General features: G+C 37.6%; 2 protein-coding genes, 1 long non-coding RNA gene and 1 other non-coding gene across 4 annotated transcripts; 2 read left to right on the forward strand and 2 right to left on the reverse strand.

Moving 5' to 3' along the window:
• Positions 1-21633: 21633 nt before the first annotated feature.
• On the forward strand, positions 21634-21707 carry TRNAR-UCG. Its single transcript has one exon. It is a non-coding gene; the product is annotated as a tRNA-Arg (tRNA).
• Positions 21708-23410: 1703 nt separating this feature from the next.
• Positions 23411-25296, reverse strand: LOC109163235 (60S ribosomal protein L35-like). The gene is made up of 4 exons (XM_019311995.1): positions 25189-25296; positions 24952-25087; positions 24647-24803; positions 23411-23701 (listed from the first exon to the last, which is right to left on the reverse strand). The coding sequence occupies exons 1-4, from the start codon at positions 25190-25192 to the stop codon at positions 23627-23629; spliced, it is 372 nt and encodes a 123-aa protein (XP_019167540.1). The 5' UTR covers positions 25193-25296; the 3' UTR covers positions 23411-23626.
• LOC109163236 lies at positions 24470-39944 on the forward strand. Its single transcript, XR_002051228.1, has 3 exons — positions 24470-24552; positions 31467-31473; positions 39935-39944. It is a non-coding gene; the product is annotated as an uncharacterized LOC109163236 (long non-coding RNA).
• A 10155-nt stretch (positions 39945-50099) lies between these two features.
• Positions 50100-52311, reverse strand: LOC109163241 (protein SODIUM POTASSIUM ROOT DEFECTIVE 1-like). Its single transcript, XM_019312002.1, has 3 exons — positions 51711-52311; positions 50650-50725; positions 50100-50502 (listed from the first exon to the last, which is right to left on the reverse strand). The coding sequence occupies exons 1-3, from the start codon at positions 52203-52205 to the stop codon at positions 50333-50335; spliced, it is 741 nt and encodes a 246-aa protein (XP_019167547.1). The 5' UTR covers positions 52206-52311; the 3' UTR covers positions 50100-50332.
• Between the last annotated feature and the right edge of the window lie 19778 nt (positions 52312-72089).

Below are 72089 nucleotides of genomic sequence, written 5' to 3' on the forward strand. Positions count from 1 at the left end.
GTAGACCAAGCTCATCGCGACAAGGAACTTGTTTTCCCACTCGCAAGGATTGAAACATTAAAAGCAGCAGCTCCAGCTAAACCGCTTGAAGATGAAGCTCAAGTTGGGGCAAGTCAAGCAGTGCCCGCTAAGCGCACTGGCGGCTTCGACCCTAATGCATATAAACTTCTATTCAAAGCTGGATATGATCCCAAAGAGCCACAAAAGCTGGGGAAACTCATCCCAGAAGCTGGTGGTAAAGGCAAGTCCAATCAGCAGGAGCCACATGAACGGAAAGGATTGGGTTATATTCCCCCTAAGCCAGTGCGAATATTCATAAACAGAGCCACAAGTAATTGCATCACTTCTACAGATGAGGAGGAAGGTGACAAGAAACAGTCTGTTTTTGATAGAATCGGAGATGTAGAAGTACGACAATCAGTCTTCCGTAGACTTGGGCCGAATCCCAAACCTGCTAAGAGAAAATCAGTACATGACAGAATTGGGCCTACTCAGAGTTCGAAGGAGCAGACCAACCCTCCTACTGAAATGGAACCCTCAAAAAGGCTCAGGAGTGCCGTTCCATCTCGCATGAGAAGAGAAGTTAATATCCATGTCTCGTGTGGTGAAGTTTTGAAGGTCCAACCAAGAACCATTGTACACACCCAAGTGCGAGAAAGAAGTCAAGAAAATATTGATTCAAGTTGTGAGGCAACACCAAGTCAAGATGAGATGGCATCGTCATTTCATATAACATTATACGATGAGATTCCAACCGAGGGTGAAGATGCAGAAGATGCACCTCAAGAGCTAGAAGAAGGGGTACAAGCCGCAGTGGACGAACTAAAAGAGGTGGATCTAGGAACTCCTGAAAGTCCTCGACCTATCTTCATTAGTTCACTCCTTTCCAATGAAGATGAAGAAATATATGTCACACTTTTGAAAGAATATATCGATGTATTTGCATGGACATATAAGGAGATGCCAGGGTTGGACCCAAAGATAGCCGTGCACCGCTTGGCAGTAAAAAAGGGGTGTCGCCCGATTAAGCAAGCTCAACGGCGCTTCCGCCCCGAGCTCATTCCCTCAATCGAAGCAGAAGTCAACAAGCTTATAGAGGCTGGTTTCATTCGCGAAGTTAAATACCCAACTTGGATATCCAGCATTGTGCCTGTGCGCAAGAAGAATGGCCAGATCCGCGTGTGCGTAGACTTTCGGGATCTTAATGTTGCATGCCCGAAAGATGACTTCCCGCTCCCTATCACAGAGTTAATGATAGATGCTGTAACTGGACACGAGATTATGTCATTCATGGATGGCTCATCCGGTTACAATCAAATCCGCATGGCGCCAGAAGATGAGGAGTTTACAGCGTTTCGTACGCCAAAAGGTATCTACTGCTACAAAGTGATGCCCTTTGGTCTGAAAAATGCAGGTGCTACATACCAAAGGGCCATGCAGACTATATTTGACGACATGCTGCATAAAATGGTGGAATGTTACGTAGACGACTTGGTTGTGAAGTCGAAACTTCGCACAGATCACATGATGCATCTAAGACAAGTATTTGACCGCTTGTGGAAGTTTCAACTCAAAATGAACCCCCTGAAATGTGCTTTTGGGGTTGCTGCTGGCAAATTCCTTGGGTTTACTGTTCGACATAGGGGCATTGAGATCGAACAAGCAAAGATCGACGCTATAATGAAGATGCCTGAGCCAAAGAACCTTCATGAGCTTAAAAGCTTGCAAGGGAAGTTGGCTTATATAAGAAGATTCATATCAAACCTAGCAGGAAGATGTCAGCCATTTAGCCGGTTAATGAAGAAGGGTGTCCCATTTGTATGGGATGAGGCCTGCAAGAATGCATTTCAAAGCATCAAGTCCTATTTAATGAAGCCGCCTGTGCTAACTGCTCCAATTCCAGGACGCTCGTTGATCCTTTACATCTCTGCCCAAGAAAGCTCGGTGGGTGCTTTACTTGCACAAGAGAATGATAACGGGAAAGAAAATGCCCTTTATTATTTAAGTAGAATGATGACGCCAAATGAGCTCAAATATCTGCCAATTGAGAAGTTGTGTCTGGCCCTTGTATTCGCCATCAGGAAGCTCAAGCATTATTTCGAAGCGCATACAATTCGACTAGTTTCCAGGGCAAACCCAGTGAAGTATGTCATGTCAAAGGTTGTTCTTTCCGATCGACTTTCTAGGTGGTACTTATTATTTCAACAGTTTGAGATCACTTATGTACCACAGAAGTCCATCAAGGGGCAAGTCTTAGCAGATTTCCTAGCTGACCACCCAATTCCTGCCGAATGGGAGCTGTCCAGTGACCTACCTGATGAGGACGTGCTTGTGGTCGAAGTTTTACCTCCATGGAAGATGTACTTTGATGGAGCGGCACACAAAGAGGGGGCAGGCGCTGGAGTTGTCTTTGTTACGCCTGAAGGGGAAGTGCTTCCTTATTCATTTACCTTGACGGAACGCTGCTCGAACAATGTTGCCGAGTATCAGGCACTCATTTTGGGACTTGAAATTGCAGCCGATATGAAGCAACTAAGGGTTAACATATACGGGGACTCCAAACTAATTATCAACCAAGTACTTGGGGTTTACGAAGTAAAAAAGCCTGAGTTGATCCCATACAACAGTTATGCAAAGATGCTCCTGCATTGGCTAGGAGATGCTACGATGGAGCACATTCCAAGGAAACATAATAAGCAAGCCGATGCCTTAGCTGCTTTGGCTTCAACTATATCACATCCTATAGATGAGGCTCGGTTACGAGTATGCCAAAAATGGGTGGTCCCTCCAATCTTCGAAGACGATGACTCTCTTGACGATATTGTTGAACTCCCGACTGCTTCTGTCTATGAGGTAGATAAAGAGGATTGGAGGCAATCGTTGATTGACTACCTTGTTGATGGGAAGTTACCTCAACACCCTCGTAGGAGGGTAGATGTAAGACGTCGAGCTCCTCGTTTCATATATTTCAAGGATGCGCTATATCGGCGCTCGTTTGATGGTGTGTTTCTTCGATTTTTAGGCGAAGAGGAAGCTTTACAAGCAATGGAGGAGGCTCACTCTGGAGTGTGCGGTGCTCATCAGTCTGGTCCTAAGTTACATTTTCACATCAAGAGAATGGGTTACTACTGGCCTACGATGGTGAAGGATTGCATAGACTATGCACGGAGATGTCAAGCATGTCAATTTCATGCGAACTTTATCCATCAACCTCCTGAACCGCTACATCCGACGGTAGCATCGTGGCCATTTGATGCATGGGGGCTCGATGTGGTTGGTCCTATTACACCCAAGTCATCAGCAGGGCATTCGTATATATTAGCAGCCACCGATTATTTCTCAAAGTGGGCTGAAGCAGTGGCTTTAAAGGAAGTGAAGAAGGAAAATGTTGCAGATTTCATCCGAGTTCACATTATCTATCGTTTTGGCATCCCTCGGTATATCCTAACCGACAGCGGGAAACCATTCGATAATAAATTGATGGATAAAATCTGCAAACTTTTTGAGTTCGAGCAAAGAAATTCATCAGCTTATTATGCAGCTGCAAATGGACTTGCCGAGGCTTTTAACAAAACTCTATGCAATCTACTAAAAAAGGTGGTGTCGAAGTCAAAACGTGATTGGCAAGAAAGGATGGAAGAAGCACTGTGGGCATACAGAACTACATACCGTACACCAACACAAAGCACTCCATACTCACTGGTTTACGGGGTTGAAGCAGTCTTGCCTCTTGAACGCCAAATACCTTCTCTAAGGTTAGCTATCCAAGAAGGCCTTACAGACGAGGATAATGTAAAGTTGCGGTTGGCAGAGTTAGAAGCTCTCGATGAGAAGAGATTGCAGGCCCAACAAAGTTTAGAATGCTATTAAGCTCGAATTTCTAGAGCTTTCAACAAGAGGGTAAGGATTCGCTCATTTCAGGTTGGTGACAAGGTGTTGGCGGTTCGTAGACCTATCATTATTACAAGGAAAACTGGGCATAAGTTTACTCCAAAATGGGATGGACCTTACGTGGTACAAGAAGCATACTCAGGAGGTGCTTACAAGCTAATTGATGAAGATGGTGTGCGAGTTGGCCCTATTAACGGGAAATTCTTAAAGATCTATCATCCCTAAGCACACGGACTACATGATGAGTGATATCCACCAAAAATGCAGCACGTGGTTAAACTGCTAATGCATCTCGCTTGTCTATGGGTGGGACCAAGTCATAGACGCTCCTGACCCGCACGAGCTTAAACTGTGTACGGTAAACTCCTGGCCCGCATGAGTTTAAACTGTGAACGGCCCTACCTATTCAAATGGTCCTTTGAACTACGTTTGACTTGATCTCCTTCGCAGGAGTACGTAGGCAGCTTAGAAACACCTCCTCTTCTAAGTTCAGTCATAACTAAAATAAACCCCTTTGTGTCCCTTTTATGTCACGTTTGTTCGAATAATGTAGATGTATTGGAGATGGGTCATCTCTGTTCACGTTGTAATTACGGGTGAATTCTTTTGTCAGATTTCTATTAGAGTGACTTGTTTGGGTTTAGACTTAGTTGCTTCTGTTCATGCTGAAGTTCAATTGTTCGCAAGTATTGTTGAAAAGATAAGAGAAATCAAGTCGTATTCAAGTCTTGTTTCCAAGTATAAAACTCATGCGTTATACAAAAAAAATAAAAAAATAAAAAAAAATCTCTAAGCAAAAAAAATATATAAATAAATCTAAAGTATTCTAAAGCTCATGAGATCTTCCTTATACGCTTCCAGCTCTCTTTTGATTGAAGTAAGCTTTTCTTCATCTTCATCTGTCAACGTGGGGCAGTCTCGAATACGTTTAATTTCATCCTCAGCGGTGGTCACGGCCTTTTGCGATGCGTTATGTTGTTCTTGAGCCTTCGTCACACGGTCTTGGAGTTCCGGGTTCTTGGCTTCAATCTCCTTCAACTCTTCCTGTGCATCCTTTATCGTTTTCTCCAGGAGGGCTTTTCGATCGGCGGCGTCTTCGAGGGTTTTCTGTTCGTCAAGAAGAAGCGCTTCGGTTTGAGAACACTTCCGTTGAGCTTCCACAAGGATACCTTGCTTTAAAACTAGCTTCGCGGCTTGGGTTTCAACGGGCAGTGCATTCGAGAGCTGCGACCGCGCCCGATCGAAATCTTTAGCTTTGTTAAAGAACTCGGCCACTCGTCGCTTCAATATTGATAAGTCCACCCCGTCCCGTCCCATTTCTTGGAGTTGTCTTTCAACGCTTCCTTGGAAGGAAGAAATTCTTTTAGCTGGGATCTCATTAAGCTTCCTGCAGATACTACTCCAAACTCCCGCAATGAAAGCCATGTATTGTGATATAAACGACTCCTCGCCGGGGAAGATAGAGGCTTGGGACGGCTCTGGCTGCATCTCCTGAGGAGTTGTGTTTAAGGGAAACGTCGACTGGTGGGATTCTACCTCGAGGTCAAGGGTATTAGAGCGTCCGCCACTTTGTCCCATTGAAGACTGGTGATTTGATGACTGGACATCGTTGCTAACATGTGGCTCGGCAGGATCCTGTAAGAAGTAGTGCATGTACGTTAACAAAGGCCAAAGTCCAACGATATACGAAACGGGAGAATTTGGGGAAGTATTTTAACCTGGTTTAATGGTCTCCCTCTAGGCCGTTTCCAACAGCGATCTTGGTCGTCATCACTACCAGCGTCCTCGTCCGAGCTTCGTTGCCTCGCTTGCTCCTCCCTGCTCCTTCGAGCGACATGTCCTGAGGCCCTATCCCGAGATGACATGTCCTCTTGTGCAGGTGTTTTTTTGTTCCTTGAGGTGGTCAGTTGGTCTCTTTGTTCTTGAGTTCCTTCCTCGCCGACAGGTACGTTTGGGTTTCCGTTAACGGCTATGTCTGTGAAATGATTCTCGAGAAGGTTTGCACTCACATCGATCAACCAGGCCTTGTACTCGTTCGAAAAATGCTTCTTTGGAGCAGCCGGGCTCATGGGAAATGTCGCCCTAGATTGGGAGTTGATATTATCATATTGGCGATGAAGTCGGAATCCTTCGGTGAGTGAAGCATAACGGACATCCTTCGCCAACAGGCCGGGGGCATATGCTTGATAGAATCCAAATTGACGACTGAAGCGATGCGGCATGTAAGGCTCAGCTTTGCATTGAGACCCTTGGCGCAAAACGAGGAAGCTGGGGCGCAAACATATGAAGTACTCAAAGTCTTCCCTACTCCCTCTACGGTCGTCGTAAAAGATAAAATCTCTACTATCCTTGCGGGAGTTGCAGAGCCAAGAAACGTCCCCTTTGAATATCTTCTTACGGGCATCCATCTCGGTGTAATACCTTGCACCACCTTCTCCAGAATTAGTGACCATCTTTGGGTTTGCTAACGTGAGGCTGGGGGTCTTAAAGTGGGTTTGGTAGTAAGTTGCTAGCCAGCTGTACACGTAATGGATTGGAAAAGGATCTCCTATTTGACTAGGAGAGTGGGATTCCGAGATTGAGTTTAAACCAGAATAAATACTAGCAAGTACTGGAGCCGCAAGACATATCTTATCTCCTTTAGCCATCATACATGTTATCCTGAAAGTCTCTGGGCGAATGGTTCTTGTTGGTGTACCTGGCAGGACAAACACGCAAAGCCAACAAGATAAAAACGCGGCCAAATAAGCTTCCTTTTCGAAACGCTGAGAGATGCCTAGTTCAAGAAAGGGCGTCCTGCTCACATCTAACCACCTGAGGGATTTGTTAAGTTCTCCGCTTGGGTTGTGGGTATTCTTTGGCCGAGATTTCCTGTCCTTTTGAGATGGAGGTGGAGGAGCTGGATGTGTTCGCGGTTTTCTGCACCAGAAGTCAATCCATCGCGATGCTTGAACAAAGGGGGTGCCATCCTCTTGCTGGTTTAAAAGGTAAAAGGCCTCGAATAAGCTTGCACAACACCTGTTTGGGCCCCTTTTTAGGTCCAGGGCACTCGGGATGTGTTCGTCGTAAATACCGCCGGACAGTGGTAGTCCTCCAAGAACGTGCAAATCCCGAGGCGATATGCTCACCTCACCAGACGAGGTGATCAGGGTGTTGGTTCTTGGGCACCATGCTTCGCAGAAGGCTTTGACAATGTTGATGTTACGGTCATATGTAAATAATGACGCAAACACAGCATCATATATCTTCCTCTCCTTTAAGGTGTCGTGGGAGAAGTGAAGCGTTTCTTCAACCCACTCCCAATATCCTTTTAGAAAAGTGAATTCGCCCTCGAAGTCTATGTCTTGGCCCCACGAGACCTCAGCATTAAGTATACGACGCCCCAGTGTAGGAAGGGCGTCTTTGGAAGGTTGGTGCTGCATTCCGGGTAGCAAGGTCCACACCTTGGATGGCAGGCATTCGTACTCGGGGGTCCAGTTACTCGCATGATACGACACCGTGAGCTTTGGCGGGTCGCGTAGTACTATGGGTGGGTTAACCTTCAGTATGACTTGATGATCACTATTTCTGCTCGATATAACCATGACATCTTGCCCGTTACGCCGTTGATCTTGAAAGTACACCATCTTGAATGTGTCAAAGTCGAAAAGTCGCTGCAAAAAAAAAAATAATAATAATAATAATAATAACTATGATATATTATGCACAAATGTATAGCATATACATAACACAAAATTAAATTGACGAATTATATATATATATATGACAAATTAAATTAGTATATTATATACATGTATATACACAATATTATTATTATTATTATTATTATTATTATTATGTTATTACTATTAAAATATTGCAAAGTAAAAAGAAACAAGAAAAAAGGAGTGAAACAAAAGAGACAAAAAAAAAAGAAAAAGAATCAGAAAGCAAAGTAAAAAAAAAAGAAACACAAAAGGAAAAAAAAAAAAAACGAAACATAAAGAATCAAAACAAAGAATGAAAGAAAAGAAAGAAAAAAAAAAACAAAGAGAAAAAGGAAAAAAAACGAAACAGAAACGAAACAAAAAACGACAAAAACAACAAAAAATTAGTCGACATTGAAAAGGGAAAAAGAAGAAGGAAAAGGTGACAGCGTTAGTGGGTGCGGTGCAGCTGTGTTGTCTCCATCGTAATTAAAGCCTCTCCACCATATTCCAATCCTTTGCATTATTCATATTCCTCTCCCCCCTCTTCAAAACAGAGCAGATTCCCACCTTCGTCTCTTTCTCTCTCAAAGCAGGCGGCCAAAAAACGGTGGTGTCTACTCCAGCGACTTCTGCGGGGAAAACAAAAAAAAAAAACCAAAAATTTTCCGGCGAGGGGGCTGGGTAGTGTCGACCTCTGAGCAGCAGAGAAGCACGGACGGGCAGAGGGAAACTCCTGGACTCCGGCCATAGCCTCCGGCAGCGCTGTTCTCCGGCGAGAGGCTGAGCGGCGTCATCCTTGAGCGGTAGTCTTCCAAAACAACGGCAACCTCCAGCGAGTATCTCCTGCACCAACAACAATAGGGAAACAGAGCTTTGCAACCGGCGGCTTTTGCGACGGACTTCCGGCGACTACGAACTCCATGGCAGTAATCTGCCAGCAACGGCTTCCAGCGAGGAGCTCCAACGCGCAGCGTTCCGACGACCTCTGGACTCCGGCAGTATTGGTGGTTGCACGGCAACAAAAGGAAAAAAAAAAAAAAAAAAAAAAAAAAAAAAAAAAAAAAAAACTCCGGCTGATCGGCGTCGACAGTCTCCGGTGGAGAGCTCCGTCAGCACCGTAGTTCGAGCACTGCAAATAGAAACTCACACTGCGGCGAAAACACGCGGTCCCTTTCGCATTGCTCGTTGAGAGAGTTGAGAGAGTTCTTTGAAGAGGTTGATGGCAGCAGTAAAAAAAAAAAAAAAACAAACAAACAAACAACAAAAAAAACCAGGTTCCTCCCAGTTCATTTTTTTTGTGGTGGCTTCATTATGTATTGCTTGGTCTCCCTACACCTGTAAATAAAAATGCATATAGAAAAGGATGGGAAACAAAGGTAAGAGCAGAGGTTTACCTTGCTGGACGAAATTTAATCTGATTTGCTCTTCTATGTTCTTTCGACTGGTGTAAATGGGGTGTGATGGAGACTGTATTTATAGCATACCGTGGGGAAGTGATAGAGTTGGAATCTTATCGCCGCTGAAATTCCGCATGGGATGAGTTTGAGTATGAGTCGGTGGCATCCTTGCAGGGAGGGCAGTTCGATTGTTACTAGGCTTTGAATTGACTTAATTTTAGTTGGAGTTGGTCTGACTTCAATGGGCAACAATCTTTCTTCATCTTAAAATTGAGATTTTAACAATCAAACATGGCAGAGATGCATTTTTAGAATTTAAAATAGAGATGTTAACAATCTGACTTCACTGGTCTGACTAAAATATCCAGTGTTGCAGAGATGTTAAATGGGTAAAGTGAGCACAACATTCAACATGAAAAAAAAAAAAACAAAAACAAAAAACAAAAAACAAAAAAACAAAAAAAGACAAAAAAAAAAAAAAAAAAAAAAAAAAAAAACTAAAAACTAAAAAAAAAACAAAAAAAAAAAACAAAAAAAAAAACAAAAAAAAATTTTGAAAAAACCAAAAATGAAGGAAAAATCTCATATGTTTGGGTCCATGTAATGCACTATTTTGGCTCATAGAGTATTCAAGTTTGTAATTAAGCTCATTGTGACAATTTAATCTTTTGATTTGTGTTCGTGAGATATCCGGACATACGTTTGGGTCTATGGAGTTTAGATGCACCACGACAAGTTTAAAGGACTGTTTATTAAATGTTCAAGACTTTCTCGTTCCAAGCATTATAAGCAGCATGTTCCGGCAAGTCTCGAGGGGGCAATTTGTAGACACAGGAAATTTGAACCCAACAAATGGGCTGCTAAAATGGTTTTGGGCCAGTGTTGAGATTGATTGTTGGTTCAATTTAATTAATTGGATCATAGAAATTAATTTAATTTAATTAGCCCAATTAGATTTGATTTGGGCCATTGAATTAATTAATTAACTGGTCCAAGCCCATTTTATATTTGAATTTGAATTATAAATTATAATTATAATTTAAATATAATATTAATTTTATTATATTTGAATTAGATAATTATAATTTAATTTGAATTTGAATTAGATTATACAATAATGAACACGGACTTGATTTTGGGCAAGGTTCATTTTCCTAATTAGTTAATTAATTAATTAGTTAACTAAAAAGGGGAGTTGGTTGAGGAATTTTGGTTAAGCTTTTGGTATAAATAGAGCCTTCATTTCATTCCAAAAGACACTTGAAAGCTGGAAGAACTTGAAGGCTTAAGGAGTTGAGAGCATTTGAAGAGCCCGAAGGCATTGAAGAACGCTTGAAGTTGAAGGCATTTTTGTTGATTTTGCAGGCAATTTGAATCCATTGAAGGTACTTTGGAGCTTTGCAGAATTGATTGTCTCGAAGATATTGAAGTTTTTTGAAGGCATTTGAGGATCTTAAAGCAGCTTGAATCCATTGCATGTGTTTTGAAACTTTGCAGGGTTGATTATTTCTAAATTCTTGACGCTCGTTGTTGGAAGTTACGCCACTTAAATCCCGGAAGCTACGCCACTTGAATCCCGGAGGCACGCGCCAATTGAATCCCGGAGGCCACGCTAATTGAATCCCGGAGGCACTTCCATAGATAACGTTAGTGAAGAATCAGAGGACTAGACAGAGATTTTGTACCTGCATTGAGTTATACACACACTGTACAAGGAATTTTGTGAATATATATACAAAGTTTACTTTTTTGTGTTTACAAAGATATTTACCTAAAGAATATACTAATAGTTTGGAAATAATATAACTAAATATACACATAATTGATATAGCAAATATTCTTCTACACTCCCCCTCAAGCTCAAGTGTGGTACATGAGCTTGGAAGTGATGGCGTCGAACGGTTGAGGAAGGAGGCTCTTCGTAAATATGTCAACTAGTTGTTGATTGGATGGAACAACAACAGTGCATAGTGTGCCATCATTGATTTTTTCTCGTAAAAAATGACAGTCGATTTCTACATGTTTTGTCCTTTCATGAAATACGGGGTTATTGGCAATGTGGAGAGACGCTTGATTGTCACAATGCAATTGTGCATGATGAACTGGTATATCTAATTCTGATATGAGTAATTGAAGCCAAGTGCTGGCTGCATTGGCCATGGCACGGTATTTAGCTTCAGGAGAGGATAGTGATACTGTTGTTTGCTTCTTTGTTTGTCAAGATAAGGGACTTGTTCCTAGAAAAGTGCAATATCCCGTAGTTGAGCGTCGTGTGGTTACGTTGGACATGAAGCCCAATCGACATCATATATAGTAGGCATGTAACTTTAAAGATCTATGTGTAGATAACAGAATGCCAAGATCTGGTGATCTTTTGCGATAACGTACAACACCACAAGCATTCCGCTACCCCCTAGTTACCTTTCTAGCTACATATGAGTAAGCATTTTTAACAGTAGGAAGTGTACCATTAAGCAATAGTTGACTCCGTGGTTGAGCAAAAGTGTCTCGTGTTGGAAATCTCGTTGGTAAAACCCAATAATAATCCTACAAAAAATGGATTATTATTTTCTGTAGAAAAAGGAAAGGAAAGATGAGGAGATTGACTCGTGTTTGGTATAGGGTTTTTACAAGAGTCAAGCGATCACTCTTTCCTTAAAACCTTATTTGCTACCTCCCACAAGTGCTAGGAGCGTTGTAGCCTAGGCTTCCGGCGAACTACAGCACTTTTCGATTTATTTATTTTTTTTTGTGTAAAATTCTACTGCGCAACTCTAACTCTTTCTTATATAGGGGGGAAGGGTTACCAACGGTCTGCGCACACGAGATTAGGCTTGAGCCAAGGGTTACCAACGGTCTGCGCACACGAGATTAGGCTTGAGCCAAACTCTTTCTTATATAAGGGGGAAGGGTTACCAACGGTCTGCGCACACGAGATTAGGCGTGGCGGGTCTGCGCACACGAGATTAGGCTTGAGCCAAGCCTGGGATTTGATTTGCACCCCCCTCCCCCCTGCGCGCAAAAGAAAGCCTCTATGCTATACAATTCAATAAGCTTAAAAAGAGCTCTTGTATAAATAGTGGAGCAAATCCTCTTCCCAAACCAATGTGGGACAAAAGCTCACTTTTTCCCTTCATTTTCCAACTCAAATGGGTCTACTTTTAGAATCAATATCTCATTCACCCATTATCTGTTTTGAGCTTACAATATATCAATCTCTTCGTCTCACTACGAAGAACCCGAATACACTTTGACCCGACTCATTTCAGAAGCGGATCCCACTGATAATTGTACCAAAAATAAGCCACTTAACATGCCATTTTATGCCATTTTAAGCTATTTTTTTCGACAATCCCCCACATGAATGAAAAATTGATTTTTAGGGTATTTCGAAATCGGAAACAACTGTGTTCAATGGTCGATCCCTGCATATGATAGGTAGGGAGTACTGCACCCTTTGAACCTTCCCTTGTGAAGATATGTTTACTTTACTGGCTGTACGGTAGAACGCGATGTCTTTGAACTGACTTCCGTTTGTGTAGACGATGACATATCTCACACAGGAACCTCCCAACCGTGCTCTGTTCTTATGAGTGTGCCCATTTTGGTCGTGGGTCACCGTTCCTGGTTCTGCGAGAGTTTCTAAAGAATTGTGCCCATCAATTCTCCTTTGAAGCAACCCTCACTTCTTTCTAACATAGGTGATTCTTTCTCGAGTATCCCGCATACTCACACATGTCAACCGACATTCGAATCATTAAAGCATTAATGTTCTAGCCTCTTGCGGGAGTCACTGTTTCAAAGAGGAGTGGTAGGGAGTCCGAGACCCCCACAGTGACACGCTCCATTCCATAATTTAGTTGTCCCATTGAACCTAGGTGCCAGCTAGGTTGGGTATCCACTATAGAACTTTTTAGCCCAAGGGCTTTAGACCCATTCCTCGTGTCAACTTCTCCACAACTTCTTTGCCTAACCCTTTGGTCACCGGATCCGCTATGTTGTCTTTTGACTTTACGTAGTCAATCGAGAGAACACCAGTTCTGAGAAGTTGTCTAATGGTATTATGTCTACGACGCACATGTCTAGACTTACCATTATACATATCACTTTGTACTCTCCCAATTGTGGCTTGACTATCGCAATGCACACATATTGGAGGTACCGGTCTTTCCCAATTAGGAATATCCTCTAGAAAATGGCGTAGCCATTCGCCTCTTCACAATCTTTGTCCAAGGCTATCAGCTCAGATTCCATCGTGGATCTAGCTATCACAGTTTGCTTAGAGGATTTCCATGCAACGGCTGCACCGGCTAGTGTAAACACGTAGCCACTCGTGGACTTAGAGTCCTTAATATCAGATATCCAGTTCGCGTCGCTATACCCTTCAAGTACAGCGGGATATCTCCCGTAGTGCAGTCCAAGGTCACGAGTATACCTCAAGTATCTCATAACCTTTACTATTGCCTTCCAGTGCATAGCACCGGGGTTACTCGTATATCTACTGAGTTTACTAACCGCAAAGGCAATATCCGGCCTAGTACAGTTCATAAGATACATCAAACTACCAATAACCTGACCATATTCCACTTGTGAAATACCTTCTCCGTGGTTCTTGGTTAGATGAACGTTTGTATCAAACGGTGTTCTAGCCAATTGACCATCATCCTTGTTAAATTTCCCAAGGATTTTGTCAATATAATGTGATTGGCTCAACACGAGACCATCAGGTCTTCTAATGATTCTAATCCCGAGGATTAAATCAACCAAACCCATATCCTTCATGTCAAATCTCGCATTTAACATGTTTTTGGTAGACTTGATCATCCGATCATTACTACCAATGATGAGCATATCATCTACGTATAAACAAAGAATGACATAGCCGTCTATCGTTTCCTTAACGTAGACACATTTGTAACTTTCGTTTATTTTGAACCCGTTAATTAACATCGCATGGTCAAACTTCTCGTGTCACTGCTTAGGCGCTTGTTTCAAAACCATAGAGCGATTTAACCAGCTTACACACTTTCCTTTCTTGGCCCAGAACCACGAACCCTTCAGGTTGTTCCATATAGATTTCCTCATCTAATTCACCATTTAGGAAGCGGTTTTCACATCCATTTGGTGAACTTCCAAGTTCCGCAATGCGGCTATGGCAAGTATCATCGTAATGGAGTTTATTCTCGTCACGGGAGAATATGTGTCGAAGTAATCAAGGCCTTCGCGTTGCCTGTAACCCTTGATTAAAAGCCTAGCCTTATACTTCTCAATGGAACCGTCCGTTTTCATCTTCCTTTTAAAGACCCACTTGGATCCTAAGGGTTTACTACCCGGAGGAAGATCAACAAGTTCCCAAGTGTGATTCTGTATGATAGAATCCACTTCACTCTTTATAGCCTCTTTCCACATTAGTCCTTCCGTAGACGTCACAGCTTCTACATACATTTGAGGCTCGTTCTCTATCAAACAAGATAGAAAATCAGGTTCATTTTCTAATAAACAAGTTAAAGTACCCAAATCATACTCAAACAAGTAAGTTAGAAAATCAAGACCGAATGATTTTTCAACTCTTGCCCGCTTACTGCGTCTCGGCTCGAGCTCGGGTTCTTTCTCAGATTCCCCACTATCATTATCCATAGTTTCGTCAAAAGTTCGTTTTGACGTTCTCGGTCCCTCATTGGACCTACAAGGAAATACATTTTCAAAGAAATGTGCATTTTTTGATTCTATTATTTTGTTCTCATGTACGTTCGGATTATGGGACTCATGTACTAAGAATCGATAAACACTACTATTATGCGCATAGCCAATAAAGATACAGTCCACCATCTTAGGACCTATCTTTACTTTCTTAGGTGTTGGCACCAAAACTTTGGAAGACACCCCCACACTTTCAGGTACTGGTAGGAAGGTTTCCTACTGTTCCACAGCTCATAAGGAGTCTTATCGAGCTGCTTGTGGGGTACCTTATTTAAAAGGTAATTACTTGTCAAAATCGCCTCACCCCACATAGCTTGAGGTAGGCCCGAACTTATAAGCATCGCATTCGTCATATCTTTCAATGTACGATTCTTTCGTTCGGTAACAACGTTCGATTGAGGTGCGTAAGGTGTCGTACACTTGTGTATTATACCTACACTTGCACAGAAGTCACCAATCGGTGCTTCATACTCACCACCTCTATCGCTTCTAACCTTCTTAATTCTCCGATTAAGTTGGTTTTTCACTTCATTCTTATAAAGAATGAATTTATCAACGGCTTCATCTTTGCTTTTAAGAAAATACACATAGTAGTATCGTGTGCTATCGTCGATAAACGCGATAAAATACTTATTACCACCTCTCGTTTGTATCGATCTAAAATCGCACAAATCACTATGGATTAATTTTAGTGGTACAGTTTCCCTTTCAACCGATTTGAAAGGTACTTTCGTTAGTTTTGCCTCAACACAAATTTCACACTTGTTATTTGTGTTAATTTGAAAGTTAGGAATATGGTGCATGCTAATTAATCTACGTATAGAATTAAAATTAACATAACCTAGTCTACCATGCCACAAATTGGAAGACTCAAGCAAGTAAACAGAATTAACTTTGCTTTTATTGATAACAGGAATTACGCTGAGCTTAAAAGTCCCATCAGTTACATATCCTTTACCAATAAACATCTCAAACTTGGACAAAACTTCTTTGTCTGAATCGAACACCATGCGGAACCCATACTTTTTCAGCAGCGATCCAGACACAAGATTCTTCCTCAGCTCAGGAACATACAGCATGATCAACGTCAGTTCCTTCCCGAAAGTCATCTTCAGAACCACCTTGCCCATGCCTTCCACAGCAGACTGAGCAGAGTTTCACATCCACACCTTTTCATCCTCAATGGTCTCAAAGGTGTTGAACATCTCTGGGTTGCAACAGAAATGCCTGGTTGCACCGGTATCGATGAACCACTCACCATATGAGTAAAAAAAAAGGGGGTTTCAGATAATTTTGAGTTGTGGAAAATCAGAGTTAAATTGAGTTAAATTGAGAATAAACATTTCACATTTCTGGATTTTTAATTTTATAGATTATGGATTTTTAGTTCATTGATTTTGGATTTTTAGTTCATTGATTCTGGATATTTAGACGGAAATCGAAACTGATTTTTTTTTTTCATTCATGCTCGATATTTAGTTCATTCATTATGGATATTTAGTTCATTCATTATGTATTTTTAGTTCATTCATTCTGTATTTTTAGTTCATTCATTCTGTATTTTTAGTTCATTCATTCTCGATTTTTAGTTCATTGATTCTGAATTTTTAGTTCAATGATTATGATATATAGTTCAAATTATGCACAACATAATGCTATTGCCGAGAATCGAAACTGATTTTAAAAAAAAAATGAGACGCGCATTTTTAGTCAAAACGACGTCGTTTTTGCATCCGTGTGCACCACGCATGGTTCACACAAATGCACAGCATAATTTGCCGGTTAGAAGTACAATTCTTTGGAGTTGGCATGCATCAACTGGCTTTAAAATAAAGAAGACAGTCTACTAATATCAAATTTGTCATTCATGGACTTATCTTATGCAAGTTGTACAATTGCGAGATGCTGATCTACTACCAGACACTTTGATAATGTGTCCTTTCAGTTTATTCGTAGATCAGCGAATTTGGTGGCCTATATATATTCCGCAAATTATATCGTGCACCGCGGTGCATGATTGATCATGCACCGTGCATCAAAACGACGTCGTTTTGTTTAATGAAAAGAAACGGCATCCGTTTCCCGCCATTCTGCACCCTTCTTCAAAAAGTAACTTTGTTATTCAGTTCATTTTGTATACACTGCAATATCAGTTCAACACAACTACAATTTCACTTCGATATAACTACAGTTTCATTCGATATTTATAGACTCAAATATGTGAAAATGTTATTTAACTTTATTTTATATACACTATAGTTTTATTAAAACACAACTACATGATCATTTTAATATAATTACAGCTTCATTGTACAATTACACTCAAATATGTGAAATGTTATTCAGTTTCATTTTGTGGTACAGCTTTGTATGTTTAAGATTCCAAATTTATGGACTTGGACTTTTTGGTTTGTTGTCTAAGTTATTGGAATGTTTCTATGACTTGACTATCTTTTGGCTATCTTAATGAGTGGGAGTGACAGACGTGTCAACTCCAAGCTCTCAGCCGTTAGAGGTAGTGCTTATGTTAACTTATAAAGAAGTCATAGAATAAAGTTAGCATTATGCTAACATTAAAAGATCTCTACTTAAGACATGCTTCTAAGATTTTAGAGATCATACAGTGAATTTGGATGGTTTCTTCATTCAGTTGTACACATAATATATTTTGAGAAACATCCATTAAGGGACTAAGAATAAACGTAGGGTTTGTTCATAAAGAACCTAAGTTAGAGAATTTAAATGCATGTGATCATAGAAGATATTACTTACTTGATCAATAGAGGACGTATTACTATGGTTCATGTGTCTTGTTCTTTAATGGAGGTTGTACCAGTACTTGCACCAAGTGGGAGAATGTAAGTATTTTCCCTAATATAATATATTATAATATATTGTATTAATTAAGTGGTTGTGGTGCAAGTGGAAGATTAAGTCAGTTAGTTGCTTAATCTGTTAGGCAACTCAGGATATTCAGTTAAGCTTTAACTGAATATCTACCTACGTTGATGGCATGTAGGCTTCTAAGCAAAATAGTCCTCCCACAGCTCCCGTCAGAATACACGCACCATCAGGTATTCGGGAGAGAAGTGGTAGACAAAACACTCTGCAGGTTTACCATTCCGGGGCAACACCAATGACTATGGCAAGAGATATTCAGATGATCCTAAAGCTTCCGCTACTACGAGTCAGGTTACTCGTTACTTTAGTTCATGTTAGTCTAAATTTATATCTAACATAGCACTCTCAGACATCTACTCAAAACCTGTAGAACAAGGGAAATAAACATGGGGATAACACCCGGTCAGCGAATATTGCTGGTAACCCATTAATACGCGTTAAATAACATATATAGATAAGTATAATCAAAACTATTTTGAAACGGAATACAGTATATATCATTTCAAAACCAAGGAGAGAAGTCAACTTCAAAGACTCATCAAATCACTCTCAAAAGAAATAGGAATTACCATCCTCACAACAATGACAAGACATCAAACATGAAAGACAAACAACTCAGGATGCATTCTACTAATCACAAAGTAGAATACATCAACACATGATCATAAGCAAAGAATTCACATTCACACAATGGCAACTACATGCCACAGTGACAACTACATGTCACAAGTATCATAGTTCCAACCTTATGCCCTATTCCAACCTTATGGCTACCCCCGGCCTTATTTCAGTTCCAACCATTACCTCCGAGTAACCCCTGTACTTCTGAGTCCAACCTTATGCCTCCGGGGACCGTCGTCCCCCCACCTACAACCACCCACATTACCGTCGAACTCTCAGTACATGAGGGTACCATTAATTTCATTCACACAAAACCGCCAAACTCGTGAGCAAAGCTCAAGTAACAAACCACCAATCTCAATCATAGTCACACAAGGTCATCATCATTACCAAGAAGACTAAGACTCAACAATAGTCTTAATCAAGTATCAACAAAGGTACAATGATTTACATACGATCATATCATAGGAATCAATCAAGAGATCATAATCAAGATATAAGACCATACTCAATCAACAAAGGATTACCATCCAACACCAAATGATTGTCAACACATGTTGGCAATCTCAACACGAAGGAATAAACCACACATACTAGCACATCATCATCAAACTAGCATGCTTGTCAAACGGGTAAACCAAAATTTGTTCCAAACAACATTCAAGACTCACATTAGCCCAACGAATCATAATGTCGGACCCTTAGCACGATTCAAGACACCAAATCCTACATGGATTCCTAACATACCGTTATAGACATACGGAACATCAAGAAGACTCACAAATTGCCCAATAAAACAACATCGGGAGGTCAAAACATCAATACTGAGTTAAAAGAATCACAGGGAACAAATCTCCGCCATCATCCAACAACGTTCCCCGCGGGTGGGGCCACGGGTGGACAACCACCCGCGGTTCCACCCGCGGGTACATAACCCACGAGCCACCAGTTCCCCGCAGGTGGGGCGGCGGGTAGGGCCTTGCCCGCCGTTCCACCCGCGTGTACATCCCTATACACCAAAAATCCCTTCGGGGATTTTCATCTCCAAGGTCAAGTTCAAGTCCAAAACACCCAAAATCTCACACACAACAACAATATGACTTGAACCCAAGAAAATAGCCAAGCAATGGCATTCAAGAACCCTAAGAACAAGCTCTAAACATGCATCACCACAAGACAATGCATCAAATCTCACAAATCAACACAAGAATCACAAGTAGAAGCCAAGAATCATCATATAAGTATGAAAATAGGTTTTGTAAAGCATGGGTTACCTTTGTAGCCTATTAACTTCTTCTTTTCACCCTTACAAAGCCTTTCCTAGAGCTCCTCTTCCACACCAACTTCATACACAAACCAAAACACAACAAAGATCCTATCTTTAGAAAAAGACACCTAAAAGAAGGTTAAAAACACCAAAAGACTAAGGATCTTACCCTCCCCTATGCTCGAGATGAAGAAAGTAGGAATCTCGGGAGAAAAACTTACAAGACTTGGATGCTCAAATTCTAACTTGGAGAAGAAGCTAAACCTTTTTAGAGAGAGGTTAGAGGTTTTTGTGTTTAGATTGAAGGGTGAATGAAATGAAAGAATATTGCTAGGTTTGCTTGAACCACAAACCTTAGGTAGAAAGACATTCCTACCCTTACTAATGTTGGAAAGACAAGGGAACAAGGGTACAACTCAAGAAACACAAGGTACAACCCCTTTGACTTAAGTGACTAGTCAAAATCTAGTCCCTCGACTATTAAATTTCAGGATTTTTAGGAATAGATTAGCAAAGAGACTTGGATTAATTCTTTAATTAATCCTTGAGTAGTGTTTGGATTTACGGGGTGTCACACTAAGAGCCCCCCACACCCTGACCCGATAGAGCATTTGGGAGGATGTAAATCATGGTAACTCAACTGAACATGAACCACAAAGGCTAGACATTTGCTCACTGCGCACAAGGAACCCCCTCACTTTGAGAGGATATAGATTAGCATATATTAGCTCACCTAATGGTTGACACCTGTGGAGAGTACAATTTCAAATTTATCACCATTCATGGTTTTGAGTAATGACAATTTAATGTAAATTTTTTATTTTTTTATTTTTGAGTAACGAGGGAAACTCACAGTGTGCACCCTGGAAAGGACCACATGGCAGTAAACACCAATAGGTCATTCCTACTAGGAGTTAAACTTGTAACTTTGTTTTTACCAAGTCACAATCTGACCAACTTGGTTATGGTTGTCTAAATTTAATGTAAGTTTGCTGAGTAGGACTAATATAGATGTCTATGTTAACAATATTTGAGAGTGAATTCTATTGAGATAAGAAATAATTGTGATGATTAGTTCTCAAGCTTTTATCTGTGTCATGCTCTCTTGTGTTTCATTTGATATATAGTACATAGGGAATCTAGGGTGAAGCTGAATAATGGAGGTTATGGGGTCACTTAGATCACGTGGATGTTTTCAGTCATGATCAATAATAGTATGTCCTTGGGAATCTTTGTGCAAGGCTTTGATTTTTAGAGTAAATCATGCTTGTACAAATATATCACAAAAATGTACCACACCTCGAGACACGCGTTCACGCACTACCAGTTATGCATAAATGCATTACCACGTATTCAAAATTGCATCACGCTAAAATACACAAATGCACGCACCATAAATATATATAAATTATTTATGTTACCAAGAACCTCGATCTACTTCTTATCACTCAAAAAAAAATAATGGATTAGGAAATTAAAATGCAATTATGGCTATAATGGAGTGTACGTAGTAGCCAGATACATACGTCCACACTTGAATTATTTTGAGATCAACAAAGATTTGTACTAAATTAATTAGTTTAATTTGCCACTGCACAGTGGCATATATAGCTATGCACCACCAGTTTTAGTAGCAAAAATCGTCCACAACCGTTCGATCTCGCCGGGAACGTCGTCGGTGGGAAGCTTAAGCTTAAGATAAGAGAAGTGTACAATTAAGTTTGAATTATTATTTCATCAATTAATTTAAAAAAAAAAAAAAATCTACGGAATGTATTATTTGTTAAGTGGTCATTTGATATTTTCTTGTCAATTAGTTTCTTTAAAAAATAATTTCAAAAAATGTATTTTCCAGAAAAAAAAAAAAGAATTAAATCAACCCTAGCTTAGATTTATTTTTTATAATTTCAAAGAATTACATTTATTATTGATTCGAACTTTCTCAAATCAAAATTCGCATTAAATGTACTAACTTTTTCTATATTTTTTAAATTATTAAAAAATTGAATTTTCTTGATTGCCAAATGCATTATTATTATAAGTATATTACAAAATACAATGCATTTGTTGCATATGCGGAGTATTTATTCGTCTCGCGGGTTGTCAGTTGACACTTTTGTTGTATTACTATTTTAGTTACATTTGTTTCATACCTCTATACAAACATGACCGCATAGCGCAGTGGATTAGCGCAGTTGACTTCGGATCAAAAGGTCGTGGGTTCGACTCCCACTGTGGTCGCTGTTATTTTGGAGAAAAATTTGGTTCGCACTTCCATCCATCTTCGCGAGTTCCGGCGACAATGGTCACTGCAGCTTAGAAGCTTCTTCCTCCAGAGTCCAGATTTGCGACCAGGTGTTTTTTTCTATTTTTTTTTTTAAGCTTCTCCGCCGGACAACTAAGTTTGGCATTTCAAATCCTCCCAGGGGCACTAAAATAAGTTAGGCATTTCGAAATCGAATATATTCAAATAAAGTGGTCAAATTGAATACGAATCAAACTTGGGATTCGAATATTAAACGAATATGAATATTTATTAATTTAATCAAATTCAAATCAAATAGTAAGATATTTGACTCGATGCGATTCTTTTACATCCCTAACAGCTATAGTAAACCCTATGCAACTAGCTTGGTCAAAAGCGTGTTGACAAAAGAGTGACTATGCAACGAACTCAACTAAAAAGCCAACTAAATTCAAAACTCCAGAAGCAGTGACAATTGTTTTTTGAATGACGAGGAAAATTACATATAGATCCAAACAGTGATCTAGTGGATAGAAAGAATGTCATACTTAAAGCAAGCTCGCTTCGAGCAACAATGTAAGAGAAGTGTATAATAGAGTGTAAATTTAATGCTACTCAAATTCCAAAAGTAGCGGTAATTGTTTTTCGAATGACGACGAAAAATGCATATAGATCCAAATAGTGATCTGGTGGATAGAATATATTGTACTTCGCCAACTCGCTTCAAGCAACAAGACAAGAGTCCGTTTGGAAAGTATAAAAATGACTTCTAAAAAATGTTTTCTGAAAATGACTCATTTTCCGAAAAACATTTTCATTTTCGGTGTTTGGCTGCACAACAAAAAACTGTCTTTGTATGTTTGGTTCATTTTTCAGAAAACTAGTAGGAAAATGAACAAAATTGTATACTTCATCATTTTGATTGTTATAATGCCAAGAGAGATTTGATTTATCCTATAATCTTCAAATCTATTTTAAAAATCCAAAACAATAAATTTATTAAAAAAAAATTAAAAATAAATTGGACTGGTTTGGTCGCCGGAAACCAAACCAAAGCACTGGTTTGGTTTCTGGCTTGGAAAACCAGCGATTTTGGTTTTCCCCGACTTGAAAAATCGGATCTGTGGGTTTCTAAGTTGGAAACCATTACGTTTCCGACTGTCAGAAATGGTTTCCAGTGGTCGAGAAGATGTGAATGTCGCAAAGGTGGTCTCTGTAATCTTCGTACGAAGGACACGTTTGTGGTCTCAATGGTCTTGTGCTAAGAAGATGAAGCAGAAAATGACTTCCCTTCAAAATAAAAAAATAAAAACGGAAGTCATTTTCCATAAAAATGACTCAATTTTCTATTGACCAAGCTTCATTTTCTATTGACTTTAATATTTTCCTCCTTGCCAAACACTAAAAATCTAAAAAATGATTTCTAGAATTTATTTTTCAAGTTTCCAAAAAGAAAAGTGTACAATAATCAAGTGTGAATTTAAGGCTAGTCAAACTCATTTAGGACAAGAATCGCGCTCCATCCACTTTCTACTCTATTTGAGGCAGCATTTCTAAAATTTGGTGTACAGTTTAGCAAAGAGTATTATTCTAAGACAATTATACCAATCCATGCTGGGTGTGATCGTTACGCCTACCTGATGTTCACGGCGTCAAGTTAACAACCTTGAATGGTATCGTTCAATAAGCAGATAGCAGAAACAAAAAGATCGTATAATCACTACACATTGAACACAAAGGAAGAACACTGATAACATATTTAGTCTTTGGCCAAGAATATCTGAAACAAAAATCTCAAAACAGCATCGACTTTAACAAAAAAAAAAAAAAAAAAACCTAGAAATTTCACCTGGGAAAAGTTTTGTCTGTCCTTGATGTTCAGACACAACTAGTTCACTAATAAGCTGGTAATATATTAAACCTTAATAGCATATTTTCTCACTGGGAAGTACATCTCTCTCTTCTTCTGCCTTTCTGTCTTCAGAGACGCCTGCACATAAGACCCCGAGATTTAGTAATCAGAACAGAGTACATAATACTGATAATTAAAACACAATGAAGAGTTCACACCACTTCCGGTTGATTGTGTCTAAAAAGAAAGCATTTTTACACACTTGTGTAGTGGGTCACAAAAATAAAAGTGGGGAAAAGCTTCTTTCAGGTTCTCCTTGAATTCGAGTATCAGAACTGACTGATATAACAAGCCCTCTATAGGGTGTATGTTAACAGACAAGGTATTCCGTGATCAACGAAAAGTATAGCGTACTACCAACAAATGGTAGAAGGATAAACAAAGATTAATTTTACAGTAAATAACCACACTACATAATTTTACAGCCTTCATCTCTGGCCAATACATATACATGAAACATCCATCTCCCAAATAAACTATCCATTGAAGTGTGAATATTTATTGTAAACCATTTACTAAAGCAACGATCTAGAATGCCGTAAAAACCACCATGAAATATTCCAAGACCAACGTTACTACAAAGGATGCTTGTACAACTTCAAACAATAAATGATATGCCTAATTTTGCATGAGAAAGTACTCAAGCCATAACATCAAGAAAATAGCATAAATTGTGTGGTAAGTAAAACTGTCATGCTAAACATAGGAACCATCGCTTAAATGTTAGCCACTTGGACTAAATTAGAAACATGAAATCCCAAAAGTTCTAAAATTTGAAATTTCACAGAATAACCCTTCCCAGCCTAATTAAAAGAAAGGTATCAGCAAGAGTTACTTATACAAACTTGACAGAACAGGTGAGCAAGTCGTATTATGCAGGAACATGTAAGGGAAAGAGCAGATTAGATAACATATTCTTCTGAATTTAAGTAAATCACAGATTTTCAGTTTTCAAACAACCATCAAAACAAGGAAAAACCACTTTGGAATAAAAAAATGCAATCCTTTAACATTTGTAAATACCTGGTGCTTAGTGAGGCGCCTACGGATAGCTCTGGTCTTCTTAGGGCGAAGATCAAGAGGCAAATACTTCTTGTTCTCATAGGCTTTCCTTAGTGCTGCTTTCTGCGTCTGGGAAATCACTGTCAACACCTGAGCAATTGACAACCTCACCACCTTACTGCACCATCACATTTCAAATTTTCAATTCAGTGCATATCAATTAACATAGTTTCACGCACAAACACATATGCAGAGAAAAACAAGGAATATGCATAAAGAGAAACAATGTTCAGAATTTATTTTAACCAACAATAATATAAAATTACATCTTGGAGAGCTTATTGGGGGCGCCGCCGGTGACCTTGGCGACGCGGAGGAGAGCGAGCTCCGCCTTCAGATCCTTCAGCTGAACCAACAGCTCGGCCTTAGACTTCTGCCTCAGCTCATGTACCTTGATCCTCGCTGTAGATTAAATCAAAGGAAGGTTAAAGCAAGCTTAAACAAACGGAAATGTGAACTAACGAAGTGAATAAATCTGAAATCTGGAGATTCAGTGTTCATACCCATGGCACCTCTCTCTCTCTCTCTCTCTCTCTCTCTTCCGAGATTGTGAAGCGACCTAGCTGCTTAAGCGAGGATATGTTAAACCCTAATTTAGGGCATAAAGAAGTCCAAACGAATACAAATTTTGTTTGCCTGAAACTTGGGTTTAACTGCTTAAGACGCAAATTATGCCGTGGAATCGTGTTCACCGAGAATGGTGAACACAAGTTAAAACAACGTCGTTTTTAGGCAAAAAAAAAAAAAAAATTGCGAATGTGGAGTTAACGGCGTGTTACTGATCAAATTATGAATTTTCTGTTATGAGATTATGAATTTTATGAAAATTCATAATCTCATAACAGAAAATTCATAATCGCATAACAGAAAATTCATAATCTCACAACTGAAAATTCATAATCTCATAACAGAAAATTCATAATCTTATAACAGAAAATTCATAATCTCATGGTTCCAAAGTGAATGTGTAGGCATGGTTCCAAAGTGAATGTGCATGCATGGATTCATAATTTATGAATGTCCGTGATTTCGGACGGGAATATGTAGTCATGGTTCCAAAGTGAATGTGCATGCATGAATTCATAATTTATGAATGTCCGAAACTCCGAAATTATGAATGTAATGAAAATTCATAATCTCATAACAGAAAATTCATAATCGCATAACAGAAAATTCATAATCTCATAACAAAAAATTCATAATCTCATGGTTCCAAAGTGAATGTGTAGGCATGGTTCCAAAGTGAATGTGTAGGCAGTCACCGTAATTAAAAAAAAAAAAAAAAAAAAAAAAAAAAAAAGATAACGGTGCACTAACACCGTTGGAACCGTGTTCACCATGAATGGTGAACACGGTTCCATGGCATAACGTCTGTGCTTAAGAGGTGAAGGCTCAAAGTTTTAACATTTGGACTTCAATGATTGGGCTTGAGGCCCAATCCAATGGCAAAATGAATCAATAATTATATCGTGCCCATGTGATGTGTATAGCTCCAATCGTTATATCCTACACCACGGCGCACATAGCACTGTGCGCCGCGCGCCTCCCAAAACGACGTCGTTTTGGGGTAGTGTTGGGAGGCGCGGTAAGAAGTTGCTGAGATTATGTGTATTTGTTCACAACGTTATGTGTATTTGTTCACAACGTTATGTGTATTGGTTCATACAGTTATGTGTATTTTTTATACAATTATGTACATTCTTTTTATACAATTATGTACATCCGAATCAGAAAATTTGTGTGTATTATGTTAAGAGTTGATGTGTATTATGTTAAAAGTTTATGTTTATTATGTATTATGTTAGATTATGTGTATTATCTTTTAAAAAGAGTATGTATATTTTATTATATAATTATGTACATTCATGTATAACATTATGTGTATTCTAGTATAACATTATGTACATTCTTGAACAGCGGATTTTTTTTTAAAGAAAAAACTACTGTCATTCACTGGGGCGGGAAATTTCAAAAAAAAAAAATAATAATTAAAACGACGTCGTTTTGCATCTGGGCGCATAGTGCAACGCGCACCGTGGTGTAGGATATAAATTGCCGTATAGCTCATGACGGATAAAACACACACTCTACGATAGCATCCAAGTTCTTTTTTCCATTCCAAATTGAACACTCAAGATCAAGGTTGGTGCAAACATACATAAAAACACAAAGATGTACTCCAAAATTTTAGTGCAAGCCACCATTCAAGAAATTCTTCATCAGATTTTTCACTCTAAAGAAAAGATGAAGGAAACAAATTTAAGACCAACCAAGGAAAGTTTCCTGCAAATTTGAAAAAAAGCTACTACTAAAAAGTTGGAAAAACAGCTACTTTAAAAATTTGGTGCTCATTATGTACATGGGACCTAATTTTCAGATAAAATTAAAGACTTCATGGCTAAGAAATGAGGGTCTGTCCCTTCCAAGAGATAAGATCAAATTATCTTTGAGTTGTAAAAAGATAAGATAAGATTCGTTCTTATCTTCATCTTTATTACAACATTGTGAAAATGTAACATATGTACAAAAGTAGCTTATAGGATAAGATCATATCTTATCTAGATCGTAGCTTATAGGATAAGATCATATCTTATCTTTATCACTCTAGATAGTAGGTATCTGTAATATCCTAGAACCTTCTATCTCTTGTATAAATATGTGTGATGATCTCTGGGTAAGACACCCACAATCAACTATCTTATATATGCATCTTTGGTAGTTGGAAACGTAATGGTTTCCAACTTAGAAACCTACCGATCTGGTTTTCTAAGTCGGAACAGTTTGATTTTCTAACTTGGAAAACCAAAATCTCTGGTTTTCCAAGCCAGAAACCAACCCAGTCCAATTTTTATTTTTTTTTTAAATAAATTTATTGTTTGGGATTTTTAAAAATAGATTTGAAGATTATAGGACAAACCAAATCTCTCTTGGCATTATAACAATCAAAATGATGAAGTATAGAATTTTGTTCATTTTTCTACTTATTTTTTAGAAAATGAACCAAACACACAAAGACATTTTGTTCATTTTCCTACTCATTTTTTAGAAAATGAACCAAACACACAAAGACAATTTTCTGTTGTGCAGCCAAACACTGAAAAGGAAAATGTTTTCCGAAAAATGAGTCATTTTTAGAAAATATTTTCCAGAAGTCATTTTCATACTTTCCAAACGGACCCTTGTTGCTTGAAGCGAGTTGGCCTTAAAGTACAATATATTTTATCCAACAAATCACTGTTTGGGTTTATATGAATTTTTCGTCGTCATTAGAAAAACAATTACCACTACTTTTGGAATTTGAGTAGCATTAAATTCGCACTCTATTATACATTTTTCTTATATTGTTGCTCGAAGCGAGCTTGCTTTAAGTATAATATTCTTTCTATCCACTAGATCACTATTTGGATCTATATGTAATTTAAACAATTGTCACTGCTTTTGGAGTTTTGATTTTTTTTTTTTTGAAATAAAAAAGTTAATTCATTAATTATAAGATGAAAAGTTTACAATAAGATCGATGGAATGATAAATCATTCTTACACACATTGAAACAAATTACCAATGCTACACGAATCTTGAATCTCTGACTGTTTTTCAAGATTGAAGCTGAATTCGTTTGGAGAACCTGAAGCTTCTTTGATATTGCTAATGATCTTGCTACCCAAGTCTGACTCTATTGCGACTCTTCTGTCCATAGACAGTATCTCCATTAATCTGAACTGAGGAAAACTCGCTAAAGATACGAGAGGAAAAAACTCACACAGGAAATGAGAGGGGATAATTTTAACATAACAACAGATGAAAATCAAATCTAAAACAACCAAAACAAATCCTAGACACCAAACCACTAGCTAATATATATATATATATATATATATATATATATATATATATATATATATATATATATATATATATATATATATATATATATATAATCACGTTCAAATGAGAACGGTGCGCTCAGGAGAGAACTCAGAACGCATGACATATGTTCACGTGTCTAGATCTAACGAATGAGAAACATTGATTTGAAAAAAAAAACGCAGTGATATTTTCGTAAATAATTGAACATCGAAGTGAAAGTAAAATGTATTACAAGTACAAGTAGCAGTTTCATATAGTGCACCTAAGTGTAAGTAAAATGTATTACAAATGCATGTAAAATGTATTACAGGTGCAAGTAATATTTACACTAAGCATCAATACTAAGTGCACTTAACGTTATAACTTGGTGCACCTAACGTTATAATTAGTTGCACCTAGGTGCACGAATGTTAACAAGGTAAATTACTTCCACTTGTAAGTGAAAATAGTTGCAGTTGTATGTGATTTTACTTACAAACTAGCATAAGTTACTTACACTTGTAACACATTTTACTTGCACCAAAGTTCGAATTATTTACGAAAATGTCAATGCGTCATTTTAAAAAAAAAAATTACACCTGATTCATTGAATCTGGACACGTGGACGGCTGTGAGTGGTTCTGTATGTTTAGGATCATGTACGAATGAGTCTCTAGGTAAAAAATGTGCACAAATCTCAGCCATTGAATTATCATCTGATGCTCTTTAAAACAAAAAATCCTTTCGAATTAATTAAAATTGTGCACTTGAAGATATAAAAATGTGCACTCGAAGGTAAATAGATGTGTAATTGATGCAATTTTTGGTACCAAAAAGGAAAATTATTCAACTTAAATGTTATTAAAGCAATTACCCATACAAATCGTTTGTAAATCTCACAAATTTAATTAGAAATTTAGTTATATGTTATTGAAAAGCATGCGCTAGATATAACAAATACTACCCAGAATTGTGCACTTGAAGGCAAACAAAAATATGCACTTGAAGGCTAAAAACATGCACTAGAAGGAAAAAAAAAATAGGTTCACTTGAACGCTAAGTATTTTTTTTGTAACATAATAGTAAGACACACATACACTTGTAGGCATTAAATTGAGCACTTGAGTGCATAAAGAGGATCACTAGAAGGCAAGGGAAAAAAGGAAAAAAAAAAAAAAAAAAAAAAAAAAAAAAAAAGACACTAAAAAGGCTACAAATCGTGCACTTGAGGTTAAATTTTTACACTCAAAGGCACAAAGATGTGCACTCAAAGAAGAAACTATGTATGTGACACCCCGTAAATCCAAACACTAATCAAGGATTAATTGAAGAATTAATCCAAGTCTCTTTGCTAATATATTCCTAAAAATCTTGAAATTTAATAGTCGAAGGACTAGATTTTGACTAGTCACTTAAGTCAAAGGGTTGTACCTTGTGCTTCTTGAATTGTGCCCTTGTTCCCTTGTCTTTCCAACATTAGTAAGGGTAGGAATGTCTTTCTACCTAAGAATTGTGATTCAAGCTAACTTAGCAAGACTCTTTCATTTCATTCACCCTTCAACCTAAAACACAAAAACTCTAGCCTCTCTCTAAAATGATTTAGCTTATTCTCTAAGCTAGAATTTGAGCATCCAAGTCTTGTAAGATTCCTACTTTCTTCATCTTGAGCATAGGGAGGGGTAAGATCCTTGGCTTTTTGGTGTTTTTAACCTTCTTTTAGGTGTCTTTTTCTGAAGTTAGGATCTTTGTTGTGTTTTGTTATGTGTGAGAAGTTGGTGTGGAAGAGGAGCTCAATAAAGGCTTTTAAGGGTGATAAGAGGAAGTTGTAAGGCTACAAAGGTAACCCATGCTTTACAAAACCTATTTTCTTACTTATATGATGATTCTTGGCTTCCACTTGTGATTCTTGTGTTGATTTGTGAGATTTGATGCATTGTCTTGTGGTGATGCATGTTTAGAGCTTGTTCTTAGGGTTCTTGAATGACATTGCTTGGCTATTTCTTGGGTTCAAGTCATATTATTGTTGTGTGTGAGATTTTGGATGTTTTGGACTTGAATTTGGACTTGTTGTTGAAAATCCCCGAACGGATATTTTGGAGTACAGGTGGTACCCGCGGGCGGAACGGCGGGCAGGGCCCTACCTGCCGCCCCACCCGTGGGGTACGTGGTCTCTCGTGGGTATGTACCCGCGGGCAGAACCAAGGGTGGAGGTCCACCCGACCACCCGTGGCCCCACCCGCGGGGAACGTTTTTGATTGTTGGCGGGGATTTGTTCCCCGTGATTCTTTTGTCTCGGTATTGATGTTTTGACCTCCCGATGTTGTTTTATTGGGCTATTTGTGAGTCTTCTTGATGTTTCGTATGTCTAGAACGGTATGTTAGGAATCCATGTAGGATTTGGTGTCTCGAATCGTGCTAAGGGTCCAACTTTGTGATTTGTTGGGCTAATGTGAGTCTTGAACGTTCTTTGGAACTAATTTTGATTTACCCATTTGATGAACATGCTAGTTCGATGTGGATATGCTAGTATGTGTGTTTGTTCCTTCATATTGAGATTGCCAATTTGTGTTGACGATCATTTGGTGTTGAATTGGCATCCTTGGTTGATTGAGTATGGTCCCATGTCTTTATTGTGATCTCTTGATTGATTCCTATGATATGATCGTATGTAAATCGTTGAGTCTTAGTCTTCTTGGTAATGATGATGACCTTGTGTGTGATTATGATTGAGATTGATGGTATGTTACTTGAGCTTTGCTCACAAGATTGGCGATTTTGTGATATGATATTTAATGGTACCCTCGTGTACTGAGAGATCGGTGGTGAATAGGAGTGTCGGCGGGGGGCGACGGTCCCCGGAGGCAAAAGGTTGGACTCAGAAGTACAGGGTGGCACTAGGAGGTAAAGGTTGGAACCGAAATAAGGCCGGGGGTAGCCATAAAGTTGGAACAGGGCATAAGGTTGGAACTATGATACTTGTGACATGTAGTTGTCACTGTGGCATGTAGTTGCCACTGTGTGAATGTGAATTCCTTGCTTATGAGCCTGTCTTGATGTATTCTACTTTGTGATCAGTAGAATGCATCCTGAGTTGTATTGTCTTTCATGTTTGTTGTCTTGTCGTTGTTGTGAGGATGGTGATTCCCATTTCTTTTGAGAGTGTTTGATGAGTCTTTGAAGTTGACTTCTCTCCTTGGTTTTGAAATGATATATATACTGTATTCTGTTTCAAAATGGTTTTGATTATATTTATCTATATATGTTATTTAACGCGTATTGATGGGTTACCAGCAATATTCGCTGACCGGGTGTTATCTCCATATTTATTCCCTTGTTCTACAGGTTTTGAGTAGATGACTGAGAGCGTTAGATGTGGATCGCTAGATAGATTAGCTGTCCTGTGTAGACGTTATCTTTTGTTGGCCTGTGAGCCTAGTTTAGCGGCCTGTGTGCCTAGACACTTTCTATTTTGTTGAATTGATAGTTTTCTCGCATGTGCACCTATGTTTGAGATAGGTGTGGCATAACACGTACTGATTTTATATAGTTTCCGCTTGCTTTATGTCTTGATGATTAGACGTTTTCCTGTGCATTTAAGTTTTAATAATGTGGTAAAAATCAGGGGTATGAAACAAATTAAAACAAATACACTCGAAGAAGAGAAATATGCACTTGAAGAATGAAACATGTGCACTCGAAGAAGAAAAAATGTGCACTAAGATACAAAGTCAATCTGACTTACACAAAATTACAATAATGCCACCATATTTTTTTAGGTTGTTGATTTGGACTAGATCTAAGGTTGATATTTAACCCTATTTTGTACGTAAAGTATTCCTTCGCATTTGATTCTTTATATATATATATATATAACTGGTTCAAATACGGACAGACCATTATTGCACCGTTAGGTATGCATAAATGCACCACAACCTTAGGATGTGTGGTCATGCACCAATAGGTATGCAGAAATGCACCAATATTTGTTCAGAAATGCACCAAGGTGAAATGCACTAATGCACCACAAAAATTTTCTCAACACATTGTGGTGCATGAACCTGTGCACGCTCTCAAGGGCAGAGCCAGAAAAATTTTCTAGTGGGAGCAAATATTAAAACAAAAGAGATATTTAAAAAAAAAAAAAAACACATAGGAAGCATAACTATAAATATTATTGGATACTGACAAAAAATAAAATACATCAAAACTTTATATAAATAATCATAACAAAATATGAAACATAATTACTTTGATAAAATGATTCGAATATAAAGTACAATATAAATCACATATCTTATTATTTATATATTAAAAAATGATATTGATTTGTTGGATATGGTGAAAAAATATATTTAAACAATGATCATTGTTGGAAAATAAAATAAAATACATAATAAATGTGAGTAAAACTGGCAAGCACCACACTAAATCATATTAAGGGCATATTCAAACCCAAGAAACTTTCATAAGTTGCAAGCATGCCTTACCAACTTGACCAACTCATCTTTCCTTTATTTTATCTGTATTTTATACTTATACCTAAACATGTATTATATATATATATATATATATATATATATATATATATATATATATATATATATATATATATATATATATATATAGACACACACACACACACACACATAATTGCTAGGGCTTTACATGGGGGTGGGAGACAGCTGTTGCCACTGCTCGCACTGTAGCTCCGCTCCTGCACACCATTGATGTTGCATCATTCAATGGCTCATAATATGGTGCACGGACAACTCAGGACGCGGTGCACAACGTATGTGCATTGTGTTTGTAGTGCACTACGTGTGCATTGTCTTATATATGACATGCACCGTCCACTAATATAGATAAAGGACGACCCAGATTAATTGATTCTCAGATTCACATGTTAATATAGGTTCTCATATGAGTGCACACAATTTACTACATGAATACACACAAACTATTTCTAAACATGCTTAGATGAAGGTGAAGACTCTGGAGTATATTGTATGTATTTGTGCAGTAGATTGTGTATGCACTCATACAGCTCTTACGTTAAAACTTAAGGCGTAATTCTCAATCCTCAAAATATATATATATATACTAGTTTTTTTACGCGCTTTGCGCGAATGAGATAATGCCCAATAATTATTTTTAAATAAGTATTTCAAAGTATATCAATGCAATATTATATAGAAAATGTTCATGCATAGGTAAATAAATGTTGAATTTGTTTATTTAAATCGATAATTTAAAGTATATAAATGCAAGGTAATATATGAGAGATTGATTATAATTATCACTAAAATAAATGTTTGCAACTTTGTAATAACGCTAGTTTAAATACTTAGTCTTAAAACGATAGTCTAAAAAATACTACTTTTGGTTTAAATTTCTCTAATTCTTCTTAATTCTCTTTTGGGTAGCATTGTTATTGTTTTCATCTTCAATACATGTCCTTTTTTTTTATTGGTATTGTGTCATGTGCAATTAGGTTACTGGTAGGCGGTAGCAGCATAGAGGAATTCATCATGCAATGAGATTATGGTGTAGGAAGTTTTAGATTTGCCTTGCTATGTATATGACTGAGATTTTAGTTGTAATATGAACTCTTTAGCGTACAAACACCTATTGATATTTAGTAGTGGTAGTTTTTTCCCTACATGTTTCATGTGTTGTGAGATGTGTGTCGTAGGTTATCATGTGAAAGTATTGAACAAAATATTAATATTTATTATATTTGTATAAAATACTTGGTAAATAAATAAATAAATAAATAAATAAATAAATAAATAAATATATATATATATATATATATATATATATATATATATATATATATATATATATATATATATTTATTTATTTATTTATTTATTTATTTATTTATTTATAACATGTTTTGTATTATAAATTTGATATTTAATTACGAGATAATGTAAAAAAAGAAGACAATGAACAATGTAGTGAATATAATAAATTAAGGAAAAATGGCACTTTTTTCCCCTGAGTTATATACCTATAGCATTTTTCCCCCTGAATTATTGAAGTGGCTATTTTTCCCCCTGAAATGTTAAATGGACATATTTACCCTTAAAATAAATATTTCATTTATTTTTTTTCTCCAACAAATTATGATCATAATTTGGTTCAAACCAAACAAACACTAAAGCAACCAAACCGAAATATTCCAATTACAATTTAGAATCGAAACCCGATATTTAGAGTTTATTAAAATCGTGAACCGGAACGGACGGTTCATGTTCCGAACTGAAAAATACATTTATTGTTGAATTTAGACTATTTTAAAATAAAAACTAAAATTTTAAAATAAAGACAGTTCAAAATCGTGAACCGGATCCGAAACCGCCGGTTTACAGTTCAAGATTCAAATTTTTTATACATAATTTTAATAAATTGACATCTAAATATTGGGTTTTAGATCTGAATCATAACCGGAAACTTTTAATTCGATTGCTTTAGTGTCGGGTTCAGTTCAAACCGAACCGTGGTCGTCCCTACGTATACGCAATAATTTGTTGGAGAAGTAAAGGTAAATAAAATGTTTACTTTAAGAATAGAAATGTCAATTTAATATATCAGGGGAAAAAAGCACCACTTTTAGAATAATTGAGGGGGCTAATGTGCTTACCTAAATAATTAAGGGGGGAAAGTGCTATAAGTATATAACTCAGGGGAAAAAAGTGTTATTTTCCCATAAATTAATAAATTTGAAAGTAAGGAATCTTTGAATTGTAGAAAATAAAGATAATATAACTAATGAAATTATATTTTTTTAAAGTTTTTTAATAATGAATAATTTTTTTAATAAATAAAGCATTAATATAGACATCTAATTCTAAATTAATTAAATGCATATGTATTATTTTTTGTTGTAGCTACTAATTTATTTAATTAATAAGAGTAATAAAGTGTCGTACATACTTTTCTTCAACAATAATGAAATCAATGATTTTTTTTTTTAATTTCCATTCCTTGTTTAGACAAATTGTTTTGAGAGTTTGTCCATGACAATTGCTACAATTGCTGTCAATAGAGGATGATAATAAATAATTCAAAATATATGGTTACAATAGATATTAATATAATGATATAGTAAAAATTAACTTACAAATTTCTTTAGAAGTTTTCATGCATTGATAAAATTTTGATGTGTAAACTTGTTCAATTGGAGCTAGTAGGGTGTTAACATTGTTAATTATTTGGAAAATGATCCTACTGTTTTAGAGTCCATGTGTAATTGTAGTTATGATCAACAACTTTGTAGTTAGGCCGCGCAGGTCTGACAATGATGTAAGAACAATTTTGTCTGATAAAAAAATAATAGTATAATATTTGTAAAGCAATGTACAATTGTACCATTATAAAAAAAAAATACAAAAAATATTAATACCATAATGGCCTAAATCATTCCAGTAATACAAAAAATATTAATACCATAATGGCCTAAATCATTCCAGTAATACAAAAAATATTAATACCATAATAGCCTAAATCATTCCAGTAATACAAAAAATATTAATACCATAATGGCCTAAATTTCTTTTTTATTTAAATAAAAAATTTAAGAAAATCAAATGATTTTAAAGTAGTTCCTGATTTATAATCTTTGATGCTATGTATTTAGTCGATCTAATTATTTGACCAAAATTTATGTTAAATTATATATATATATATATATATATATATATATATATATATATATATATATATATATATATATTTAATACATTTTAACATATTCATATATATATATATTTACTAATTAAGAGTATGTTAAGAATAATAAATAGTTAACGGAATATTCCGTTACTAAAGTTTAAACTAACGGAATTTAGGGTTATTTAAGGGAAGAAAATAATATAATAGAGGGTAAATAAGGAAAATCATTAAAAGATACTAAAATCAAAATAATATGAACATTCATTTTAAGAAACAATTAGTACCAACATTTTTTTTGTTCCAGTTAAGGGCCTAACATTATTCGCTCTTATTAAATTTGTATTTGTAGATATATTATAAAAAGAGTAAAAAATTAATGTTATTAAACATGATGCATTAATCAACATTTAATATAAAACTACGTTATTTCTTACCCTAAAAAACTAAATTCCGAATCCTAAAGGCCTCCCACACTCCGACCCGACAGAGCATGTGGGAAGATGTAAATCACGGTGATTCAATGGGTTATTGTTAATTTGCCCACAATGAATTAGTCGTTATTGTTATGTTTTTTTTTAGCACTTCGGAGGAGGAAATCATTAGTAATATGTTGTCATCATTTCAATACAATTCGTATTGTCCAGAAGAATTTGGTATATACTATTTGTGGATGATTGTCAATGATTGTAATCAATCGTTATGCCTTGGACCCGTGTCCAGCATGCTTGCTGGACACGGGTAACAGTGCCGTTAGGCACTATTATCTCTTTTTTTTTTTTTTTTTTTTTTTTTTTAAATTTCAGATCACTTTGTTATAGAAGTATATGTTCATAATTTTATTACTATATGTTAATAACTATACATTCATAACTCCACAACTGTACGTTCATAACTCTATAACTGTACATTCATAACTCTATAACTGTACATTCATAACTTCATAACTGTACATTCATAACTCCATAATTGTACATTCATAATTTTCGAAGCTCTATGTTCACAATTTTAGAGCTCTATGTTCATAATTTTATCACTATATGTTCATAATTGTAAGTTCATAATGTTAGAGCTCTTTGTTTATAATTCGATCAATAACTGTACATTCATAATTCCATAACTGTAGATTCATAATCTCATAACTGTAGATTCATAACTCCATAACTGTATATTCATAACTCTATAACTGTACATTCATAATCTTCGAAGCTCTATATTCACAATTTTAATGCTCCATGGTCATAATTTTATCACTATATATGTTCATAATTGTAAGTTCATAATGTTAGAGCTCTGTGTTCATAATTTCATAATTTCATAACTGTACATTCATAACGGCATAACTGTACATTCATAACGGCATAACTGTACATTCATAATCAAAAAAAAATAACGCCGTTAACGGCAAAACACGCACGAATTTTTTTTTTTTAACTAAATGACGCGTTTTTTTTTTAAAAAACGACGTCGTTTTGGGCCCGTGTCCACAATTCAATGTGGACACGGGTCCAGAGCATAATTTGCCGATTGTAATACCGAAGGCTACTTCTAGGCCCAAGCTGTCCCATTTTGTAATATGGTATTATGACAAATTATACTGTAGATCATGATTTATATCTGAATTATAATTAAATATTCATTTTTAATTTATTAAAGATAAATTATTTGTGTATTAAAGATTAATGAATCTCTGTTACTTCAATAATGTACTTTTGAAAAAATATCATTTAATGTATTAAAAAATATACATTTAGTATATTAAAGATTTATTTTATGTTAATTGTTAACCTTATAATGTGAATTATGGTTAATACTTCTGGTTATAGAGGTGAAACTTTGGAAGAATGACCAGGGATCGAGTCTCACTAGCGGCAGTGTGGGAGCAACCTCTCAAAGTGAGGGGGGCTCCTTGTACGCAGTGAGCACCGGTCTAGCCTCTACGGTTCATGTCTTCCTTTTGGAAGAATTATGGTTAATACTTAATACTATAATGATTGGTCCGGATATTATGAGATATTGTGCTTTCAGTATGAGTCATTAAAAATTTGAAGGAGTTGCGTGAGAGTGGTGAAGGGTAAATTATTTTGTGGACTCGGGTTCACTTTGCAAGGTAGATCATGTAGATCAGAATCTAAAATACACAATTTACATACTGAATGTTCATAATTTACATACTAAATGTTCATAATTTTCATACGTACACAATTTACCTACTAAATGTTCATAATTTACATAAACAATTTACATACTAATTTAAATGTTCACAATTCAAATTGTAAACATTTAATATATACATTGTGAACATTCAGTATGTAAATTGTGTATTTTGAACATGGGTCTATTTTAGTCCACCTTGTAAGGTGGACCCAAGTCCATGGTATAACTGTGCGCCGTGAAGGTGGCTGCAATATGGCCCAAGCATTCGTGGAGCTTGTTATAAGGCTTATGGTGGCAGTGGCGGATCCAGAAAACTTTTTTTAGTGGGGACAAAACGCATTAAAACAAAAGAGATAGTTTGATAAAAAATAAAACACTTAAAAAGTATAGCCATTAATATTGTTGGATGTTGACGAAAAATAAAACGCATCAAAACTTTATAAAAATATTCATAACAAAATATGAAGCATAATTAAATAATTCGAATAAAAAATACATTATAGACACATCTCATCAATATAAAAAAAAAGTTATATATATGTGTGTAAATCTCACAATTAATTAATACGGAGTATTTAAAAATCATAAATAAATTGAATTGTGTCAGCACACGCATTGCATTCGAATCCTGACCCTCTTAAAAGATATAGCAAATTCATATAGAGGATTCAAACCCTAGCACTTTACAAAGGTAACACGCATGTCTTGTCACTTAATAAATTCACCTCTGGTTAACATTTCTCTATTTTGTAATACCTATACTATAACTCGTACTATATATACATATATACATACAGGTTATATATAGGCTGGGGGTGGGGGGAGGGCGGCAGCTGTCCCATGATGGATCCGCCCCTGTATGGTGGTGGTCTTTTTTTTCTTTTGGATGAAGATGAAAATCAGCAACCAATATATAATACGGAGTACTTCACAAATTACACATTAGAAGTAAATTACATTAAACAAAATTTATGTGATGAATTCGACCAAGAAGATGTTAATAATAATCAAACTCGTAACATTTATGTATGAAAGTCATGCTTCACCTAATTGGTCACCCTTTTGGAGCTTATTTTAAAGGCTCATTATTTATATATTGAATGTACATGTATTATTTAGTATACTACCAAATAATATACCTTCAGTATATAAATAATAAACATTTAATATATTAAAAATAAATATTTATTCATATAATGTGAACCATGATCTACCACATATATAATTTGCCGAAAGCCAGTATATATCCTTGGACCTCGGTTATACATAAGGACATTGTTCCCATGATGTATATATATATGTCATCCTCTTTTTAGTTTTTGCCTATCAACTTGTTTGTTCATACATTATTAAATTCTCTTCATTTGTATTAATTATTTGATAGTCCTTTAGAACTTTATTCTAGAACCACCTTAATTATCTAGAAATTTCATGTTTCATAAGGTATGTTTTGCATTTTTTAGTACTTCTGATCTAATTCAAATTTGAGGCTACATTCTTATCGTACTTTTACCATTAACATCTTAATTAACAAATGGCAAATCCGTGCTCTATTTATTGAGCTTGAAGAAACTACTTCCTCCTTGTCATTTTGTTATAATAATAATAAGGGAAAATGACACTTTTCCCCCCTGAGTTGTATACTTATAGCACTTTTCCCCCCTGAATTACTTAGGTAAGCACATTAGCCCCCTCAATTATTCTAAAAGTGGTGGTTTTTCCCCCTGATATATTAAATTGACATTTCTACCCTTAAAGTAAACATTTTATTTATTTTACTTCTCCCTCAAATTATTGCGTATACGTACGGATGACCACGGTTCGGTTCGAACTGAACCTGACACTATAGCAATCGAATTAAAAGTTTCCGGTTATGATTCAGATCTAGAACCCAATATTTGGATTTCAATTTATTAAAATTATGAATTAAAAAAATTAGATCCTGAACCGTGAACGGGCGGTTCCGGATCTGGTTCGCGATTTTGAACCGTTTTTATTTTAAAATTTTATTTTTATTTTAAAATAGTCTGAATTCAACAATAAATGTATTTTATTTTTTTCGTTTGGAACATGAATCAGCCGTTCCGGTTCATGATTTTAATAAAATCTAAATATCGAATTTCGATTCTAAATTGTAATTGGAATATTTTGGTTTAGTTGCTATAATGTCTGTTTGGTTTGAACCAAATTATGGTCTAATTTGTTGGAACAGAAAAATAAATAAAATATTAATTTTAAGGGTAAATATGTCCATTTAACATTTCAGGGGGAAAGACAGCCACTTGAACAATTCAGGAGGGAAAACTGCTATAAGTACATAACTCAGGGAGAAAAAGTGCTATTTTCCCTAATAATAATAATAATAATAATATTATTATTATTATTATGTTAAACCAAGTATTTAGAGTTAGTTTCTTAGAAAGTAAATAGGAGCATTACATGGAATGGATGCAGCATTATGTGGAAATAATGGGAGCAGTACATGGCTTCATGTTCCTTCATTTTAGCATTTTTTAGTGTTACTTATCTAGTATAAATAGCTTTGTTATTCAAGCATTTTAAATCATCAATCAAATTCATTTCTCTCTCTCTTTCTCTCATATATAAATACATAGATATTAAATATTTAATATATCTTATAGATATATTATATTTAATATATCTAACATTTGGTATCAGAGCCAATTAACCTTTCAACCCCGAGATATTTCCCATAGTGAAATATGGCTGCAAATTTCAATATTGTATGGTCGGGTCCCAAATTGGACGGGAAACTCGATTACAATTATTGGCAAATTATGATGTCCACACATTTGAAAGCTCAAAATCTTTGGAGCTTTGTTGATCCCGGTCTACCCGAAGGAGCTGATGCAGCCCAGACACGGCGAGATCAGTTGGCCTTGGGACAGATTCACCAAGGTGTTCATTATTCCATTTTTGGGCAATTAGCTCGTGCTCAAACAACAAAGCAAGCTTGGGACATCTTAAAGGTGTCAAACAAAGGAGTCGATCCGATCGGGCACAGAAGTCTAAGTTGCAGTCTTTGAGAAGGTTACGTTGTACGATAATTGTGAGATGACCTCTACAGAAACAGTAGACGCGTATTTCACTCGTCTTATTGATATGGTGAATAAGATGAGGTTATACGGAGATACGATTGAAGATGGTGCAGTGGTTGAAAAAGTTCTTCGAACTATGCCGATGAAGTATGACCATGTGGTGGCTTTGATCACAGAGTCACACAAAACTGAGCTCTTATCAATTGCAGAGCTGAAAGGTATGGTAGAAAGTCATATTGACAGAATTGCGTCAAAATCGGAACCACTAGTAGAAGAAGCTTTGAAGAGTCAAGTCACCCTTAATGTGACCGGCACTAATCAAAGAGGTGGAGGATCTGGTAGAGGTCGTGGAAGAGGAGGTTCTAGTGGAAGAGGTCGGAGTAACTTCAACCAAGGAGGAGGACGTGGTAACTCCAACCAAGGAAGAGGTGGAGGTAATGCCAAACAAGGTAAATTTCCATTTCATTGCTACAATTGTGGCAAGTATGGGCACAAGATTGCAGATTGTTGGTATAATGAGGACAACAATCGTGGAAATCAAGCAAACATTGCTGAAAACACTGCTGAAAAGTCTGGTGAGAGTTCTGAAACTTTACTTTTAGCCAGCGATAGTTTTTCTGCAGATAAGAACATATGGTTCCTGGATACTAGGTGTAGTAACCATATGTGTGGGAAGAAAGAATTGTTTTCTGAACTGGATGAATCAGTCCGGTCTGAAGTGACATTTGGCAATAAGTCAAAGGTGCCAATTTTGGGAAAAGGTAAAATCTCTATTCAGTTAAAGGATGTTACTCACAATTTTATATCCGATGTGTTCTATGTTCCTGAACTACACCAAAATTTGTTGAGTATGGGACAGTTGTCAGAAAAAGGATATAAGATAGATATTGCTCAAGGGTGTTGTACCATTGTAGATGCTAAAGGAGTTTTGATTGCAAAGGTAAATATGTCTCAAAATCGACTATTTCCTTTGAAAATTAAGCATACTCTCCTTGCTTGCTTTAATTCTGAAGTTTGTGATGAAAATTGGTTATGGCATATGCGACTTTGGCATTTCCATTTCTCTGGATTACACTATCTTGCGAGAAAGAAACTTGTTTCTGATTTACCTGTTGTGAATGTCCCTGATCGTATATGTGAGATTTGTGTGATTGGGAAGAAGTATAGAGATCCCTTCCCTGTGGGCAAGTCAAGAAGAGCCACAAAACAATTGGAGATTATTCATTCAGACCTGTGTTTGTTGGAGGTTCCCTCACATGGAGGTTGTAAGTACTTTATTACTTTCATTGATGATTTCAGTAGGAAAACATGGGTTTACTTTCTGAAGCAAAAGTCTGAAGCATGTGATGTTTTCAAACAATTTAAGCCTTTTGTTGAAAATCAGAGTGGTTATGAAATTAAAATCTTGAGAACTGATAGAGGTACAGAATATATTGCTTGTGATAATTTTCTGAAAGAGAAGGGCATTCAACACCAAATGACAGCTAGATACACTCCACAACAAAATGGAGTGGCTGAGGGGAAGAATAGATCTATCATGGATATGGTAAGGTGCATGTTGAAATCCAAGAATCTGCCTAAATCTTTTTGGGCAGAAACTGTTGCTTGTGCTGTCCATGTGTTGAATAGGTGTCCAACTAAGAGTGTCCGTGATAAGACACCTGAGGAAGCTTGGAGTGGGAAGAAACCCTCTATAAGAAATCTTAAGGTTTTTGGATGTTTGGCATATGCACATGTGCCAGATCCGTTGAGAAAGAAGTTGGATGATAAAGGTGAGAAGTGTATATTCATTGGTTATAGTGACGCTTCCAAGGCTTATAAACTATACAATCCTGAAACTAAAAAGGTTGTTATAAGTCGTGATGTCACTTTTGATGAATATGGTGCCTGTGATTGATTAGCTAAAGATGAAAGTTCAGTTGTTATTCCTGTTGTTGAAAATATTGTTGATGAGCAACCGATTCCAGATCATGTCCAGTCTCCTTCACAGCCAGAGTCGGCAGTTCGACGATCTCAGCGCGAGCGCCAATTTGCTCAATATCTGTCGGATGAAGATATTGTTCAATTTGCTCTTTTTGCAGATTGTGACCCTTTATCCTTTGAGGAGGCTGCTACAGAAACTCATTGGCTTAAGGCGATGGATGAGGAGGTGGGTGCCATTGAAAAGAATGGTACATGTGAATTAACAGAATTACCTCCTGAAAAGAAGTCAATTGGAGTCAAGTGGGTTTACAGAATGAAATACAAGTCAGTATATCCAACTTGAAGACGAAGACATTTTTCAAATTAAAGAAGAAAATTGGGATGATCAATATATCCAACTTGGTTTAAAGGAGACAATGTTATAATAATAATAATAATAATAGTAATAATAATAATAATAATAATAATAATAATAATAATAATAATATTATTATTATTATTATTATTATTATTTTATTATTATTATTATTATTATTATTATTATTATTATTATTATTATTATTATTATTATTATTATGTTAAACCAAGTATTTAGAGTTAGTTTGTTAGAAAGTAAATGGGAGCATTACATGGGATGGATGCAGCATTATGTGGAAATAATGGGAGCAGTACATGGCTTCATGTTCCTTCATTTTAGCATTTTTTAGTGCTACTTATCTAGTATAAATAGCTTTGTTATTCAAGCATTTTAATCATCAATCAAATTCATTTCTCTCTCTCTTTCTCTCATATATAAATACATAGATATTAAATATTTAATATATCTTATAGATATATTATATTTAATATAGATATATTATATTTAACTAGAAACATAATAAGTGTCAATACAAGTTATGTCCTTGATTTTTGTCCCTTTTTATATACTAATAAATATATACATTTTGCTTTAATTGTTGTACATTCATTTGCATTGGACAAAATCACTCTTACACCGTTATAACACCGTTAGTTTTTAATATATCTACCAATCTTACCATACACCTACATCTATCATATCTTTTTCCTATTTTTAAGTATCATTTTATTAAAATTATCATATAACAATTAATTTAATTATAAATTATATTTTAATTAAATATTTATATGAATGTTAAATTATATATGTGTATCATATATATATAATGTATGTATATTATTTGTGTATCCATATCAATATATCATATATGTGAGTGTTAGCTTAGTATTATTTGTAAATTATTATTATATAAAAATATAATTTAATTTTTTTGTTTTGATCACTATATTATTCAAACATATGATAATTCAAAAGTATCATCACTTTAAGAAATTGCAAAACATAATTTTAACTAATTTTTAAAATTTTGTTATTTACAAATATTTTAATATTGGGCATAAATTTTCGCGCATCGCGCGTACAAAATGCTAGTATATTTAATATATGTAAGACATTTTTCACTACTACAGAAAACGGATTTAACGTCTACATTATAACGTCGTCTTTTAGAAAATCCGATGTTAAATATTTAAAATTATTTTTTATTTTTTAAAAAATACATATGACGTCGGTTATTTGGTATGACCGATACCGTATATCGAATAAAATAAATAAATAAAAAATAAATAGGAGATACGACGTCGGCGTATTATAACGCCGACGCCGTATCTCAAATAAATAAATAAATAAATAAATAAATAAATATATATATATATATATATATATATATATATATATATATATATATATATATATATATATATATATATGGTATACGGCGTCGGCGACGTATACCGCCGACGCCGTATACTCGAATTAAAATTAATAAATAAAAAATAAATATGAGATACGGCGTCGGCGAATTATTCTCCGACGCCGTATCTCCAATAATAAAATAAATAAATAAATAAATATGGTATACGGCGTCGGCGACGTATAAGGCCGACGCCGTATACTCGAATTAAAAAAAAAAAATACGAGATACGACGTCGGGGAATCAATCCCCGACGCCGTATCTCCTCCAATAATAATAATAAAAAAATATGGTATACGGCGTCGGCGACGTATAACACCGACGCCGTATACTCGAATTTTAAAAAAAATAAAAAATAAATACGAGATACGACGTCGGCGTATTATATAGCCAACGTCGTATCTCCATTAAAAAAAATAAATAAATATAATTATACGGCGTCGGATACGTACATAACCGACGCCGTATAACTATGCCCTAGTATAGGCGAAACATTTCAGACGAAACATTTCACTGTCGAATCTCTCCGCACGCCCTACGCCGCCATCGACCTTCGAATCTCTCCACCTACGCCGTCGTCCTCGGTCTCGCTGTCGACGTCGCTCGCCGCCTCGCTACTGCCGCACGTCGACGCCGTCGCTCGCCCTCGCCTCGCAACAGTCCCTGCCTAGCCGCTCGCCGTCGGCGTGTTGAAGGTACGTGTATATATATATATATATATATATATATATATATATATATATATATATATATATATATTAAATCTTGTCATTCCTTTGATTTCCATCTGTCGCTGTTCTATTCTCTCTTTGTCTATTTGAAATGTGCACTTCTTGATGCTGAATGGATTTTGGATCAAGAACCGAAATAGACAACTCTGCCTAATTGGAATTGAATCCATATAATTTTAGGAATAATTGTACTTGAAATTTTAGAACAAATATTATGAATATATTGCACTAGTTGATACCCAATATAAAATGACGTTGTTTTGGACCAAGGCTCACCATGCTAGGTGAATCTTGGTCCATAATTTGCCTTTTTCAAGTATATAACTTACCAAATAATTTAAGTGAACAAGCTAAGTGTGTATAATACATGATGATGTTATTGAATATATTGCACTAGTTGATACTCAATATAAAATGACGTTGTTTTGGACCAAGGCCCACCATGCTAGGTGAATCTTGGTCCATAATTTGCCTTTTTCAAGTATATAACTTACCAAATAATTTAAGTGAACAAGCTAAGTGTGTATAATACATGATGATGTTATTGAATATATTGCAATAGTTGATACTCAATATAAAATGACGTTGTAGGCTTTGGAAAGACAAGAAAGATTGCCCTACAACAAAAAAGAGATTGATGAAGTTAGAGACAAATGGTCTAAGTTTCTTATTGATGAATGGGTTAATAAAACGCTTCTTAGTTGATACTTTACGTTTAAAATTAGTTTATGTTTATTGGCTTAATGTTTAGTAGTTTTGTTGAATTGTGGTACTTATATTAGTTTTATGTTTAGTAGCTTGAATTAGCTTAATGAATTGTGTTCTTTATATTAGTTTCATGTTTAATAGTTTGATACTTTACGTTTAAAATTAGTTTATGTTTATTGGCTTAATGTTTAGTAGTTTTGTTGAATTGTGGTACTTATATTAGTTTTATGTTTAGTAGCTTGAATTAGCTTAATGAATTGTGTTCTTTATATTAGTTTCATATTTAATAGTTTGAATTAGTTTAATAAATTAGTTGATGTTGAATGTTAAATTGCTAGCTGCGCAGGATTTGAAAATTGATACAGGTTGGGTAGAAACCATAAAAAAACGCATATAATAATAATAAATAATAACATACGGCGTCGGTTTTTAGGTAAAAGCTGACGCCGTATGTTAATTATTTTTTTTTTAAAAAAATAATAAATATATACGGCGTCGGCTTTTACCTAAAAATCGACGCCGTAGGTTAATTATTTTTTTTTTAAAAAAATATAAATACTATACGACGTCGGCTTTACCCTAAAAGCCGACGTTGTATGTAAATTATTTTTTTAAAAAAATATATATATATATACGGCGTCGGGTTTTAGGTAAAAGCCGACGTCGTATGTTACATACGACGTCGGTTGTTTAACCGACGTCGTATCATTTACTTACGACGTCTCTAAAGTCGACGTCGAAAGATAACCGACGTTAAAACCGTTTTCTGTAGTAGTGTTTATTGAATTGCCTCGTATGAAGTTGAGAAATAGTATAAATATTTAATATGAAATACTTTTGAAATTAATAATTCATTTTCAAATAATGAACTTGATTTAAAACCATAAAAAGGGCTAGAGAAATCTGTTGGGGATTTCAATGCTGTTGGGAATCCATGGTATTGTAGAGCTTGTATGTATACAATGAATTAGAGGCTCTTTCCCCTGGATTAAACAAGTTTAGTTTCCATTCTAATATTTATAATTTGTATACTATGAATTAGAGGCTCTTTCCCCTGGATTAAACAAGTTTAGTTTCCATTCTAATATTTATAATTAGTATAGAGCATGGTTGTAGTAGGCGCTAGGCGCTAGTCGGACAGTAGAGTAGCTCCCAAACGGCCTAGGCGGCTAACTAAAAAAAAACAGTGCACGGGTGTATTATTATTATTATTATTATTATTATTATATATATATATATATATATATATATATATATATATATATATATATATATATATATATATATATATAATGAAAAAAATTAGCAAGGACGAGTCGGCCGGGTTAACTCGGCTAACTCGACCTAAATGAACGAATTAACTCAGCCGAATTCAGTTGAGTTAGGATCGCAACGGTCTAGGAGCGTTTAGCGCCTAGGCGGGCACCTAGACCAATTTTTGCAACAGTGATATAGAGTGTACGTGTTTACTATATCGTCTTCAAAGGATTATGGGTTATGATCTGTAATATGTAATTGTAAGCAACTAGGTACTTACATTAGAAAATGAACAAGTTAAAGCATTCAACAAGCCAAAGACAAGGGCAATTAAGACAAATAAGACAAAATATATAAACAAGAGAATAAACACGAAATAAGAAATATGACTCAAATAAGTAGATGGTTTTACACAAGTTTGTTATTAATGATAAATATTATACTCCATAATACTTATAACACAAGTTTGAACAAAAAATCTGACTACTTATTACTAATAATAAATATTGTACTCCGTAATACTTATAATTAAAATTGTAATACTTACACAAATTTTTGCCCCAAAGTATTATTTAACCTTAAAAAAGATTGTCAAACACGAAACTATATATGTTGGGTCGTCTGCTTCGCTATCAGTATATGAGTGACTTGAAGCGTGATGAAACCATACAGTACATAGCGTGGAGTGCATATATCACTCACCACCTTATCGATCATCATTTGCCCTCTACATAATACATACTTCAATCATTATTCGAAAGTATGCATGATGTGTATGTACTGAGTAAATCCCACGTCTATTTAATTATTCGCAAATCACACTGAAAAGTAAACCATACTAAGAATACTCTATGTGACGGACTGACGGGTTCAACTGAAAAAATATTGACAAGAATCAAACTTACGACATTTAGGTATGTATGAGATTCATGTTCTCCCCACTCGACCACCCTTTAATTTGAGTTGTTATAACATGGACCAGGGTTCACCTTACAAGGTAGACCATGGTCCTAAACGACGTATAAATTGTGTATTTTAACTATTTTTAGTATTGAAATTGTGAACTTCTAGAATATTATAAATTGTGTTTCTAAGTCAAAACTCATAACAACCGTAGAAGGGAATTTGTTAATACAATACAGGGTCATCAAATTCTAATTTGTTAATACTTAATATTGTGTGATTGCAATATTTGAAAGGAATTTATGAATACAAAACAAGGTAATCAAATTACATATATGTTAACATTGTTTATTCGTAATATACAGTGAATTTTAAAAGATAAATTGTAAATATTTAAACTCAAATTCACCTTACAAAGTAGACTTGGGTCCACAGAATAACCATCATTTTGACTCTAATCAGTGTTTGCTAAGATACCTGGCCCATGGGCCACGCCAGTCGTTACATACAATTAAACCTACTGTCGTGATCCCAAAAATGGCATGCAGGTTGTTTTCGATGGTGCATTCAGTTCAAGTTCTTACATTTTTATTTTTATATTTTTTAAAGGACCATTTTTCTATTTGTGCCTGTCATTCTTGCGCAAGGGCCATGCTAATCTTCTTTGTATTGTTTCAATTTTATCAGATGTCTCCGAAGAGACATATTTTTTAAAGGGAAAAGGGTCAAATAGGGCCTCGAACTTTAGCTTAAAAGTCAATTAGGTCTCTAAACTTTTTAAAGGTGCAGTTACACCCCTCAACAATTCATTTAAGTGCAATGAAGTCCAAAAACAAATTAATGACCTGCTATCACGGGTCATTAGGGTTCAAACCATCTTCCAGTGAATTTTCCGGCAAAAAAAAAAAAAAATTGGCCGGCGAAATTTCTGACAAAAAAAGTGACCGGCGAAATTTTCGACAAATCTGGGTAGGTTGCTGGTCACTTTTTTTGCCGGAAAATTCGCCAAAAGGTGGCCTGAACCCTAATGACCTGTGATAGCAGGTCATTAACTTGTTTTTGGACTTCATTACACCTAAATAAATTATTGATGGATGTAATTACACTTTTAAAAAATTTAGGGACCTAATTAACTTTTAAGTTAAAATTCGAGGGCCTATTTGACCCTTTTCTCTTTTTTAAAATTTACAAAAATATCATAACCCGAAATGATATATAATTAAAATTGAGTGTAGTACTAAAAGAAAATATAATTAAAATGTAGACTAGAACGACCCTAACTAATTGTATACAATTTTAAAAAGATGGTTTTTATTAAATCCATGCATTGGTCAGAATCTTGAAAATGGCAAACTGGAGGACATTGATACAGACAAACATGCATAGACAACCCAGACTATATATAATTTTCCAAATAATATATAGAAAGCCAGAAAGGTAGCAAAGAAAATTTTCAATTCGATCACGCAACACAAGAGAAATCAACACCACCCACCCTCTCACATAGATTAATACCAAAAAAAAAAAAAAAAAAAAAAAAACCTTTTAAAGTTTTAAAATTCGATTAAATTAATCTTATCGCTTGAAATATACCAATATTAAAGTATACCAATTCTATCGGATAGGCAAGTTAACCTTAGGAGATGAAGGAGAAGAAGTCGCCGGAGACGGCCAGAATTGTGCGTTCTTGACCTTAGAGATGTTGGCAAGTACTCCTAACGGTGTCACGTTTCCAATTACCGTCACTTTCTTCGAGTCCAAATCAATGCTGAATGATGATACTCCTATAAAATTTTACTTGAAAAATAATTAAATAGTTTACGTAAAGTAAATAATTTTTTTTTTTTTTTTTTTACCTCGTATCGACAAAGAAAATTAAACTACTTTATATTAAACAAGGTATATATAGGTATATAGGTATATTTACTTGCCTTCCATCTTGGACAGATGTTTCCTCACTTTCCCTTCACAACCCTTGCAATGAATTGCTACCCTCAATTCCACAACCTGCAGTGCAATCAATCCCAACTTAATTCCAAGAAAATCTAAATCATATATATCCAAATTTTTACACATAAATATTCAAGAAAAATTATTTAAAGCATGAAAATTTTTAAAGTGTACAAAGTAACATAAATTTTTTTAATATATCAAGACACTAAAATATTTTTTTATTAAGTATTTTGGTTATATGTATACTTGAATTGATGTGGTCAACCCTTAGCTTACATAATATCCAATTCAATTAAGCACCCCATTTTGTATTTAGTATTTGGATTGTATTGAATACTATCCGTCTTTATTTTATTGTACCCAATACAATCGTCAAACATACCAAACATCCAAGTAATTCGAACTAAATTGGTCAGATTATTAACTTAGTAATAACAAGATTACAAGTTCAATTCTCCTTTTGTAAAAGGTTGAATCTTCAATCCCAAGGGCTCCACAGGTCACATCTAGCCCGACAAAGTATTTGAAAGATGTAAATCACTCTGACTTATTAATAACTCACAAGACAGGACCAAATGTCTATGCCCACAAGAAATTTATCCGCTTTAAACATAATTCGCACACTATCAACCCACTAGGGTAGCTCAAGTGGCAAATGAGCTCTCTTTGTGGGGGAGAATTTCGGGATAACCCTTGTTTGATTCCTACAAGTGACTATCCCCTTTGGGCCAGAAATGCGGACCGGGTGAACCTGGACCGTTAAACGGACAGAAAAAGGCCCGGACCACAATATGTGGTAGACACCAAAAAAATAATTCTCACACTATCAACAAAATTTCTTTCTCCCAAATATTGTCTATTGAACCAATGAGCTAAGCTCATAGGAACATTACAGGTTCAGTTCTCAATAAGAGTCAAATCTAATGGCCTTCTAGATCAGTCTAAAAACAACTTAGGATGGTTTACTTCTCTAATACCAAATCAAACCTTAAAAATCCCAAAATACATATTTTTGGTATATGGATATAGGATGAAGAACCTGGTGATTACGGTGGGTGGGAGTTGAGGACGAGGAAGTTTTAACATTCGAGTCGAGGGTTAATGACGAAGGATTGCAGACCACCGGAGGCAGTTTAGGCGGCGGCGGCGGCAGTGATGACGACGAGGGTATAACGGCGGCCAGATTATCACCGGAGGTGTGTTGCGCCTTGGTGGTTTGGAATGGCCGGTAGGGAACCAAGGCTTGAGTATTGTTGGAATCAGATAATATTTGGTGAAGAAAGGTAGAATCATTCAAGAGATATCTAGAAGAATGTCCAGGAGAATTGGAAGTAGCATTGTTATTAGGAGCAGGTGAAGGGTCCTTGGGCGACGAAGCCGTCTTTCGAAAGGAAGTGGGGTGAAAGGGGAGATGGGAGGAGCACGGCGGCGCCGGCGGGCGGCTTCTGGGGCGGACGATTCTGCGCTGGTCCATGCTGGAGCAGATGGCGGTGGAGGCATGAGAGGCGCAGAATAGGTCTCTTCTGGATTTCATGGTTAGTTAGTTGTTTCACAAAGAATTGAATGAATTGAGAAGTATATATATATATATGATGGGCGAGGGAATTGAAGATGAAAAATATAGTGAGAAATGAGGTGAAGGTATAGTGTTATTGGAGATGATGAGGCTTAGATGGATAGAACCAACCAAGAGAGAAACACGATAGTCATAGTCCCCACCACCCACAATAATAATAATAATACGGAGTAATAATAATGTGCCTGCATGGGCAGCTCAACGGGTTACAGAGGTGAAAGTTGAAAAGAATTAACAGGATCGAGTCTCATTAGCGACAGTGTGGTTAAGTTACCATGATTTACATCCTTCCAGATGTAAAGGAGAAGAATAATAATATTGCAGACAGCAGCAGCTTCCCTCAATGATTTTTAGTAGACAGTATTTGAGAGAAGGAATCAATGTTCGAATCTCGGAGGCCATAGTGTGTGCGCACTGGCATTTGGTCCAGTCTGTTGAGTCATTGAATAAACAATTTAAACTGGTTTACTTTATTGTAATCCTTTGCTGTCTAGAGTTACCCGATGGGATTTACCCAGTATACATTCTCGGGTAAATTTCTTATGCGTCGCATTTGGTCATGAGTTATTATAATTTACATCTTTCTAAATGCTGTTGGGATGTGATGGACCTTGAAGTTGAGGATTCAACTTTTAATGGAGAATAATGTAAATCTGAAAATTCTGTGATTTTTATCTATTATGATCTTAATAAATTTAAAATATGTTTCGTTTTATTAATTAAAAGTATAGATTAATAGTAAACTTCTACATTTATTATTTTATATTTTATATAATTATAGTCGATACCGAGAGGATAAGGTTGCAGCTACTCTACTACTGGAGTAGTCCACAAATTAAACTTAATTTTACCATCATTCAAACAGTAGATGCAAACATGGGAAAGAATTAATAATATAATTATCGATCCCACTGGGTTTCTCATATTTTGCAAGCTCAGCTCTGTTCAGTACTGTTTCGGTTTCCTAGTTTTAAAATTTTTAGAACTGCGGTCTCGACCTAGATAATATTAAAAAGAATGAAATTCATGAATTTCTGACATGAGAGAATTATGTTTTACCAAACACTCCACCCTTTTTGGACCCGTAGAAATTCATGTATCAAAAGTTAGAGATAGTAACTCATTTCTTTAAAGTGAGATAGTATGTAACTCATAAAATTTGTATTATTATTATTATTATTATTATTATTATTATTATTATTATTTTTTTTTTTTTTTTTTTTTTTTAAGATAAGGGTCAAATAAGTCCTTCAATTATAAGTCAAAAGTGTAATTATTCTTTAAACTAAGAAAACCTCTAATTAGACATTTTATCTCTTCACTTTTAACAATTTAGCCAATAACTTCTTATAATTAAATATAATCCTCATAGGAGAGCTATCGGCTATGATTGCGGAATACAAATGGAGTCAGTAGAAGTAGCTCACTTGTTTTTAAAAGCAGATTACAAACTTTTTGTAGAAGTAAAATATTATACTCCGTATTATATTATCTCAAAAAAAAAATATTATATTATATTATTTATTAGCATATCGTTGCTGTGTGCCCACTAGATCAGACTTCAATCAATATTCAATACTAAGAATAATCGGGCATTTTGCCCGCATGGGTAGCTCAACTGGTCATAGAGGTGAAACTTTGGAATAATGACCAGAGATTGAGTCTCACCAGCGGCAGTGTGGGAGCAACCTCTCAAAGTGAGGGGGGCTTTTCTTGTGCGCAGTGAGCACCGATCTAGCCTCTATGGTTCATGTTCAGTTGAATCACCATGATTTACATCCTCCCAAAGATCCTCACCATGATTTACATCCTCCCAAAGATCCTGTCGGGCCGGGGTGTGGGGGGGGGGCCCTTAGGGTTGGGTATTCAGCCTTTTGGAATAATAATTGGGCATTTTCAATTGTGATTTTTGAAGAAACAAAACTTATGTGGAAGAAAGAAGGATAGGAGAGAGAATAAAATGGGATGTTGCACCCGCATTAATTTTTGTCAAATTTAGTGGGGTCCACCGCAAAAAAATAATAATAATAATAAGAGAAAAGGGTCAAATAGACCCCTAAACATTACCCTAAAGGTCAATTAGCCCCCTAAACTTTAAAAAATGTCAATTAAACACTCAAACATGCTAAATTTGGTCAATGAAGCCCAAAAATCGGTAAATGACCTGTTTTTACCGGTCATTTTAATTCCGGCGACGAAATCCGGCCACCGGTGACGAATTCCGGCCACCGGCGAATTTTTCCGGCGGCCGACGAATTAATTTTCTGGCCGTCCGGTCGTCTTCCACCGGAGAAGACGACCGGACGGCTGCCTTCTCCAATGGAGAAGGCGGCAGGCGGCCGTCTGCCGCCTTCTCCAGTGGAGAAGACGACCAGATCTGGTCGTCTTCTCCATTGGAGAAGATGACCAGATCTGGTCATCTTCTCCAATGGAGAAGACGACCAGACGGACGTCTTCTCCATTGGAGAAGACGACCAGATCTGGTCGTCTTCTCCACTGGAGAAGGCGGCAGACGGTCGCCTGCCGCCTTCTCCATTGGAGAAGGCTGGAGAAGGCGGCCGTCCGGTCGTCTTCTCCGGTGGAAGACGACCGGACGGCCGGAAAATTAATTCGCCGGCCGCCGGAAAAATTCGCCGGTGGCCGGATTTCGTCGCCGGAATTAAAATGACTGGTAAAAACAGGTCATTTACCAGTTTTTGGGCTTCATTGACCAAATTTAGCATGTTTGAGTGTTTAATTGACCTTTTATAAAGTTTAGGGGGCTAATTGACCTTTAGGGTAATGTTTAGGGGTCTATTTGACCCTTTTCTCTAATAATAATAAAGGAAGTTGTGTCTTGGTGCGCATGAGGCACACCAGAAGCGTCCAGCGGGACGTATGCACACCACGCGCCAGGCTGGACGCGTTAAACAAGTGTTTTTTCTCTTTTCTTTTTTCTCATATTTCTCCTCTCTCCTCTCTCTTACATGCCAACCTAAAAATCAACAAAAAAACCTCAACTAATAGAGATGTTCTAAGAGTGAAGTTCCTTTGCTCAGTTTTCACAAGAGTGAGTGTAGGTCAGTGGTCACTCTAACACAATAACTAATGATGGTCAATTAATTGTTGAGGCTGCAATTAAATTAAATTTAGTGAGAATTTTACTTTTTAAGAGTACATTTATCATTTTTCGTTTAAATTTCAATACAGACACACTAACGCAATAATTAATCAACTTGGGAGATTGTTCCACTCTTTATAGCAGATAAAATAATGTATGCATTATTAAGATCTTCACCGGATATTGACAAAGTGAGACAAGATTAGTTACATTAGTTTATTTAAAAAAAAAAAATTAAAACAATATAATCAATTATATTTTGTAACATCAACATTCGATGTGAATTTTTAATGCAAAAAGAAGTGCATGTAACATAATTCTTTATATAAAAAATTGTTATTTTTTTTTATTTGTATACCTAGAATTGTCAATATATACTTTTGTTTTGTGCCAAACTATGAACGTACACATTTACATCGCGAATATCCCTGCGACTAGTCTTCATCATCCCTTAATAGCTAATTGTGTTGGTGTGTCACGTCTCGCATTAACGTGATTTACCTATTTCTTTTTCATTAAGGTCAATTTTAATAGATATGATTTTTAAAGTTTTTTTTTGGGTTAACTAGAAGAGAGAAGAGAGGTTTTCAAAAAAGAAGAGAGGAGAGAGAAAAAGAAAACAAAAAAGAATAATTTTGACCAAAAAAGACCTTTTATGTGCTCAGATGGCGCGTACACTGAGAGCGGTAGTGCGCGAAATGCACAATCTACACATGATTTACTACTTTACTAGACCATACAAAAACTTTGATTTGTATGATTAAAAACTCCTTAAAAATTCCACCCATCAATACAAAAATCTTCCCACTATTAATTTTTTCTTCTATAAAAAATTCCCTAAAAAAAAAAATAAAAAAAATATTGAGGATGCACTGCACCTCCATGAATTCGCTCAAAAATTCATCAGTTTCCTCTCCTATATACATTATCACGAAATTATTCCTTCAGCAATAAAACATATATATAATAAAATAAAATTCATCCATTGATGGACAGAATCTTTTAACCCAAAAAAAATAAAGTAAAAAAATACTGACATCCTAAGACCTAAGTTGCTTGTGATCTGAAAACATTTGCAATTTTGTGGTGAAGACAAATGGTACGTGCCGCTCTTAAAATTGGATCGGACACCCATTCAGGAATATTGTTGGTGGATCAGACAAAACACTGGTCAATTTTACCTATGAATTACTGTGAGTCTGTGAATATTATTAGAGGAGGGGCGTTTGGCACAGCTACTATACCTAAAAAAGATGATATAGCAAGCATTTGGCATAGTCTATACGAAATGTTTGCTATATCATTTTTTTTAATACTCATTATTGTTTACAAAATAGTATATGCTCTATACCTACATTTATTTAATATAATAAATTGGTAATAGAGGTATCATCACACTACATAATAGTTGGCGTTATATTATCTCTTCAAACATTATTCTATGTACATTTGTGAAAATTAAGGATGAAAATTTTCTTTACTACTGTGGGGATTCCTGATCGACCTTTGCTCCAATGGAACGGGGATAGGAATAAAAATTTGGGAAATCCCATCCCTAGTACAATAGTTTTAAAGAAATTTTATGTGTTATATATATATATATATATATATATATATATATATATATATATATATATATATATATATATATATATATATATATATAGAGAGAGAGAGAGAGAGAGAGAGAGTCGCGTTCTGGTGCGATTGGCGCGTCTAATGGAAGCTTCACATGCAGAATCAAGAAGGAGAAAAGAAGGAAAATAATAGTTTTATTGTTATGTTCTTCTTGTTACAAAAATTACCAGTAACCTCAACATATATATAATGAAGATAAAGGTATTGTAACTGAAATCCTTTATTCTAAACTGCTAGAATTTAGGAATGAATGGATGCATGATTTATGGAGTCTAATATTTAGGAATGAATTGCTGCATGATTTTTTGAGTCTTAAGAATGAATTGTTGCATGATTTTTGGAGTCTAATACCCCCCCATAAACTGGAGCATGGAGGTCCTCAATGCCCAGTTTAGACTTGAAGATATGAAATGCTGGAGAGGGTAACGCCTTGGTCAGACCATCTGCAATCTGCGTAGAAGAGGAAACAGACAATAACTTGATGAGACCTTGGCTGAGTCTTTCACGAACAATGTGACAATCTATATCTATATGCTTTGTACGTTCATGAAATACGTGATTCTCAGCGATAGCAATAGCTGATTTGCTATCACAGAATACGGCGGCAGGCTTGTTTGGTTTGATTTGCAAATCATGGAGTAAGGAATGCACCCACTGCACCTCGCAGACAGTGGCAGCCAAGGCCCGATACTCTGCTTCTGATGACGAACGGGAGACAGTGGCTTGTTTCTTTGATCTCCACGAAACAAGGGCAGAGCCTATAAAGATACAGAAACCCGTAATGGATTTGCAAGTTTCTGGACATGAGGCCCAATCAGAATCTGAAAAAACATTCAACTCCATTTTATTATTTCTTGGGTATAGCAAGCCTTGGCCAGGGGCTTTCTTGATATAACGAAGGACTCGGTGGGCGGCAGTCAAGTGGTCCGAAGTTGGAGAGTCGACATATTGACTTAACTGCTGAGTTGCGTATGAAATATCTGGCCTTGTTGCTGTGAGATACAACAACCTGCCAATCAGACGTCTATAACCAGAAGGATCTTTGAGAAGAGAACCTCCTTCTTTGGTTAGACGTGTTCCAGGGACCATGGGAGTATCAACCGGTTTGCTGTGAAGAAAACCAGCCTCTTCAATTATGTCTAAAGCGTATTTCCTTTGGCAGAGGTTCAAACTATCTTCTGTCATATGTGCTTCAATACCCAGAAAGTACCCCAAACTTCCCAAGTCCTTGATTTTAAAAGTATTGTCAAGAAATGTCTTAAGTTCTTGAATGAGATGTGAGCTAGGACTTGTGACGAGGATGTCATCTACATAGACAAGGACTGCTATAAATGATGCAGCATGTCCTCTAGTGAACAAAGAAGGATCAAACTTGGACTGTTGGAAACCATTGCTAATCAAGGCGGCACTCAATTTAGCATTCCACTGTCGGCTGGCTTGTTTAAGGCCATAGAGTGATCTTAGTAACTTGCAAACCTGCCTTGTTTCTCCCCTTGAAAGCCAGGTGGAAGCACCATGTAAACTTCCCCAGCTAAGTCACCATGGAGGAAAGCGTTATTGATGTCTAGTTGATGAATAAGCCATGCTCGAGAGGATGCCACAGCTAGGAAGGTGCGAATGGTGGTCATTCTTGCAACCGGGGAAAAAGTTTCTATGTAGTCAATTCCCAACTGTTGAGTGTAGCCCTTGGCTACCAATCTAGCCTTATAGCGTTCCACCGATCCATCCGCCTTGAGCTTTACCTTATATACCCATTTACACCCTATGGGTGTTTTCCCGGGGGGCAAATCAAGCAAGGTCCATGTATGATTGTCTTGTAGTGCCTTGATTTCAGCAGCCATAGCTTCTTTCCAATGATCATCACATATGGCTTGACTATAGGTCTGTGGCTTTTTGATGGATGCTACAGCCATGGAGAATTTCATGTGAGGCAAAGAAAAATGGTTGTAGGATATAACTCTAGATAAACTGTGGGGTGAGGTGCCCTGAGTCGTGATCGCGGCTGTATCGCAATAGTAGTCTAGGAGCTTACTTAGAACACATCTGTTTCTGTCTGAACGTCGTGGTTGCAAATCAACAGGAGCTAGATCGCTGCTAGCTCGGGCAGATTCAGGAGACTGAGTATCAATAGTATGCGGAGTGTTATTGCTGGAATGATCTGCATCAACATCCAAAGACTGTAAAGGACTAACATCAGTCATTGCACGGCCGAATTGTGGCTGGCCAAAATCATGAACAAGTGGATCATGCAATTCTATGTCCATGGAGGTGGGAATATTGGGCAGAGATGGTTGTGGAGATTGAGTCTGTTTATGCATACCCTTCTCTGCCATAGGAAATTGGGATTCATAAAATATAACATCCCTAGAGATAATAGTAGATCCTTCATCCATATCATATAATAAATATCCTTTGATTCCAGCTGGTATGCCAATAAAAATATACCTTTTCCCCCGGGGAGCCATTTTATGCCTCGCCTTAGAATTTGTGGCAGCATAGCACAAGCAGCCAAAAACTCGAAGGGATCTTATGTCTGGGGCGCTTCCATATAATATATGATACGGAGTGGAGAGATTGATCACTGGAGAAGGAAGCCTATTTATCAAGAAAACTGCATGCATCACGCAATGGCCCCAAAAATCCAAAGGAAGATGAGCTTGAAAACGAAGTGATCTAGCAACATTAAGAATGTGTTGATGCTTACGCTCAACAACTGCATTTTGTTGAGGAGTGTTGACACAAGAACGTTGATGAACAATACCATTTTCTAAGAAAAAATCATCCATTCTAAATTCAACTCTATTGTCACTTCGAATGATTTTTATCATCTTACCAAATTGAGTAAACATATATGCATGAAACCGCTTCACAAATTATCTAGTTTCAGCTTTAGTTTTCATCAAATGCACCCATGTAAATCGTGAGTAATTATCAACTATAGTAAGAAAGAAATATTCACCTTTCAATGAACAAAACGGGAAAGGTCCCCATATATCAACATGAACCAAATCAAAACAAGCATTCGAACGAGTAGTGCTTAAAGGAAAGGGAGAGCGTTTGTGCTTAGCTAAATGGCACACATCACATGCTACACTCTTAACTTTTGAGGTATCAATGTCACAAAGGAGATGGAGCTTGTTGGTTGGAAAATGACCCAGCCTTTGGTGCCAGAGCTCCGGGCTAATGCACTGCATAACATAATGCTTATTCTGTGACTTTGGTTCCACCATTATGTATAAGCCTTTTTCTTCTCTAGCTAAACCAGCTATCTGCCCATGAATCCCCTGGATTATGCACTGTTTAGACATGAAAATCAGTCTATGGGTAGTATCTTCAATCAACTTACTCACATAAATAATATTAAATTTGAAAGATGGAATATGCAGTGCTTCCTTTAGATACAAACTGTTATTAAGCTTGACATCCCCTACATGCTCAACTGTTATGCATTGGCCAGTGGGAAGATGCACTTTAACCCCATTCACCATGTGACAAGTGGTAAGAGAATCAAGGGAGCACACTATGTGATTTGTGGCTCCCGAGTCAAGGATCCAAGTTGAAGAATTTAGGGAAAGGGAGTTAATAGAAAACTTGCCTTCATTATCTGTGTGTAGTTCATCAAATTTAGGAGTTAAAGCAATTGCAGCAGCCAAATTCGAGCTAGACGATCCGGATGGCTGAGCTGGTTGATTCTGCAGGACTGAGATGAGCTTTTGTAACTGTTCAGATGTTATCCCAGGTCTGAGTTATTCAAAACTGCTGCTGTGACTGGCTGTTTACTCTTGGATTTATAGCCCTGAACCCAACCGGGAGGAAATCCGTGTTTTTTATAGCATCTATCTACTGTGTGTCCGGTCATACCACAATATGTACATTTTGCCTTTGCACCACCATTAAATTTTCTGCCATTATATGAGGATGCTGCAACAGTTTCCTCATTCGCATTGCTGTGAACCGCATTGGATTGATTGAGATCAAGGTTTCCTAGAGTCAAATTTCTCAAAGCAATTTGTCTTTCTAGTTTCTCAGCCATAACAAAAACTTTGTAAACTTCTGGCAAATGATCTAAAACAAGCACGTTTGATTTCAAGCTATCATAGTCCTCATTTAGACCTTGCAAAAAAAGAATTACCTGATCCACTTCTCTCTCACTTCTGATGACTTCAACGAGATCACATGAGCACTTTGGAGTGCATTTGCAAAGAGGAATCGGCCTTAGATTATTCATCTGCTCCCATAAGGTTCTACTCTTAGTATAGTATTCGTTGATGGAGAGAGATCCCTGTTTAAGGCTATGGATCTCACTTTGTAAGATAGAGATACGCTGTGCATCTCTTTGTGAGAAGCGTCTTCGTAGATCCTCCCAAATGTCTCCCGGTTTGTCGAAGTGCATCACACTCTGCACTATGGATGGATGCAGTGACTTGAAGATCCAAGAACAGATCATCAAGTTGCATCTCCTCCAAGCCGCATAGTGTGGATGTTCTCTGCTCGGTGGTGCAGTACTTCCATCAACCAGCGTCCATTTGTTTTTGACTTCTAATGCAATCTGCATAGACACACTCCAAGTGCCATAATTCGAGCTCCCCGTTAATGGAGGAGTCACAAGAACCGCCGATGGACTATCATTGGCGTTGAGGAAGAGAGGATCCTCTAGATCCCCAGTGTTGTAGTTCCTTTGATTCTGAGATGTTGTGTTCCCCTGCGGAACGTCCTGAGAAGCTACGACACGAGGCTGATCAACCGGCGTAGTGTTGTGACTGGGATCGCCGGTGACAACGGCTGCGTAATTGCGCCATGGCTCGGATACCATCACGGAAGCTTCACATGCAGAATCAAGAAGGAGAAAAGAAGGAAAATAATAGTTTTATTGTTATGTTCTTCTTGTTACAAAAATTACCAGTAACCTCAACATATATATAATGAAGATAAAGGTATTGTAACTGAAATCCTTTATTCTAAACTGCTAGAATTTAGGAATGAATGGATGCATGATTTATGGAGTCTAATATTTAGGAATGAATTGCTGCATGATTTTTGGAGTCTTAAGAATGAATTGTTGCATGATTTTTGGAGTCTAATAGCGTCCAGGAGAGAAATGTGATTGCTTGATATCCATTGATCATCTTTCATCCAACGAAGCTTGTTGGTCATAACTTTTCCGTGTTTTGCCGGTTGTAAGGGCCTTCTTGTCTTTTTACACATTTATTTCCTAATCTGTTATGGCATTGTGATTTATCCTGGTTTATTAGTCGTATTCCTCATTCGATATCAACATCTCTGGTGATCATTCTTCGTATTTTTTGCTATAGCCGGTACTTTTTTTTCTTCTTCATATTTTTAGGTGTTCCAGTTCGTTTATTGATCACATAGGCGTTCCAGTTCGTCTTCTGTGAAGTTATTCATCATCTGTTGTTCGTTCATACGATCGTAATGGAGCCAGGTATTGGTTTGTTTTTATTAATTGAGTGATTGTGTATTATTTTCATCGTTTTAGGATGTATTGTTGTTATGTGTTCTAATATCGGATGCATATTTGATATAGTTTTAGTTGCATTTGTAAGTCATTCAATTCTCTTTGTAATTGCATCTCTTTTGTGTATTGGATGCACTGTGTGGACAATTTAATTGCACATAGAGTTTTAAGTACTTGCATTAGTGATTCTCTCTGTAGTTGCATCTATTTTGCGTATTGGATGCAATGTGTAGACAATTTACGTGCACATGGAGTTTTAGGTAATTGCATTGATGTTTCAATTGTATTTAGTTTATGTTAGAATACTTGCACACGCAATTGTAGTTGCATTTGTAATCCAGTTAGTTTTTTTTATTTGATTTCTAGTAGTTGCATCAATTCCGCATACTGGATGCATCGTATATGTCATTTACTTGCACACTACGGTTTATGTACTTGCAATAAACTTTAATTGTATATAGTTTATGATAGATTACCAGTAGTTGTACATTTGTTCATTTAGGATATAATGGTACGTTAATTTGAAGTACTTGGACACACAGGTGAAGGATATTCTTATCGTTTGGATACTTCTCCTTGTTTGACAAAATATTACGTCTCTTTGTGTGAAGATTCAATTAAATCTTTTGTTGGGAAGGTTTTTCCTAATTTGGATACTGGGGTTGCATTTTATACTAAATATGCATCGATTGTTGGGTTTGATGTTCGACTAGGTACCGTGACAAAATCTGATGATGGGGTGATTGTTTGGAGGTATATTCCTTGTAATAGGGAGGGTCGTAAGAATGTTGTTTGTAGGGATAAATCTTCAGTGGCTGAATTGGATGGTGGTGCTGAGTGTTCGATTAAAAAGAGGAGGAGATTTTCAAATAGGGTTGGGTGTGAGGCTTGTGTTACATTTCGATATGCTGAGAATGACACTTATGTTATTCACAAGTTTGAAGAGCGTCAACAACATTCACTGACATCAGTATTGTCAAGACAATTTCTGAAGGTGAATAGAAAGGTTGGTCTTGGTCATATGAAGTTCGTTGCTGCTTGTGGAAAAGTGAACATTGGGTCAGTGCAGAGTTTTCAGTTGTTCGGTGAGATGTTTGGTAGTTTATCAAATGTTGGTGCAACGAGTTTGGAATTTCAGAATATTTAAAGGGACTTAAATTCATTTTCTGCTAGGGTTGATGCTCAGATGGTTGTGACTAATTTCATTAAAAAAAAAAAAGAAGTATACCTTTTTTTATTTTATTTTATTTTATTATTATTATTATTATTATTATTATTATTATTATTATTATTTTTTTTTTTTTGCATTTGACGTTGATGAGTATGATCAATTATCCAGGCTGTTTCTAGGAAGAACTTTACCCCTTTTGGTGATGTTGTGTCATTTGATGCTACATATTAGACAAACAGGCCAGTTAGTTTTGGTCTTGTAGGGCATAATTTTTGTATCCTGCTGTGTCATTGGTCATGTTTTTTTGTTATAGTGCAATTAGTTTACACCACATTTGCATGTACTCTCTGACAGACTTGACCTTGTTTTTTCAAGTATGATATGGTATTTACACTATTCACTGGTGTTAATAACCATAAAAGTCTATTACTTTTGGGGCTGAGTTGTTGATAAAAGAGGATATTGAGTCATATGTGTGGTTGTTTGAGAAATTCAAGGAAGCGATGGGTAGTGAGCCAAGATTGCTTGTTACTGATCAAGACCCAGAAATGAGGGTTGCATTCCCACGTGTGTTCAAGGAAGCTAAGAATAGGTTTTGCATGTGGCACATTATGACCAAGGTAGGAGATAAGGGTTGGTCCTTCATTGAGTAAAGATGAGTCTTTTAGGTCAAAGCTTAATTCTGTTGTATGGAGTCATTTTTTAGAACCAGCTGAATTTGATCATCAATGGAATCTAGTCATGGAGGAATTTGGGTTGTTGGAGCATAGTTGGTTTTGTCAGAACGTATGATATTCGTCAGTTTTGGATCCCCGCATATTTTAGCGATGTTCGAATGAATGGTTTAATTAGGAATACTTCCCGTTCGGAGAGTGAGAATAGCTTGTTTGGTTCTTTTACTACTCAGTCCAATTTGGTCGAATTTTTTTATGCATTTTGATCATGTTATTGACAGTCAACATTATTCTATTAATAAACTCAACAGTGACATTGACGCAATTTTTTCAGATTTGAAGACACCGCTATCCATGGAGAAACATGCTGCATATGTGTATACTCTTACTATTTGAGTAAATTACCAAAATGGTCCCTCGACTATAGCGAAAGTACCAAATTGGTCATCGACTTTTTTTTTGACCAATTAAGTCATCAAGTATTGAATTTATGTCTGATATGATACGTCCTCCATCAATTTTGTTGTGAACTGACCGTCTCTTTTGAGGGCAAAATGAGACATTCACTATTAGATGAATTTAGGCCGCGTCATTTGCGCTAAAGAAGCCGGCGTTTAGCGATTTGGGATTCAGACCACATCATTTGCGTTAAAGAAGCCGGAAGAAGATTTCCCAACGAAGCTAAGGCCGCATCATTTGCGTCGTTCAGCGATTTGGGGTTCAATTCAATTTGTGAGGGCTCGATAAACTTTGAAGGCGGAAGAAGATTTCCCAAAAACCCTAGCTAATCTCCATCAAGACCTCAAACCGGAGACAACATACAAATCAAAGAATTGATGCCAGCTTTGAAAATTGAAAATTGAATTTTACGAAAAAAAAAATTCGCTGAATTGAATTTTACGAAGCTTTGAAAATTGAATTGAATTTTGGAGCGGAGGTGATGGGGTGGAGTCGCCGATGCCGACTCGGCGTACGTCGCTAGAGGGCTAGAGGAGCCGATGGAGACGAAGGTCGAAGGAGACTGGAGGGGTGGAAGCGTGGAGCACTGATTGGAGCAGATCGGGGAAGACGAAGCATACGGTGGACAGTGGACCCTTCGTCTTCACTCCCCTTTGTCCTCTCTTCCTCTCTCTACCATGGTCAACGGCGAACACGAACAAGCTCTATTCATTTGTGTTTGATTGGTTCGTTTACAACTCTAGCTACATGTGGGAACTGTCTATTAACTTTTTTCTTGGTTTGAGTTGATTAGCCATAGGTAGCCTAGCTAGGTTAGTTTACCTTCTTGTGGTCTTTTGCCAACTAAGATTACAAATTCATCCAAAACACACTTTCAAATAGGGACTATAGATTTTTCCCTAAAGTCATAAAAAAACAATCGAATAACTTAATGTTGGTCATGTGATTATTTCTGATTGATATAGCGGGTTTGCCTTGTCTTGTACGCCTTAATCTACCAGACATAACGCAACATTAGCTTTGATCCCAAGATTTTTGTTTGTGTTTGCAGACAAGAGATTGACGTCGTCCATCCATTCATCAACAACATCAAATTGAATCCAACATTATTCTAATAATTGATTTTTAAATCAAATTAAAGAATAATAATTGAGATATTAGATATACACAAGTTGCATCATGTACGTGTATGCAATGCATTATCTCCACATGCATGCATGCATGTAAATAATATAATTAACAGGGAATAAGTGCAGTGGTTAATTAATTACATATAAGCATGCAGCAGATCAGACCGACACAAATAATTGTTGTGGTTTAGCATCACGGGATGGCTACGCCAAAAACGTCATTTGATGCTTAGTGTTGTCCAATTACTTATCTCTCACGTTTTATTCTTGTGGATGTATGTGTCCCCACAAAAACTTAATCATACTTTATTCATTACGCTATTAGTAATTAATTGGGCATAATACGATGAGTTAATTAAATAAAGAGTGAATTCCTTTTTTATCCTACTGTTATAGGGACATTTTCAATTTTAGTTCACCATAATTATTTTTACCACATTACATCCACTATTATTAAAAGTGTTCTAATTTTAGTCCGTTTTTAAATTTTTCGTGGACTAAAATTGAAACACTTTTAATTATAGTGGACGCGATGTGACAAAAATAATTATGGTGAACTAAAATTGAAATGACCCCTATAACAGTAGGACCAAAAATGGAATTCACTCTTAAATAAAACTGCTATTAACATCACAGAGTCAGTTCTGAGCATGTCTAACATGTGCGACCGCACAGGGCCCCCAATTTTTGGGGGCCTTATATTTAAAAAAAATATTATATGTATATATAGTATACATGATTTCAGGCTAAGTGCAAGAGGATTGGGCCACTTTATATAAGGTGAAATTGAGCCCAATTAACAATTGTTCTAAAAGCGATATATATATATATATATATATATATATATATATATATATATATATATATATATATATGATACTGCTAATTCTACGTAAGCACTATTTAAATAATACCCAAGACCAACTAAAGCAAGTAAATATCTTTATTGATCACGGTAGAGGCCCTAAGTACAATCTACTTGGTTGCTCTGAGTGCCGACTGACTGCGGTCGGGATTCTCTAATAACACCCTATCGATCGTCCAAAAGTCCCCTACACTGTAGCTACTGTGGGTATTTATAGCCGCTGCGCCGGAGACACAAATTCGGTCGTTCGGCATGCTCTCCACGTAGCCACCACGTGTCATCCTCCCGGGTGCCCTATCTGTCGCCACAGAGAGCCGCCACGTGTCCTTTATCAGCTCCCTCGCCAAAGGGCTACCGCTCGGTGGTCGACACTACCGCTCGGGCAATTCCCGGTCGCTTCCCGACCGGGTTCTTCATAAAAAGCCCGACCTGCTACCTGCAAAGACAAAAAGACAAAGACAAAGGCACCTCGGTCGTGGTAGAGCTATGGCAGTCGGGATATTCCCTACCAAAAGCCCCCCAGCCCGGGCCTTTTTGACCGTCCGGGAAAAAACGGGACGGGATGAAGAAGCCCAAACGTCGGCCATCAAACCGACCGGCCAGCTGTCATTCCTTCCCTCGCCACGTGTCGGCCACTGCCGGCCTCGGCGACTGCAACGGTCGCCTCGGAATCAGTGCGGGTCGTGTCACACAAGTGGACTCGTTTTCCCGCCTAAATGCTCTCCTATAAATAGGCCCTTGAGGCCTTCATTTGAACTTTCCTCAACCCATTGAAGCGATCGGTACCCTCAGAGAGTCCCGAGCAGCAGTTCAGCGAATCCAGCGAGCAAACCAGGCTTCAAGCTTTCCTCGAAGTACCATCAACCGGTAAGCTCTTAATTCCTTATCTTTTTCTTCGTTCTTAACTTTGCGTAGGAGTAGGGTAGAACTAACTTCGAACTAACTTCCCGAACCCTGTACTAACCCCGACCGACCTTTAGGTAGAACCACATGTCGGACTCGGATAGCCAAAACGTCTCGGTCGCAGATTACGACCACGGTTTCGAGCAGATTAGCGACGAGGAGATAGAGATCATGTCCTATTCTCCTGAGGTCGTTCAACGACCGGGGAAGGCTCCCGAGCGAGCCCCCGTGCAGCAGATATCCTCAAGCTCCAGCGATTCCTCAGGGTCGGGAAGCTCAGAAAGTAGCCGCGAGGAGACCTCCACGAGCGGGCGAGTTCTCCGAACCGATGTCGCTAGGGAAACACCCACCCGGGTGATAGGGGATCACCCAAAAACCACTCCCCAAAAGGGTGAAACCGAGCCGGTCGAGGAAGAGCTTACTGAACCAACGACCGACAAAGACGACGGGTTCGAATATTTGAACAGCGAGAGCGTTGCCCAACAAATGAGCGAATTGACGCACGGGGAAGCTGCGCGGATCGCGAAAAGACTAAGCGGTCGAGTGGAATTCGACACAAGTCGGCGGCTCGGGAATGTTATCGAGCGTCACCGGGGCAAATGGATCGGGATGCATTATGACTCCCTACTAGCCCCGGTCGTCTTCCCGTTCCCCGCCATCCTGACCGCTTTCCTGGGCTACTACCAGGTCATGCCAGCCCAAATCTGCCCGAACTCGCACCGCATCATAGCGTGCTTTCCCCAGATTTGTGCTCGGCACCAAGTGACCTGTACGATGGAGCTCTTCAATTACATCTATCAGGTAAAGATCCTCTCGGGCAACTACGGAGGTGGATTCCTGATGGTGCAATCCCGAGAGGGAAGATGCTCGATCGCAGGCCTGCCCGGGAATAACAAAGGGTGGAAGAAGAGGATATTCTCGGTCAAATACGACCCATGGATCCTCCCGATCGACAGAGTCTGGAGCACCCATTTTAGGAAACAAGTCATGCCGGTCGAGACCCCGGCTCTTCGGGAGGCTGTCACTCGGATCTCAAGCGAGATCCACGAATATAAGATCTTTCGATCGGCAGAGAGCCTCGAGGCCGCCCAGTTACCGGCCCCGGTATACGATCTGGAAGAGAAGTACAAGCCCGTACCGATGGGCGTGGTGGTTGCAGGTCCTCCTGCTTGGGGTAAAAGGAAGAAAACAGGTTTAACCTTAACTAGCTTTCCCGCTCGTAACTCCCCGAACAACGAAACTACTCCCGAGCTAACGTAGTTATTTCTTTTGCAGATATGGCGCCAAAACGCTTCAACAGCGGAGCTCCAAAATCTCCTCCCCGAACGAAGATAACTTTGGGGAAAAAGAAGACCACCGCTGGGTCTTTGGGGGGGGGGGGACTCCATCCCGGTTGCCCGACCCTTGTGCCCCATCCCGATCATCACCGACGAGGGCGGGGTCCTGGATGCCTTGGACACATTGGTCACCCGAGTGACCAGTAAGCCAAAGGGACAGGCGACGGAGAGAGCGGTCGAGGAGGCGGCCGGGAGCAAGAGGCCAAGGACAGAGAAGAGCCCGAGCCCAGCGGTCGGGTCTGCCATGGCTGATGCCTCCATACTATCTCGGATCGGCAATCTGACGTCGGTCGAGATAGACCTGACCAAGTTGAACCCGACCCAATTGACAGAACGGCTCGGTCGTGAGCTGGCCGAGGTAAGAACTCTTATTTTTCTCATTCTTGCGCAATGGACCCTCAATCGAGCTAACATGCTTAACTTTGCAGGCATCGCGGATCGGGGCGGCCCTTCACGGCCAGGCGCTGTTGGCCACTGAGGCCATAAGGCTCAAAAAGGTCGCCGATCGGCGATTCAAGGAGCTGGAGGAGATGTCAGCCGAGCTGAAGAAGGCCGAGGAGGCGCTGAAGAAGGCTCGGACCAACCGGAGCGCCTTGTCGAAGGTGTTGCAAAAGGAGAAGGAGGCTCGGGAAGAAGCGGCCAAGAAAAGCACAGACCCGACCGCCGCGATCGAGTACTTCTTTCGGGAGGTCGAGCCCGGAATGGCTTTTATTCGGCAGATGCGAAAGAACGCCGTTGCGGACGAGCTCTTCTGGTCCTTCGGTCATTGGGCGTACAACAGCGGCCAAAGGGATATGAGGGAAAGGACGGAGGCCAACATGAGGGAGGCACTCGAGGGCGAAGACCTCGAGCTGGTCTTGACCACCCTCCCGACTGAGGTCCTCGACCCCGGGCTGGACCCCTACGATCCCGAGATCGAGATCGTTGGCCCGAGCGGAGCTGCTGTTGAGAAGCCGGCCGACCTTGCCGATACCGAAGCCGCGAAGAAATGAAGCCTGCCAGTTTTAATTTCTCCTTTTTGTAAACACTTAGTCGGGAGCCCGGTCCCGAGTTGTACCGGGCACGTTTTGATTAATAACAATCTCTTTTGTGTTTAACTTGTGCCTTTCGTTTTTTGCTTTACATTTTTGTTTTCAACGCGCGTATACCGATCGTAAATGCTCGACCTCACTGCCGTTTAGCCCGGTCGTGCACTACTCCGCTCACTCAATATTCAACCTTGTGGCCTTATGACCTAGTCGTGCATCCAAGATTTCGACGTCACATTGGCCTAACCGACCGAGTTTACCCGATCCTCAGACCTTGTCGAAATTTTGAAAATAGGTAGGCCTCCACGTTCAGGATATCTCCGAACGACGGACCTATGTCGACGTCATACTGGCCAACCTGATATGTCGATGTCATACTGGCCAACCTGATCAGGTTTACCCGATCTCCTGGCCTTGATGAAATTTTGAAAATGGGTAAGCCCCCACGGTCGGGTTTTCCCGAGCGACGGACGGGCCTACAGACACTTCCTTATCCCAGCCCCCACACTATTGTGCTCTCGAGGCACGAGTGAGTGCGATAGTGGAAAGAAGTTGAATGGATCGGGGAATTATGCTGAGCGCTCCTGGCTTCCCCGATCAAATGGCGTGACCCGAATGTCCGCCGAAGAGGAGCGTATTTGACCGGTCGATAAACTCGCTCGGTCGATGTAACTTGATCTGCATGCACTAAAGGTATAGAAAATAACCGACCGGGCCGCCGCATGCAAACGGTCGAGCAATCACCGATCGTATATACATTAAACCTTCCCGCTCACAGGCGGTTAATAAATATTTACAATAATAAATTTAATTACAAATGACCACCGGGACCAACTCTCAGGTCGAGCCCCCACTTCGTCCAAAGATTATAAAAAATAGGCTAGTGCCTAAACATAACGAGGTGCTCGGAATTCCAAGTCCCCTCGATTATCCGACCGGTTGTCGTCTCCAGTCGGTATGTACCCGGCCGTATGATAGCGCTGATGATGTACGGCCCTTCCCAGTTTTGAGCTAGCTTTCCGCCTTCCAAAGGCTGACTGGCCTCCCTTCGTCGTAGAACGTAATCTCCCACCTGGAAATAACGAGGGTTGACCCGAACATCCTTCGAACTCTTGACCCGCTAGCTCTCTTTTTTCCTCGACCCCATCGAGATCCACGACCATCGCATGTTCGTTCTCCTCCGCATTGTAGGTTCTTTCTCGATCGGTCGGGATCCAGGCCTCGATCGGGAGTCGGGCTTCTGCTCCATAAACCAGGGCGAAAGGGGTCTCCAAAGTAGCTTCCCTCGGGGTCGTCCGATAAGTCCACAACACATATGGCAACTCATCGGCCCAACTACGACCAGCCGAGTGTAGCTTCTTTTTTAAACCTTCCAAAATCGTCCGGTTAGCATTCTCCACTTGTCCGTTTCCTTGCGGGTAAGCCACCGACGATCGGACGTGGGTCGTCCCGATCGTGGCCAAGAAGTTCTGGAAATACTGGCTTACGAATTGGCGGCCGTTGTCGCTGATGAGATGCACGGGCACACCAAAGCGGGAAATCACATTGCCAAAGGAACCGAGCACACTGTTGAGATGTGATCGTGGCTAAGGGCTCGGCTTCTATCCACTTGGAAAAGTAATCGATGGCGACAATCACGAACTTTCTCCGACCGGAGAGCTGAGGAAGGGGCCCAAGATGTCTACCCCCCACCTAGCGAAGGGAATTGCAGTCGTGACCGGCTGATAGAAAGTTGCCGGTCGTCCAGGCATCCGGGCAAACAGTTGGCACGTCTCACATTCTCGAGCTAACTTTTCACAGTCTAGCTGAAGGGACGGCCAATAGTACCCAATCAGCATGATACGACGGGCTAACGATCGGCCTCCTTGATGCGAAGAACAAATTCCCGAATGCAATTCCTTCATGACCAGATCGGCCTCAAATGCGGTCAAGCAACGCATAAGAGGACCTCCGTACAATCGCCTGTAGAGACGACCGTCCAAGACTTGGAACCTCGGGGCTCTAAGCTTGGCCTTCCGAGCACGCTGGGGGTCGTCTGGGAGTCGACCGTGCTCGAGGAAC

The sequence above is a fragment of the Ipomoea nil genome, unplaced genomic scaffold, assembly GCF_001879475.1.
Source record: "Ipomoea nil cultivar Tokyo-kokei standard unplaced genomic scaffold, Asagao_1.1 scaffold3016, whole genome shotgun sequence".
In the NCBI taxonomy this organism is placed as follows: domain Eukaryota; kingdom Viridiplantae; phylum Streptophyta; class Magnoliopsida; order Solanales; family Convolvulaceae; genus Ipomoea; species Ipomoea nil.

What these genes read in the sequence shown, in the direction of transcription:
- LOC109163235 (XM_019311995.1), bottom strand. An exon ending in CCCAATAAGCTCTCCAAGAT is followed by an intron (nt 24,804 to 24,951) that starts GTAATTTTATAT and finishes GTGATGGTGCAG; the next exon opens with TAAGGTGGTGAGGTTGTCAA. An exon ending in GGCGCCTCACTAAGCACCAG is followed by an intron (nt 23,702 to 24,646) that starts GTATTTACAAAT and finishes TCTTATGTGCAG; the next exon opens with GCGTCTCTGAAGACAGAAAG.
- LOC109163241 (XM_019312002.1), bottom strand. Translation starts at nt 52,205, where the DNA reads ATGAAATCCAGAAGAGACCTATTCTGCGCCTCTCATGCCTCCACCGCC. An exon ending in CCACCCACCGTAATCACCAG is followed by an intron (nt 50,726 to 51,710) that starts GTTCTTCATCCT and finishes ATTGCACTGCAG; the next exon opens with GTTGTGGAATTGAGGGTAGC. An exon ending in ACATCTGTCCAAGATGGAAG is followed by an intron (nt 50,503 to 50,649) that starts GCAAGTAAATAT and finishes AAAATTTTATAG; the next exon opens with GAGTATCATCATTCAGCATT.